This window comes from Arvicanthis niloticus, chromosome 1 (genome assembly GCF_011762505.2).
Source record: "Arvicanthis niloticus isolate mArvNil1 chromosome 1, mArvNil1.pat.X, whole genome shotgun sequence".
Classification (NCBI taxonomy): domain Eukaryota; kingdom Metazoa; phylum Chordata; class Mammalia; order Rodentia; family Muridae; genus Arvicanthis; species Arvicanthis niloticus.
The window spans coordinates 5,573,997-5,646,085 of NC_047658.1; the positions used below are offsets into that span (position 1 = coordinate 5,573,997).

Consider the following 72,089-nt stretch of genomic DNA (forward strand, 5'->3'; position numbering starts at 1 on the left):
TAATAAAAAGTTTCTGAGAAAATGACGGGAACCAGTGGGTCATTCATTCTTCCATGACAGGGTCCTAAGAGGGAGGAACAGGGAGGTGAGAAAGTAATGAATATTTTAAAAAAATAAACAAAAACAAGAACTGGGGTCAGAAGATCTTGCACAAGCTATGTCTTATGACCAAGAAGCTTATTAAGAAGACAGCATCTTATCTTATATGTAGTCTTTTCTGAACAGAAAAATGGGCCAGGGTCAACAAAAGCTATCACAAAATGAGATAGAGTCATTAGAAAGTAATCAGGCACTGTTGCACAAGAGGAGCACGGGTTATCTCAAGGACATCAAAGACTGAGCACACAATGGCCCTGGGACTGACAAATACAACCCCTTAGGACAGAAATCAGGATTGAAGGCTTCAGCTCCCTTCACAGACCTGGCCGGCAGGCCATCACTGGCTCTGCCAAGCACATTCCTTGTTTAGAGAAGGAACTGTGTTTCTTCTCCATACATCATGTCTCAGGAAAAACCTCCTGTGGTCCCATCCCTCCACATAAAGCAAGACAAAAGCAACAATCTTTCGATTTCAGTACACATCTTTCAATAATAACTCTCAATGTAATGGTCTCAATCCCCCCAATCCAAAATAACAAAGAACATCACAATATGCAAAAGGACTTGTAATTTTGCTCTATAAGAAACACGTCACTGTCAAAGACAGGAGGTAGCTTAGATTGAAAGGCTGGGAAAGGTACTCCGAGCAAATGGAACTGGTAAATAGGCAGGCATGGCTAGTAGATGTTGGGAGGCTCCAAATTCCAGCTCTTTGGGATCCAAACTCCTCTTCTGGTGTCTATTGGCACCTGCACACACATTGTGAATACAAACAAAGATACGTGTGCACACTCAAATAAAAACTAATTAAGTCCTTTTTAACTGGATATTTTATTTATTTACATTTCAAATGTTATCCCCTTTCCCAGTTTCCCCTCTGCAAACCCCCTATCCCATTCCCCCTTACCCTGCTTCAATGAGGGTGCTCCCCCATCAACTCACCCACTCTTGCCTAGCCCTAGCATTCCTCTACACTGGGGCATGAAGGCATCACAGGACCAAGGTCCTCCCTTCCCATTGATGCCAGATAAGGCCCCTTCAGCTCCTTCAGACCTTCCCCTAACTCCTCCATTGGGGTCTCTGTGCTCAGTCCAATGGTTGGCTTCGAGTATCTGCATCTGTATTGGTCAGGATCTGGCAGAGCATCTCAGGAGACAGCTGTATCAGGTTCCTGTCAGCAAGTACTTCTTGGCATCCTCAATAGTATCTGGGTTTGGTGTCTGCCCGTAAGATGGAGCCCCAGGTGGGGCAGTCTTTGCATGGCCTTTTCTTCAGTCTCTGTTCCACTCTTTGTCCCTATATTTGCTTTAGACGGGAACAATTTTGGGTTAAAATTTTGGAGATGGGTGGGTGGCTCAACCCAGGGGCTATGCCTAACCTCTGGATATGGTCTCCACAGGTTCTCCCTTTTCTTTGTGGGATATTTCAGCTAATGTCATCCCTATGGGATCCTGGGAGGCTCTTGCTTTCCTGGCATCTGGGACTTTCTGGTTGCTACCCCCAGTTCCCCATCCCCCATTGCTACACACTTCTGCTCTATTTCCTGACCCTTTGTGCCTCTCCTTCATCTCCTGCCACACCTGACCTGCCCACCTTTTTCCTCTCTCCCTCTTCTATTCCTCCCAAGACCCTCCCACCCTCTACTTCTTCTACTTGATTATTTTGTCTCTCCTTCTAAGTAGGACTGAAGCATCCACTCTTTGGTTGCCCTCCTTCTTGAGCTTCATGTGGTCCATGATTTGTATCACGGGCGTTCCATGCTCTTTGCCTAATACCCACTTATCAGTGAGTATATACCAGATGTGTTCTTTTGTGACTGAGTTCTCTTACTCAGGATGATTTTTTTTTAGATCCATTCATCTGCATCTGAATTTCATGAAGCCATTCTCTTTAATAACTGAGTAGTATAGCATTGTATAAATGTACATTTTCTATATCCATTCATCTGTTGAGGGACCTCTGGGTTCTTTCCAGCTTCTGGCTATTATAAATATGACTGCTATGAACACAGTGGAGCATGTGTCCCTATTACATGTTGAAACATCTTCTGGGTATATGCCCAGGAGTGGTATAGGTAGTACTATGTCCAATTTTCTGAGGAACCACCATACTGATTTTGACAGTAGTTGTGCCAGCTAGCAATCCCACCAGTAATGGAGAAATTTTCCTCTTTCTCCACATCTTCTCCAGCATCTGCTGTTGCCTGGGTTTTTGATCTTAGCCATTATGCCTGTATGCAGCCAAATGCTAGGTCCTGTTTACATATCTAGGCTGTTAGTCTATGTCTTTTTATTAAGGAATTGAATCCATTGGTATTAAGAGATGTTAAGGAATAGTGATTGTTGCTTCCTGTTATTTTTGCTAGACATGGACTTATGTTCTTTGTGGCTATCTTCTTTTGGGTTTATTGAAAGAAGATTACTTTCTTGCTTTTTTAGAGTGTAGTTTCCCTCCTTGTGTTGGAGTTTTCCATCTATCATTCTTTGTAGGGCTGGATTTGTGGAAAGATATTGTGTAAACTTGGTTTTGTCATGGAATATCTTGCTGTCTCCATCTATAGTGATTGAGAGTTTTGATGAGTGTAGTAGTCTGGGCTGGCATTTGTGTTCTCTTAGGGTCTGCATGACTTCTGCCCAGGATCTTCTAGCTTTCCTAGTCTCTGTTGAGAAGTCTGGTGTAATTCTGATAGGTCTGCCTTTATATGTTACTTGACCTTTTTCCCTTACAGCTTTTAATATTCTTTCTTTGTTTTGTGCATTTGGTGTTTTGACTGTTATGTGAATGGGAGGAATTTCTTTTCTGGTCCAATCTATTTGGAATTCCATAGGCTTCTTGTGTTTATGGACATCTCCTTCTTTAGGTTAGGAAAGTTTTCTTCTATAATTTTGTTGAAGATATTTACTGGCCCTTTAAGTTGGGAATCTTCACTCTCTTCTATACCTATTCTCCTTAGGTTTGACCTTCTCGTTGTGTCCTGGATTTCCTGGGTGTTTTGGGTTAGGAGCTTTTTTCATTTTTCATTTTCTTTGACTGTTGTGTCAATGTTTTCTATGGTATCTTCTGCACCTAATTCCTTCACCTGTTTGGTTGTGTTTTCCTGTAATTCTTTAAGGGACTTTTGTGTTTTCTCTTTAAGGACTTCTACTTGTTTATCTTCTATCTCTTGTGTTCTGTTGGTGATACTTGCATCTATGACTCCTGACCTCTTTCCTATGTTTACTATCTCCAGGGTTGTCTCCCTTTGTGATTTCTTTATTGTTTCTCTTTTCATTTCTGTTCCTGGATAGTTTTGTTCAATTCCTTCACCTGTTTGGTTGTGTTTTCCTGTAATTCTTTAAGGAACTTTTGTGTTTCCTCTTTAAGGGCTTCTACTTGTTTATCTGTGTTCTCCTGTATTTTCTAAGGGAGTTATTTATATCCTTCTTAAAGTCCTCTATCACCATTGTGAGATGTGATTTTAAATCAGAGTCTTGCTTTTCCAGTGTGTTGGGGTATCTAAGGCTTGTTGTGGTGTAAAAACTGGGTTCTGATGATGCAAAGTAGCCATGGTTTCTGTTACTTATGTGTGGGGAGCCAATAGAAGGCGGCTGTCATTTTTGTAGCCATCTTGAGCCATATACCCTGACAAGAGACTTGTTTACAACAGCCTACAACAGCTGGACACACTCTGATAACATCGTGTTTTAGATACCCAGGATTTTCCCTTGGATGTGTGAGACTTAAAGGTGTGAGACTTAAAGGCGTGACTTAAAGGTGTGATTCAGAGACAAGACTTAAAGGCGTGACTTAGAAGGGAGACATAAAAGGCAAGAGGCGGACAGAAGAAGGTAACTTGGAAAAAGCACTTAGAAGGGCACTCAGAAGAAGTAACTTGGAACTGGGAAAGAGACTAGCAACTTAGAACTAGGACTGGGAACTAGGGACTTGGAGAAAAGAAGAGAGACTGAAGAATAAACAGGATTGAATCACACTCTGTCTGATCTCCATTCTTTGAGTCCGTCCTCACTCTCTCTCTTGCTGAACCCTGATCCGTGGACTGGAGCAGCCTGGGGCAGTGCAGGCTCTAACAATTTAGCCCCGAAGGCTTTTGGCAGTGCGGGTCCCAACATTGATAGAGAAGTCAGCGACATTTTGAACCCCAAACGTGGGGCAGTGCGGCTCTCGACACTTATGTTCTTGCCTTTGCCTCTAGCCATCTGGTTATCTCTGCTATTATCTGGTCTTGCTGTCTCAGACTGTGGCTTGTTCCTCCTGTAAGCCTGTGTGGCAGTATTCCTGGGAGATCAGTTCTCTCTGGAAGAATTTGGGTATGGAGAGCTGCAGCACAGGGTCAGTTCTGTGGTGCAGACAGAAACTGGAAGGATCCTGTCCCCAGCTGTTCCTTGGCTCCTATGTCCTTATGGCTCTGGGTGAGTCCATCTTGGGCTAGGTATTTGAGCAGAAGTGGTGATCTTACCTATGCTCTGAGGTGTGTCAGCACTCCTGGGAGACCAGCTCTCTCCTGTTGGGATTCGGGTATGGAGAGCTGTAGTACATGGTCAGCTCCAGGGCCAGGACATAGTATTTTTAATAACTAATCTCAAGTTTCAACTTTGAGAAGGCTTTAAATCATCTTGGGGAAGAGACTTGGTGATACTGATAAATTTCCTTGATTAGATTTGTTGAGTAGAAAAACCCACCCATCTAAGCTTCATCATTCTCCAAGAATGAGTCAGTCTGTAGTCCAACTCCCCAACAATGATCAGTTGTGAATGCAAGTCCAAGGATTCAGTAGTTTCTCACTGCCACAAGGCAAGCAGGCAAAGAAGAACTAAGTCTTTTTAAAATATCATGCAGCATGAGAATTTCACTCCACCTGTAGCCACCATCTTCCCTCGCTTTCTGAGGACCTGCACTGAGCCTGGTCACTCCTGAGGCTGCCCTGGACAGCTAGGAAATTGAATCAACACCAATGCCCAACAAATAAAAACAGTGGACAGTGAAAACTTGTCCAATCCAGCTGGACAATCCTGTGGAACCCTTAAACCCTGTGGAGAGGACTGAGATGCACAAGAAAATAAGGAGGCACAGCAAGTCAAGAAGTCTGATCAAGTTGGCAAAATTTTTATTGTTCACACAGATTATATACTCTGAAAACAGGATATGGAGAGGGGTAAAAAAGGAAAGAGGGCTTTGCAGGTGGAGGAAGTTAGCTGCACCTGTGGGGTCTAACTAAGTTATTCTTACAAAGCCTTGCCATTACCAGGGGTTCTAAAATCATCTACCTAGCACAATGTTGGCTAAATCTAGAGATCAGGAGGAAGGGTTACTAAGGTGGGTTGCTATGAGGCCTTGTTTGAAGTTCTGAGAACTGACAAGTGAATCCTGGAAGGTAAGAAGAAAGAAGAATAGTAAATAGGAGAGCCAAGACTGAGTGTTTGCCAAGAGTAAGGCCTTGCCATGGCTTCCCACAAAAACTGGTTCCTTTACACAACGAATTTTTTTTTTTTTTTTTTTTTTTGCATTTCTGAGACTTTATTTGACATTCAGCGGGTTAGTTCTCATCTACATTGATGGTCTGTAGATTTTTCAATATGGTAACAGGCATGTCAGTTACCAGTGTGTAGGGTTTGTTTGGTGAATTTTCATCCTCATTACATTTTCTGGGACAAAGGTACTCACATGTAATATGGACCATTTTTTTATTCCTTTGGCCCAGATGGCTTTATTGAGACTGGTATCAATGCACACATCTGGAGCCTCCATCTCCTTCATGGCAAATTTCTGGATTTCTTTGAGTACCCAAGGGACACGCTTCTTGAAGCCCACTCCATGGGTGTGCTTGTGAATGTTGATAGTCTCAGGTCACAACCTCGTTGATGGCAGAAAGGCCCTTCCCCTTCCCATCACCCTTTGTGGGAGCCTTTCTGCCCAGCTCAGGTTGAAAAGTATGGGTGCAGGGGATTGTGGGAAGAAAAGTCCCACAATGGAATTCTATTAACACTAAAAGGTAAAATTGTGGGATCATCAGGAAAATAAATGGAACTGGAAAACAGACTTAGTGAGGTAGCACAGAATCAGAATGACAAATGCTATACATGGATCACAGATTTGAAGTTTTGAATTTCTGTGTTTAAATTGGGATGTGTATCTGTTAAGTCTAGGAAGCAAGAAAGGAATCACCAAGAGAGTTGAAGTCTCAATGGGAATAGTATATAGACAGAAATAGATGTCATATGGAAATAGACTGTGGAAATACCAGGGGTGGAAGGAGAGAGTAAATGGAGGAAAGACTGAAGAAGGAACATCCAAAATGATTAGTGTGTGATAGAAACCTACTAACCAAAAACATATTTTTAAAAATGCAGTTAAATGAAGCTACCTTTCATACATGAGCAACAAGACTCCTAGGTTTAGTTTTAATTTGTTTTTTAACCAAAATTTTGTACCCATGAGTTGTTGGCTTAGAAGTTCCCAGTGATTTCCAAAACAATGCAGCCTATTGTTCTTGGCTGCCCACTAGAGCTAGACACTAATACTCTATTGCTGGGGACAATGCACACTGGTGGCAAGACTTAGAGAAATCAACCTCAAGCAGCCCAGGAAACTCTCTACTTTATGTCTAGCCATCACAGTGTCAGAAGGTTCTATGCAGAGAGAGATGGCATCGATGGTCCTGCCCAGTGCTGAACCCTGTGTGCTACAACTCTAGCCTGCCAGGAAAAAAAAATGTGCCCACTGGTGCAATAGTGGCATGGCAGTTATGGGAGTTACCAATCACTTTCCACTCATTTTTGAGCCTTGCTCCTTAAGACAGATTCTATGTCTAGTACTATAAACCTGGTCAAAAGACTAAGTCTGAGGATCTCATAAGCTGGGGGTGGGAAACTACTGTTGTTTTCCTAAATGTTCATGTTATCATACTGCCTTCTAAACATGTATATTTTTACTCATTGGTTCAAGCTTCTCTGAACCTTGATCAGACAGCCTTCCTTTGTGTTGTGGGTATCCATTAATGCAGAGATTCATAACTAGTAAGGTGCTGAAAGTAAGTGACTACTGTATGCTCAGTCAGAGATGGGTCATCGGCATCTCAACTGATAGGTCAGATAGATAGGTCACTGGTATCAGCCTCTGAACACACAAGGTTCAGGGAACATTGTAGAATGGAGTTGAAAGGATGATGGAGCCAAAGATAGGAAAGAAAGCTTGAAATACTGTGTTCCAGATCTGACATGGTCATTGCACCTATGAACTCATGGTTACCTGCATAAAACTTGCACAAGATGAATCCCATCAACATTCTAGCATAAATGGAAGAAGAGCTCCTGAGGCCTGACACCTAGCTATGGAACTATAGGCAGTTAATGGCTACTAAGGAAGAGTCAGCCACCTTTTTATGGTGGGGGTAAGGGTTACCTATACCCTAGTGATTATATATATAATCATATAATTATATATATATATATATATTACGGTTTCATTGCTGTGAAGGGACAACATGACCAAGGTAACTCTTATTCTAAAGAAAAAAGTATTTATTTCAGTCTGGCTTACAGTTTCAGAGGTTTAGTCCATTACCATCATGGTGGGAAGCAAAGCAGAGTACAGGAAGACATGGTGCTAGAAGACCCAAGAGTTCTACATCTTGATCCAAAGAGAGCCAAGAGGAAACTGTCTTTGAACTGGGGGGAGCCTGTGCACAAAAGGCCTCAAAGCTCACCTAGACAAAGACATACTTCCTCCAACAAGGCCACACTTCCTCCAATAAGGTCACACGACCTAATAGTGCCATTCCCCCTGACTAAGAGTTCAAACACATGAATTTATGGAGGCCAATCCTATTCAAACCACTATATTCCACTCCCTAGCCAGCATAGGTTTGTAGCCATAATGTGGTGCAAAATGCATTTAGTCCAACTTCCAAATTCCCCATAGTCTACACTGTTTCAGCAATGTTTAAAAGTCCAAAGTTCAAAGTCTCGTCTGTGATTCGTGAAATCTCTTCATTGTAATTCCCTGTACAATCAAAATAAAAAAAAAAAAAAAACAGATTGCATACTTCCAACATCACAACATATACATTGCTATTCCAAAATGTAGGGTAAGAGCATAGTGAGGAAATACTTGATCAAAGCACTACCAAAAACCAGGTAGGTAAAATCAGAATTCTGCATCTCCATGTCTGGTCCAACTCCTTTCAACTTTTGTTGACTGCAATACAGTTCTTCCTCTTAACTGGTTCTACTCCCTGTTAGCAGCTTTCCTTGGGACTGTCTTAGGGTTTACATTGCTGTGAAGAGACACTATCTATGACCAAGATAACTCTTATAAAGAACAATATTTAATTGGGCCTGACTTATAGGTTCAGAGGTTCAGCCCATTATTATCAAGGCAAGAAGCATGGCAGTGTCCAGGCAGGCATGGTTCTAGAGAAGGAGCTGAGAATTCTATATCCTGTTCCAAAGGCAAACAGGAGAAGACTATCTCCAGGGAGCGAGAAGGAAGGTCTCAAAGCCCACCCCCTCAGTGACACATTTCCTCCAACAAGGCCTAATAGTGCCACTCCCTGGGCCAAGCATATTCAATCCCCCCACAGCAGGTATGTCATGGCTCTGGTATCTTGGGGTCTCCAAGGCAACTTCAACTTCACAGCTTCTTGTTCCAGTGTCTGAAATCTACTCATGATCTTCCGGGATCTTCCAAAAGGCTTCGGTTACATCTCCAGCTCTGCTCTCTGGAGCAGTCCAGAATGTGGATGACTCCACTCTACTGCTGCTGTTCTTGGTGATTATCCCATGATACTGGCATCTCCAAAACACTGTGGTCTTCTACTGCAACTAGACTTTACCAATAGTCTCTCATAGACTCCCTTCATGGTGCCAAGCCTCAACTTCTTTGCATGACCCCTTCAGTCCTAGGCTGTCAACTGACACTGAGACTGCACCTTCACCAATGGCCTTTCCTGGACTCTCACAGTGCCAAGCTTCAGCTGCTCTCCATGACCCCTTCATGCCTTCAAAAGAATCACCTGGGTGATTCTTAAACATTACCAAGTACAGCTGACAACATGAAGTCTATCTCTGGAACATAGCTTCTTTGTGCTCTCAGAAAACACTTCCCAGAAGATTTCACCTCAGTGATGCTGATCTCTGCTTAATCACTGCTAATTTCTTAGCTCCAGCTAACCAGCATCAATTGTCCCAGTAACCCCTTCTATTCTTGATTCTAAAGCCAGACCCACATGACAAAAACTGCTGAGTCCTGCTGCTTGCTGGGACTAGAACATGCTTCCTCCCCCTTGTTCTACTGCATCTTCACCAGACTTTCTTCACTGCCTAAGATAGATTGACATTGAACTTAGAGATCAGTGGGCTCCAGATATAGTCAAGTTGGCAACTGAGAATAGTCCTCTTAGTTAGGCCTCAGGGTTTGCAGCCTTGTTGTCTTAACTTTAATATTTATTTTAATTCACAAAATGTTTTAAATTTTTATATTATTTATTTATGCATATTCATGTGTCTGTGCATGTGCCCAAAAGATGAAAGAGGTGTCAGTTCCCTGAAGCTGGAGCTTGATGGCTGCTGGGGGCACAGGAGTCATTTTCTTTAGGAGTATGGCAACTGGTTGTTTCTCCATGTTCCAGTGGATGATTCCATATCCCTGTGAATTTAGGCAGTGTGCCCTTCCCCAGCCTTAAGCAGGCCTGAAGGATCTTGCTTACCACAGTAGACCAAACAATAGGACCCAAGAGGCTTTGGCAGCCTACAGTCTGCTACAGGAGCTGAGAAGAATAGACTGCCTGCTGAGCTTGCCTTGAGTTACCTCCAGTTGTGATCCCCTCACCCATGCTGGCTGAAGAGACTAGAGTTCTGGTGGTGGGGGTGGGGCTTTCCCCTTTATATTTGAAAGCAGAATATTAAACATTGGCCTTTGATCAGAATATGCTGTCTTGGCCCCATGTTTTCTCTCACCCTCCATTCCCTTTTCATTCCCAGCCTTCTTTTCAGGTGAACCCAGTTATCCGTGGCTGCAGGCAGATACAGGGCAGCATGGATTGAGCACAGTATGGACATACTATTTACTAACAAGTCATAAGTAAATAGTATAAAAGGAGATACAAAGTTAGAAGGGAGAAGTAAAAAGACTCCTGGGGGGAAGTTGAGAGACACAAGATGGATTGTGATGACTATTCTCAGTTGCCAACTTGACTATATCTGGAGCCCACTGAGTCACACTGGTATTACCCATGTGCTCAGGTGTATTGCTGTGGTTTGAATAGCTTCATATGTTTGAGTACTTGGCCATAAAGAGTGATACTATTAGTGAGGGGTAGACATGATCAAGATACATTGTATAATGCATAAAATTTTCCAAGAATGAATGAAAATAATTTTTAAATGCCTGATGCAGCACAGTAAGAAGTATGTAGGGTTTTGGGGGGGGTGCCTCATATCTGTAATTATCTCTCTCATCCCAGGAAAATCCAAAATATTGAATTCTATTTAGATCCATAATAGCATTCTTCAACATTCCTACTTGTTCTAAGATCTAAGTTCAGGTGATTATTCATGAAGCCTGTCTCTGTTAGTCAACCATTAACAGCCATCACACCATCCAACATTTCAAATACTGGAGTTGATATCATAACCAGTTTTTGGATATTTCCTCTTCCACTATTGCAGGCTTTGATTGGAGCCTGTCTGCTTGTGGATCAGCCCATACTACTCCTCTTTCTTTCAACTTCCACAATGTTGTCACAGGCTACATTTGGACACAAAACTGCACAGTGAAGCAATTGTATTATCAGGACCAAAAGCCATCCCTCCATCCCAGGGAATATAAAGGCAAATGTCTAGATATCAATATCTTCCTGTCTCCCCTGATACCACAGTGTACACAGAAGTCTCTTTTTAGTGGCTATGTTGGCCTGCCCAAGAATCATGATCTTGATGTCTGTTTGGAAAAGGAAATGATGCCTCCAGGATCCTCTTTGCTCTCAATTGACAATTAGATGCAGCTGAATATGGGGAAACTGTACAACTGCTTTATGAAGGTACCACCAGGCAGGGAGATGGGTGGAGTGAGATGGGTGTGAAAATCTGCCCATTTTGGCTGAGTATTTGTAGGAGAGAATTGATTGACATGGATCTATAAAGGCTGCAGCTGGGACAACAGAATGTGAAGGCATGTGGCCAGGTACATGATGGCCTTGGATTCCAAAACCCTGATTGACTCTTGGCTGACCTGTCTGGTTGTCCTGTAATTGTCACATACCAGTTGATTGCTTTCTAGCCTCCCCTCTGTCTCTGGCCTATTTTAGGATTTTTGTATGCCTGCTTTCTCTCTGATCATTCCTGCTTGAATATAAGAAGCTATTTGGGGTAAGACTTCTATTTTGAGTAGAGATTAAATAAAGTTTAAGTTCACAAGACCTCCCTGGGGATTGACATCCTACTTGACAGCAAGAGACATGTAGGTGGGTAACTGACATTCTGGTTGGCAAGTTAAGACATGAATGTTAGGCAAGGCAAGTCCCCCACCACTTTTGAATGCCCCAACCATTAGGAGCAAGATAACTGTATAACAAAGATATTTTCCTAAGGAAGTCCCCTATCTCTAATTCTAATTGGGGGAATAACTTGGCACAGATGTTTGTGAATTTCAGGCTTAAAAGCTCTGTAAGATCCTGGCTCAGGTTACAATCAGCTTCTGAGTCTGGTTTGCGGCACTGATCTCTCAGTTCTGGGACAAATGCTCAATAAACTATTTCTGTCTAACTGAGATTGGTGTTTGTGTGGATTGTGTTTGTGTGGATTGTGGGAACTGCTGCATCATATCCCACTGAATATCTCTTCTTTCTGGTGCCTTGCCATCTCTCAGCAACTCTTAAGATTCTAAGAGAGCTGTGTTCGCTCTTCAGACAGACTTCTTGGGATATCTGCTAGAAAACATTCTAAAAGATCTGTGTCAGATATTTTAGTAAATCCTATTAGAAAAAAAATTTAAGCTCTCAAAAATTCTTTAAAAGCTGTGTCTGCCCTGCATGGGTTTCTGACTAAAATCAGAAATCTTGTTAGAAAAAAATTCTTGAAGAGCGGGTTTTGCTCTACCGTGTTCTACAGAACAGAAGCAATGAGGCCAAGTAACGATGGGATGAAATCTACGAGACTGTGAGCCAAAATAAGTTTTTTTTTTTTCTGGTACTTTGTCAAAGTGATAGAAAGATAATGATGATTTGGGGGCCCTCCCTGATAGATTCTGGAGTGCTGGAAGGGCTTCTCAATCCTCTCAGAAGGGCAGCCATAGGTCCTTGACTCACTTTCTAATTCTCCTGTCCATAAGATTTTAACACAACTTTGACCTAATAGGCAATGATGTACCAAACATTAGACCCACATGCTTTCAAATTAAAACATCCCATGAGAAGCATGACAGAGGGAAGTTATGAAGTACTTCATTATGAAGAGAAGTCTGGGCAGGAACCTGGAAGTAGGCATTTAAGCAGAGACCACAAAGAATGCCTGCTTACTGGCTTGTGTCTCTGGCTTACTCAGCTTGGTTTTGTATATAACTCAGAGCCACCTGCCCATAGATAGTACTGCCCATATGAACTAGGCCCTCCCACATCAATCATCAATTAAGAAAATGCCCACAATTTGCCTACAGTTCAGTCTGATGGAGGAAATGCCTCCATTGTGATTTACTTCTTCCCAGATGACTCTAGCTTGTGTCAAATTGGGAAAACAGAAACAAAACCAAAGAAAATAAACAGAACAGCACAGAACCAAAGGAGAGGGAAGCAAAAAGAAAAAAAAATGGCTTTTTTCATTTTTCTGGATTTTGGCTGTGTTCATGGATTATACAGGAGCAGATGGTACAGGATTCCACCTACAGGGTAAGGCTACTGAACATACTATCTGCAAAGAAGCTCATGTAATAGAAGCCAACCCAACAGGTCTATCAGAAAGAATGGAGATGAAATCCCTCTGAGTAAAACACCAATCAGGGCAGAGCTGTGCTCAGAGAATAGTCATCAGAAGATAGTTTACAAAAAGCACACATGGATTGTTAATATAAGGAAGGTTTCCCTACAGTAAATATAAAAAAAAAAAAGTCTAAGCAAATCCTCATTTTCAAAACTTGCATATCGAACTTGTGAAAACTATTTTATTCAAGTAATTTATTCAAAAAAGCATGTATGTTCCAACTGGATTAGTCTACTGGTCAATTAAAGGCAATTTAAATTGCCTCAAAATTTGTTTTTTATAGAAAAAAGAAATATGTTTCTTAAATAAACAGTGTTATGTAAAACTGTTTAGTAATAAAAAGAAAGAAAGAATTGAATGAAGACTGACAAATGGTTATCTTAAGCAGGAGTATGCCTGCCACCTGTGGTCTTACATTCATTTGAAATAGATGCTGGATTCAGGATTCTGAAACTAAGTTTCTATTACTTGAGCTCTAGCAAAATATTAGTTTCTATTGCTTCAATTAGTATAACGTCTTCCTTGTCCATCCAAATCCAGAACCCAACTAAGACATTGTTGTCTCTCAGAATCCTTTCATGGTCTCTACAGTCACATTCCCATGGCTCTGTTGAACCAAGCTGATTGTCTTATATTGACTGGCTGTCTCTCTTTTTCTAAAGATATTTCGAAGTGACTCAGAGTTTATATGTCTATCCCTCTCTGGGTCTAGCCGGCATCCATTATTCTCTCATTCCTTCTTTCTTGATACAAAACATGACCCCCTGTGAGTCCCGTCAGAGATGGTCTGTGGCCTATCCCAGACTCTCTCAGATCTTTCCCCACTCCTGAGCTCACATTGACAGATAGCATCCCCTATGAACCAGAGCACAATCTTGAAAACTGAACAATTACACTTGAGCTGTAAAATGTCTGACACGTGGATATATCTACAGATGCTCTCTCACCTGAATGTAAGTTTCTGGACCTGAAAGTGGATCCAGGGAATGATCCAGAATCCCCACAAAGACATGATAAACTGACTTTGCCTGAATGTCTCCCTCCTTGCTGACAAGTAACCCCAACATGGAGTTTTGCTGGAAGAGCCTGATGATGGCAATACCAGCCTCTTGTTTGCAGTCACAACAACCACCACCAACAGTTTGTGCTGTGGCTTCCTGTTGCTCATAAAGCCACCATCTAACTCTGGGAGGATAACCGGAAATCATCTTAGCCATTGCCATCAGTCTGACACTCATGCTCAGGGAACATCAAGGACAGGGACAGAAATATTGTAAGAGCCAGAGATTGTAAAAGTAACCTTTATTCACCTGATATAATTGTCATCTCAGAGGCTTACTGCTGCATAAGATCACCCTTTCTAGTTCTTTTTGAACTCTGACTGGTTGGTTTAACCCAGCTGCTGTGGCCCAAACTCCTCTCCAAACTGACTGATTCAATCTGGTTTTTCTTGGCTTCTCACTGAATTGCTCTGCTTGGCCTCAAACTAACTCTGGCAATTTGTTCTAATCTTCTGGCTCCTTCTCATTCTCTGGCTTCAACGGACTCTGATGACCTGTGCTAAAATGCATGAACTCATGAACAAATTCTACTGCATTGCACTCACTACATTGACTCCCAGCTTTCTGAACTCCTCTGCACTGAACTCAACTGGCTGAACAGAACTGACTGAACTGCCCTCCCATTAGACATCACTTTCAAATATCACTGCTTCCTTCTATACTAACCTTACTTTTATTGTCTGGGATTAAAGGTGTGTACTAAGGATGTGTCTGTATTCCAACCAGATCACATGGACCTAGAAAGATTGATGAAGATTGCTCTGTGAAGCAGTGTCTTTTAGGTATGACAGGGTCATTCGCACTTATGAACTCATAGCAACTATGATTGCCTGCAGAAGACCAAACCACTCAACATGAATGGTAGGGACCCATGAGGACCACCCCGACTTGAGAAGCCATTGATAGTTAATAGCTGCTGAGAGGGGGAAAGTTGGTTTTCTTCAGTGATGTGGCACCTGAGAGGTTGAGCATGATCTAAGTCAAGAGGCTTTTAATTAATGCTCTGATCTAAATGCTGAAGTGGGTCTGTTTTAATTGTTTATATAATTTTGATTTAGTTTTGGAAGGTTATATGTGGTTGGGAATTCATCCATGTCTTTTAGACTTCCCAACTTTGGAGTATGTAAATTTTGAGTGTTTCCTAATAACCTTCTAAATTTCATCCTAACCTGTCGCAATGACTTTTTTTTGTTTGTTTGTAGAAGAAAGTACACAAAATGTAAAATGTCCTGTCTCCAAGTACTTGTGTAATTCTGTGATTTTCCCTTGCTGTTCTTTCCTGTTTTATAACATTATGATCTGATCAGACTCAAAAATTATTTTGATTATTTTGCTCCTGTTATGGCTTTTTGTGTGTGCGTGTGTGGCCAATAATGTGATTGACCGTGGGTCTGCCTCCCACTCCAGGGTGGCAAAACTGCAGGGAGTGCTGCACTGCATTTCCCCAGTGCTGTAGCAGGGTGGATGCTGGGATTCAGGGAAGCACTGTGACACTACTCCAGGGTTGGCAAAGCTCAGTCTGAGATTCAAGAAAGTCAAAGTTGGTATTCCTGGCTTCCAAGCCTCCAGTCACCTCTGGAAAACCACACAGAGAACTCAGGAATGAAGTGTTGAAGGTCCAGAGGCCCGAGAAGAGGCCAGGACTGGGTGCTCCCAAACTCCTGGACATTCAGGCACCATTGGATCTTGAGGAGTTGAGAACAGAGTCGGGGGGGGCAGAATCTCTGGGCTGAGGATAGCATCTAGCCTGGGGAGGAGGGGAGGAGAGCTCCAGCTTAGCTTAGTGGTGATTGTCCTTAGCTTGGCTGGAGTTGTGACTGGAAGCAGGAGGCTTAGGTTGCAGTGTGGGGAGGCAACAGAAGGCGGCTATCATCCTTGCAGCCAACTTGAGCCACATACCCAGACAAGAGACTTGTTTACAATAGCCTACAACAGCTGAGCACACTCTGATACCATCTTGTTTTAGATACCCAGGATTTTCCCTTGGGTGTGTGAGACTTAAAGGTGTGAGACTTAAGGGCATGACTTAAAGGTGTGACTTACAAGTGAGACATATAAAAGGCAAGAGGCAAACAGAAGAAATTATTAGACACTAGGAATTAGACACTTGTACTTGGAAGAGTACTTGAGACTTGAGACTTGAGACTTGAGACTTGAGACTTGAGACTTGAGACTTGAGGCAGGTAACTTGGAACTGGGAAAGAGACTAGCAACTTAGAACTAGGATTAGGACTTGAGACTTGGTGCTGAAGCCCAGGACCTGAGACGTAGTACTAGGAACTAGGGACTTGGAGAGAAGAAGAGAGACTGAAGAATAAATGGGATTGAATCACACTCTGTCTGGTTTCCATTCTTCGAGTCCATCCTCACTCTCTCTCTTTTGCTGGACCCCGACCCACAGACTGGAGCAGTTTGGGGCAGTGCGGGCTCTAACAATTTAGCCCCCAAGGCTCTCGGCAGTGCGGGTTCCAACATTGATAGAGCTGTCGGCAACATTTTGGCCCCCAAGAGTGGGACAGTGTGGTTCTCAACATTGCAGCTCGGCTTGGTAGTCAAAGACCCCTTCCACACTCCCCACTGCTGTTCTTGATGAAAGAAACAGTCTATGGTTCTAAACTGTATATTGATTGTTCATTGTGGGAAATGAATACATACCATAACAGTTTCTCAGGGTAGACCCAAGATTAAATACCTTTTGCAGGGAGGAATGTCCAGAAAAGGAAGCTTATTGGCTAAACCCTCAGGGCATCTAGGTACCCCATTAGCATGGAAAACTCTGTTCTGGGCCCACATAACCTGTGGTCACATTTCCTTATGTGGGAAATGTGATATATGATCCAGGCCAGGAATTTGGCAGGGAGCAGGAAGGTACTTATCGTCTCAAGTGTGAGTTTCCAGGGTCTCACCTGCTCTACCCTCCAAGGTTCCTGGCATGGTTTATTGTCCCACAGCTTCTCCTTTTCTTTTTATTAAAGGAAATGTGGCAATGGAATTACTGTCTAGTGTTATTTGTAGTGAAATGTCAGGGTGAGGTGGAAGCATCAAAATAAAACACAGCATAGGCCAGAGTGGTAGCACAATATAAGCCAGAGGGGTAACAAGGGGTGGGGACTAGAAAGACAAGGGATTTTTGAGCCAATTAATTGTTCAGTAGATTGCATAGTTTGTGGGGATATTAACATCAGTCTTAAACAACATTTGCTTAATCTATATAGACATCATGTTTTCCTTACTATCATGTAAATTTCCCCAAATTTGGTAGCCATTTGGCTTTGGCAAAAGAGTTTATCTGTCTCTGGAAGGTCCCAAGTCTGTCCTCTGTGAATCTCAGGGTCTGTTTGTCTCGGTAGTCTTCAGTCAGATGATGTGTCTGGATGAAGGCAGCTTCATTGTCCCAGGCAGGCCCAAGGAGATGGTGGGTCAGTCTCTGTCTGGGTCTGTGGAGGCAGTGCTTTTTCTTGTGTAGAGATAAACTTACAGAGTAATCAAAACAGAGGAGCAGAAACCCAGCAAGGAGATATCTGCCAGGGTGGGTAGTGTGTGTTAAGCCTGTAATAGTTTGCTTGGGAGCTCATCATGATCTGTTTTTATGGTCCTAGAAAATTGATTTAGTCTTGGAAGGCATCCTTTAAATCAAGAGTTACCCATTTTGTATTAAGGAAAACAGAGGGAAGAGTTGAGGCTTTATCTGCTTTGGATGGCTGGGGAAGAAAATATGTTAATTATGTGTATAGGATAGGCAGTAACAGCTTGTTTGTAAAAGGAAACTGGCTGTTAATTAAGGACTAAATAATGGTTATCAGACAAGTTGATTTGACCTGTAGGAGTAGATTAAATATGATTTTTGAATCTTAATAAAAATTTTAAATAAGTTGAAACTTTTAGGACAATTTTAGGTTAGAAGGCATGAATGTTAGGGAAAGGGATCCAAGAACTCCCAAAAAGAATGTATATTTCTTGTCTATTAGACAAAACAGGCTTTGGTCACCCTATGTTGCCCTTGAGAGCCTAAGACTGGTATGACCAAGCCCAGGGAGAGAGTGAGGATTGAAAAGAAAAAAGACAAGTAAACAATATTGTAACATGAATCCAGCCAGTGCTAAAGCTGAAGCACCTTTATTTTTTTTCCCACTCTACTTTTATATCCATCTAGGTACATCCAAAGAATACAGTCAGTTCTCAGATCAAAGACAACATAATCAAACAAGGCAATGAACAAAGAGATCACACAAGGTACTAATCAAACAAAGCAATTAAAAAGTCCCTGAAGTCAATGGATCTGGGGGCTTAGGATTACCAAGAAAAAAGGAAAGTCACACATTCCTGGCTGTGTTTACCTTGATTTTTCCATTAGCCCAAATGCAAATACTCTTCTCTGATCCTACTTCCTCCTCTGAGCCCAGTGACAGATACTTAACAAAATTCTATAAGGAGCACCAAGAGTTCTGCACATCTCCCTCTTTTTTATTTCATAAACAAGACTGTGTCTGTCTTAGGTTGTTCTGACAAAAATGCCTTTCTTACCCATCTTGGAATATGCGTTTTCAAAAGTAATGCTATTCTGTTTTAGGTTGGTAAGGCACTGTCCAGACACTTAGCCATCATTGACTGCCAGTCTGATAAATTAGTAACTCTGTTTAGGAATCCATGTTTAGTTTCAAGCCACGTGTTTTGTCCCCCAACATATTGATGTTTGTAGAAGCAAGTTTTATCACAATGGTCAGGAACAGAAATATTCCTAGAACAAGAAGGGATAACATGATTAAGATATACAAGCAATTCTTGAAGTTTGACCAAGATAAAAATAGTGTCATTAAGCTATGAATAATTTTATCAACAATATCTGCAGCATCAAAGCTCAGTGGAGCAGCATTTTTTAAATTCATAATCTCTGTATGCAAAGTTAAAACATCCAGAGAAGTGTTAGAATTATGCCAAATACCCTGCAAGTGTCTTTTAACTTTTTCTCAATTATAGTGACTGTCATTGTAAATTCTAAAAATAACACAAATCCATTGGTATTTAGCATGACACTCAAGATGGCTTCTTACTCTTAAACTCTGAATCTTCTTCCAATAATTTGAATTATATCATAAAGAGCATCAATCCATTGTTCCAAATACCTATCTAAATTCTCTTGAATACTCTGAGCATTAGTAACATTTTTTGCTAGATGATTAACAAAAGTAGCTGTCTTAACTCCTTGTGTCAAAGCAATTGCAGAAGCAGTGGTGCTATTAATGTAATTAAAACTGTTATAACAGCAATAATCAAGCCCTCTACCCTCTTGCTTCTGCTTAAAGCCTGACTCACTTCTTCCAGTATTTGCAAGCTTTTTTTTTTTCAGAATACAAAGGTTCTGTAAAATTAATGGGCAATAAAACAAAAGCTGGTTGATAAACCACCATAACCAATTAATAAGAGATTAGGAGCCTTAACACATGTGCTAACATTTGTTTAAAATCCAGATTCTGTCCCAATTTTGTCTATTGTTAATGTAACTTCATAGAGAGCTGCAGCTAACTTCCAGATATGCTGTTTGAAATGGCCTGCTTCTGATTGCCAAAGGCCTATGGACATTTCCTTTTGCCCAGTGTTTGATTGAATTCCTGCCCAATCAATAATTCTCATATTATTGGAAACATCAAACCACATTAGAAATTGATTTTAACATTCTCTCCATTTAACAACTTTGTTAAATGTCTGTTTCACATTCTCTGTGGGTTCAGACTCACAAGGTCGTATTCCATGAGGATCAAGGGCAGAACCTTCATAATGTTTAAGCATGCCCATCTCTATGCTTTGAGTTATGGTTTGTGAAATGTTCTTCTTCAGATTTTGAGGAAGCACAGAAATACACCCACCATTTGTACTATTCTTCACAAAGCAAACAGGAATCCCATCACCAAATGCATTGAAAGTCATGATCTTATTATAAGTTGATTCCTCTGTCCAGGGAGATCCAAGAAGTTGAGTATCATCACTGGTCATGAGCATCTCCAATCTAGACCACATTGCTGGATGTATCAGTGGTGTGTCAGGAACATAGGCCCAGTGGACTTCACTGTGTGCAGGAGCTATCATCATCATCATCAGTAAGGGAATCAGTAGGAACATGGGATTGTTTCATTTGTTGTACCAGCCTCTCTGGAAGCCATTATGCCCCATTTTCTTCCTGTGAAAAAAAAAAAAAACATAAAAGTGACCTCGTCCCCATATGAGTACAGGGTGGGATCCATGCCATTGCCCTGCCATAGGATCCTTCCATTTCACTGAAGTATACACAGTGGAAGTGTGAGAATGCCAAAAGTGCTCAGCAGCTGAGCATCCAAATTTTTAAATTTTTAAAATATAAAGAGCATGGTTTGAATAATCCTGTGGTGTACAGGGATATAATTCTAATTCCCCCTTTTTTAATTTTATGAAGATAATGTTTTAAAGTTCCATGGGCCCATTCCACAATACCTTGTCCTTGAGGATTATAAGGAATCCCAGCAATATGGGTAATACTAAATTGCCAACAGAAATTATCAAATGCTTGACTGTAATAACCAGTTCCATTATCTGTTTTAATCTGATTTGGGACACCCAGCATAGAGAAATAATGTAGGCAATGAGTAATTACATATTTTAGTTGCTTCTCCTGTTAAAGCAGTTGCAACAAGAAAACCTGAGAAGGTGTTGTTAGATCTAAAGATCCAAAACCAGGAGGAGTATTCCCCCAGAAACACTCACGGATGGGATTTGATGCAATAACATGAGGTTTTTGATGATAAGATGACAACCAGTATACTGGGGTTCTCCTGCATGCAGGCAAGAACCCTGAATTAGAGCTAAAGGGCAGCTTATATACCATCTTTACAGAATTTATGAGGGCAGTTATACAATTACCTCTTAAACAATAGCCACAAAGGCTAAATTTCAAACAGCCATTCCCAGGCCTGGTTTTTGTTCCCAGGCCCAGTTGCTAAATAACTCAAATTTGCACCTTATCTTTTACAACAAAGAGGGTCAGGTTAAGTGGCTCCTGTTTACCCAGGTTTACTGTGTTAAGGGCTCATAAACTCCTATTTTGGGTCTTTCTTTCTGGAATGTTTGTTTGAGTCTTTGAAATGTGCTGCTCCCAGGATGTGTCCCTGGGGGAAGTTAATGTTTGGGTTTAAAACTGAAATTGGAGCTTCTTTTCAATCTTAAGTTTCTACAGTGTCAATAATCACATGTACATATTTTAATTTTCCAAAATCAGAAGTATGAGTAACACCCATTTGCCCTAATTGATTAGGTACTAGTGTGCAAGGATTAGCAGCATTATCTGGTACAGGAAGAAACTGAGGACATTCAGGGCAAGTCCTTACAATTTTATATGCACATTCTTTAGAAATACCAAATTGTTGTCTCAAGTTATTACTATTTTAATAATGTAATGATTAAGAGTGTTTAGATTAGTTCCTGTGTAAAACCTAGAATCTGCCTGATATGCAAATCTGCTGTGGCACTGCCCTCACTAAGGGGTTCGGGCAGTCCAGTTTGAGCTCTTAAATGTCCTATAAAGTAAGGAACAATTCATTCTTTCAAATTAAGTTGTATTTGCATAAATAATTGCAAAATTTAAGAATTATCAGTATCTATAAAGGGAATGGCTTCAAGCAATTGTAAGCCATGAGCTATATATTGGCTATCAATATACAAATTAAAAGTTTGATTTTTCAACATTTCAAAAACAGCAGTTATAGCACATAACTCAATTATCTGTGCTGAAGCAGGGGAAAACTCAAGAGAATAAATATGTGATCGAATTACATATGCTGCTTTCCCATTAGATGAGCCATCTGTAAATACAGTAAGTGCATTCTCTATGGGCTGCATGTATAAATTTATAGGAAATACAAAAGCATGCATAGAAGTAAATTGTAGCAACTTGTCTTTTGGATAATGATTATCAATTTTTCCTGGAAAGCATGCACATGCAATAGGCCAAATTAACTGCTGTTTGGAATAAGGAATAAATATTTCATCAGGTAGTAATCAAACTAGGGGGGCTTATCAGGATTACCAAGACAAAAGGAAAGTGTAAACAAGGCTGTGTTTACCTTGATCCTTGCATTAGCCCAAATGCAAATACTCTTTCCTACTTCCTCCAAGTACTTTCCAAATTTCTATAAACAGCACCAAGAGCTCTTCACACTGGTATAGCCCTGAATGGACCAACTGTCAAAGGTTTCCCAGCAACCCACAGAGAGACTTTTCAGGGACCAAGTGGAAGCCAATCTCAATACCTATCTAATGCTTGCATACAAAACTGCTAGCACTACTCTCAGGCACCATCTGGGGTCACACCCTCAGGCCCTACCTGGTGCCATCCTTATACTTTTATGAAAGCAACCACTAAGCCCCTTTGGCATCAGAGGTAGAAAAATAAGTTTTACTCATTCAATACCAACTTTTTTCCTACTATAGTGCCTGCTTATGTCACTGATTTCCTGGGTCCATCTGATATCATAACTGCCAGTGTATCTCTCTGCCCACTTCTAATGATGGTCTCAACTCATCTGCCTCTAGCCTTGATCCCCATGTATCCCCCAGAGAAGGCAGTGGCAGGTAATGGAGTGCCCATAATGAGGTCACCATTGAAACAACCCCGTTGTCACTAAGATCCAAATGACCAAGTACACGCCCACTTCATCTTTTCAGAACACATGTTTACCAAAAGGTTGTTGTCTTTATCGTACCTTGAATAACTTTGGGTTTGACTCAGCAAGTAAACACCACCAAGCTTGATGCTCAGAGTTCAATGCCTAAAGTCCACATGATCAAAGAAGAGAATCAAGTCCCTACAAGTTGACTTCTGACTTCTACTTAGATACTGTGGCACATGCACATGTAGTGTGCACATACATACACACACACACACGTTCATTATTAATTAATTAATTAATTGTTGGGATTTTTGTTTGTTTTTTGAGACAGGATTTCTCTATGTAACAAGCCCTGGCTGTCCTAGACTCGTTTTGTAGACCAGACCAGCCTTGAACTCAGAGATCCACCTGCTTCTGCCTCCTAAGTGCTGGGATTAAAGGTATGTGCCACCATATCCAGAAATGTTAGATTTTTAAAAAGAAATTTAGTAAGATAAGATCAGTATGGTCACTTATTCTTCCTCTTCTCATAGCCTCAGCATCCCAGGGTCAGCCTATGCTCTCCACACTGGAGTTGACCTAAATCTCTGCCATTAACCTTCCCTCTGCCTACTAAGAGCAAGCCCTGAAAAAAATCAAGAAATGCTGCTTTAAAATATCTAATGCACCTTCAAAAGAAACTGTTACTTCATAAGCACCCACTGTGCACAGCTTGTATGGAGGCTAAGATACAGGACACCCACAGACTGGAATTAGAGAGTTTGAACCAAAGGTCTTTCACTCATGTGCTCCATGCCTGCCCTGTGCCCTGTGGGAAACATGGATACTAATTACAGAAGCACACTGTATCCTGGTGACCCTCCCTAAGGGTCTTAATGGGAACCCAGTAGGAGCCTTTGCCAGTTAGAAGCCTTCTGACAACTAGAGTCTCCACATATTGGTAGTTCAGGTTGTTATATCACAAAATTCCTACAATTCCTTCACCAACATTCTGAGTTAGTCTCCTCTAGTCTGTGAAAAGATCTGCTAAAATATAGCTGTGGTTTTCTACCCTTTTCCAAGCTATACATAAACAGGGAAAGTTGCCTATCCTAACCTCAAGTTGAGGCTCCTTTTAGAACTCTGCACACCCATCAGTAGTGGCACACGCCTTTATTCCCAGTGCTCAGTAAGCAGAGGCAGGTGGATCTCTGTGAGTTTGAGGCCAACCTAGTCTACAGAGTGAGTTGTTCCAGGATAGCCAGGGCTACACATAGAAACTCTGTCTGTAGAGAGAGAGAGAGAGAGAGAGAGAGAGAGAGAGAGAGAGAGAGAGAGCGAGAGAGAGAGAGAGAGAGACAAGGAGAAGGAAGAAAAAAGGGAGGGAGGAAAGGAGTCAGGAAAACTGCATATGAAGACACAGTACAAGACCAATCTAGGCTCAGGTGCTCACCTTAGTCTCATGCTGAGATTTTCATCCACTTCTACCAGAAAGTCAGCACCCACAGATCCTTCTTGCCATGCAATCTTCCAGTCCACAGATTTGGAATCCTTCTTGTTTTCCTTACTAATATTTTTCTCTTAATAAAAAAAATTAAACAATCTAGACTCTAGAGATCCAGAAATGACTCTGTGGTTAAGAGCACTTGTTGCTCTTGTGGAGGACCCAAGTTTTATTCCCAGGACCACACTGTGGCTCACAACCATGTGTAACCACATTTCCAAAGGACTCCTCTATATCTTCTGGCATCTTTGGACACTGTGTGCATGTGTTGCACAGACTTAAATGCTAGAAAAACATTTAAATACATAAAATTTTAACACAATATAATCCTTAAAGAAATAAAAAAAATAATCTTTTTTTAAAGATTCAACCCTGGGCTGGAAAGATGGCTCAGTGGTTAAGATCACTAACCTTTTCCAGAGGCCCTGAGTTCAGTTCCCAGCAACCACATGATGGCTCACAACCATCTGTAATAGGATTTGATGCCCTCTTCTGTTGTGTCTGAAGACAGTGACAGTGTACTCATATACATAAAATAAGTAAATAAATCTTTAAAAATATTCAATGTCTGAAGCCATGTTTTGTGTATTATTCCAGTGAAATCTAAGAATTTGAATTCTGTCACAGACCACAATATTTACATCTATGAGGGCTCTTTTCATGTGCTCAGCCATCCAAATATAGATTTTTAGTTCTAGATTTGATCTTCTGGACTCAGACATGGACAGTCTCCAGATAATGGTCACAGTTTCCAGTATGGTATACCTCTCACTGTAGCCTTTTAACTGTGTATTGTAGGTAGCCTGTTCACCTCATCCACTGAACTCCTCAGCTTGATCCACCAAAACCTCTTTGACTGCATCATATCCATGGAGCACCAGAACTCTGCGAGGCTTTAAGTATTTCAAATTAAGCCTGATACTCAGAGATTTTACTCTTTGCCCATGCTGTGGGTATTGCAACACAGATAGGGTCAATGTTAGGAGGAAGGTTTGGGAGGTGAAAGACTCAACTAGACAAATAGGAGCAAAGACCATCCTTTGTACTTGGGAGTATAAAGGTAGTATTTCAGCCTTGGCTATCAGCTTATCAATCTTACTGGCCACAATGCTGGGTTCAGGGCTGCTCCTGGTGGCCATACTCGCCTACCTGAGTGTCATGGTCTTGGCCTCTGTCTGGCAGCAGAAAATCAGGGGAAAATTGCCTCCAGGACCGACTCCTTTGCCTTTTATTGGTAATTACCTACAGCTGAATTTAAAGGACATCTACAGTTCCATTACACAGGTACCACTGGATGAAAGGATAGATGGGACGTGGGAGTACAAGAGTCTGTGCGATTTTGCATGTTTTGTGGCAGAAAATTCATAGAGTAATCGAAAGTCTTATGTTACTGGAGTTTAGAAGGCTATGGAGCTATTTCAAGTCTTTGGTTTGTTGTTTGTTTGTTTGTTTGTTTGTTTGTTTGTTTTTCAATCATTTGTTTGTAGGCTATCACATAATCTGACCTCTGTGTACTGGTTCAGTTAGGTGAATAAGTCATCTAATAGCCCCCCATTTACTCCACATCAGTTGTATGAGAACTATGGCCCTGTGTTCACCATCCACCTTGGGCCTCGCCGAGTTGTGGTGCTTTATGGATATGATGCAATCAAAGAGGCTTTGGTGGACCAAGCTGAGGAGTTCAGTGGACGAGGAGAACAGGCTACCTACAATACACTCTTCAAAGGCTATGGTGAGGAGGATACCACATTGGGGAACATGCCCAGGGAGTTACCCATTTAAGTAGCCTACGCCCTAACTCATCTCTCCCTTCAAGGCTGTAATGAGTCCTCTGATTTTCTCTATATATCCATGTTGAATGTTGCCTCTCATTGTGACCTTGCCTGGCCTTTCTGAGATCTGTGACTGTAGACAGACTTTTGCTACTTTGTGGGGTCTTCTTTCTTCTGTCCTTCTCCACCCTCTTCTTACACCCTTTCAACCTCCTAACACTAGGTAGGAGAGAAAAAGAGATAGAGGTGAAAGTGGACAAAATTATTGTTAGACTACTTCCTACTGATTAGGAGTGATGAGTTCCTTAGGACAACTTTGATCTGCACAGTCAGGATATATAATTTCTTCTTACTGTTGTTTCTTTGAGCAAGACTACTTAACAAACCACAACCAACAGCAACCAATCAACAACCAAAACGCACCTCTCAAGGCGCTAACATTTATATAACATCTGAGGAGTCTCCAGAATTCTAAGTATCACACACTCTCAGAAACTATCTGCAACTGACAAAATCATTCCCCTGCTAGAGCAAATCACAGTCCTCTACTTTGAACAATCTGAAGAAACTCCATATCCCATGCCTGTGATTAAAACAAAAACATATTCCCCGGGCTGGAGAGATGGCTTAGCGGTTAAGAGCACCAACTGCTCTTTCAGAGGTTCTGAGTTCAATTCCCAGCAACCACATGGTGACTCACAACCATCTATAATGGGATCTGATACTCTCTTCTGGTGGGTCTGAAGACAGCTACACTGTACTCACATAAAATAAATAAATAAATCTTTTTTTAAATTATAAGGTATTTTTTTAAAAATGTATTCTCATAATATTTCAGTATTTTACAAAGAAACCAAAATTCTCACTACATGTGACCATTGTTCTTGGTTGCTCTCTAACTCAGTGTGTCTCTTCTCTTTCACTAAATGCCTTCCTTCTGTGTATCTTTTTCTCTTAGAACCTCTTGACATTCTCCTAAGTTGACTACTTCTTTTTAATTTAGGCGATATTTTTATCTTCTTTAAACATTTTAGGTTCTCTTATCTTACTTTTCTGTGTGTGAGTGTTTTCCTGTGTGGATGTATTTGTACCATGTGTGTGCTTGGTGCAGTGGAGGTCAGAGAGATCATCAGTCTGTATAAAGTGGGACTCACAGATAGTTGGGAGCCATTGTGTAGATGCCTAGCCCAGAACCTCGGTCACCTGCAGAACAGTGAATTCTCTTAATCACTGAGCCTTCTCTCCAGACCCTGATATGTTTTTATCTTTTGGTGCCTTCACCTTCTAAATCTCACCAAAATTCTTTCCCTTTTCTTCCTCTGATTTGAGACTCACAAATATTTGCTTCTCCATTTCCTGCTTTCACCTGCTGTGACAGCCTCTTCAGACAGCCTCTGCTTCTCTGTCTCCCTGGTTTTTATCTGTTTATAGCCCAACTCAGAATTACTCACAACCTTCATTTTCACCCGATTTGGGGCCCTTTATTTATGGGTCTTTGCTCATCTAAGTGTCTCAGTGTTATGAAATCTGAGATAAGGGTGGTACCCAACCCCAGATGGTACTGATAGCCCAAAGAATGACCTATACAACTCATATTAAGGAGAAAAATTAGCTCATTAGGGGTCAATTATGCAGTGAGGAGCAACTGTCAAATTGAACAATGTATGAAAGTCACAGTACCTTCTAAGCTCCCATCTCATGAAGCTCAGTCTACAACAGAACTGATACAAATGTGGGATTTGACAAAGGTGCTACAAGTACCCACTGACACATTCACTCTCTATATGTTTTTAATTATTTATTTTATTTTTAATTATGTGTATTCATTGGGGCCATGAGTTGACATACTAACAGAATGAAATGAAAATCATTTTATCCACATGCAGAGCATCAGTTGCAGGTCTCAGGCACGTTCTACTGATGCCTCTGGGTTGGTTTTTAAGATTATTTATTCTTACTTTTCCATGTATGGGTGTTATGCTCACATGCATATCTGTACACCATATGTGTACCTGGTGGCCATGGAAAAAAAGATGGAGTCAGATCTTCTGACCTGGAGTTTTAGGGTTTATGAGCTGAACAAGTAGAAGTGCTGAGCTTCAAACACAGGTCCTCTGCAAGATCAGCCAGTGCTCTTAAGTGCAGAGCCATCTCTCCTGCCCCCAGTTGCCTGTATTTTTTAAATGCTGTTTTACATACTTCATGTGTGTTGTCTCTAAGATGCATATAATGCTTATAGAAAGTTATAGTTCAGTAAGTGCTGCCCAAAGTTACAAAACTTCAAAATGGCCTTGAGCAACAAGAACACTCAATAGTCAAGAAAGGGTAAAATAAAGAAAAAGTACACAAAGAGCTAAATACCTTTATCACGCTAACTCTGTGGCTACAATTTAACACAGAGGACCTATACTTTTCCCTAAAGAACTGAGGGACACAGAAATAGCTACTACTACCTAGTGTCAAAATATAGAGGTGACTATAGCTCAGGCCACATAAACAAAACCAGAGCCAAGGACTGGGGTGTAGTAAATAATAATAATAAATAATAATAATAAACAACTCAGGGTTTCTTCCCACCTTTCCCAGATGAAAGACACACACAGCCTTTATATTTTAATATGCCTTATGCAGCACAATAGCTGGGCAGCTGCCTACCCTCCATGCCGTTAGAATTCATTTCCCTATCAATAACTTTCCCCAAGTCACTACTTTACTAATATCTTTGTTCTATCTTTGCTATTCTTGACCCTCTGGGCCACATTCTCTTGGCCCTTAGCACATAGCAGCTCTCCTCCCTTCTGCTCATTCTTCTTCCACAGCTTCCATGGAGGCTGCTTGGTCCCATTCTCCTTCCTCATAGTCTCTAGCCCAGGAAACCTAACCCACCCCCCACACCCCTACCCTTCCACCCCCCAACCCCCAACCCTCACCACCACCCCCCACCCCCCACCCACCCCCACCTATTTCTCTTCTCCCCAGCTGTGGGCTGCTGCCATCTTTATTTACCAATCAGAATTAACTAGGGGGCAGGGTCTCCCTCAGGCTAAGTGAAGATTCCAATCTTAGAGACCAGCACTTAGCACTACAATAAACATTAAAAGACAATAACTCAACACCAGGGTATGTTTGTGTTTAGGCCATCCTTGTTTTAATGGAGATTTGCTGTTTTCAGAAAATGCTCAATATGATTGGCTGGCTTAGCCATTTCAGAGATCCAGAATAGCTAACCAGCATCAAGAGATGTAATAGAATTGGTCCAGCTAGAATATTGAGGACTAGTCTCCCTGCATTCTGGGTCTCTCTGCTTCTGTAACTTGTAACTCTCTGTTTCCTTGCCTGGCTGACTTGTTCCAACTTTCTTACTCTGAGTGTGTCTGATGCAGGGTCTGCTGCACTTGTATCTTCCATGTTCTTTCCATCTCTATCCGTCTTTTTCTCTTTCCTTCCCTCTTAGAAGCCCTTTCCAGTGTGGACCTGGTCCTTCTTCAGCCTCAGTCTACCTCTCCCCACCCTCCATGTTCTTATCTCTACAGGTGTGACATTCAGCAGTGGCGAGCGGGCCAAACAGCTCAGGCGCTTCTCCATAGCCACACTGAGAGATTTTGGCATGGGAAAGCGTGGAGTGGAGGAGAGGATCCAGGAGGAGGTGAACTGTTTGATCAAGGTGTTGCAAGACACTTGTGGTAAGCAAGAGACCCTTAAGTGTTTGGGCAAGAGAAGGAATATCCCTGACACTGAGAGCCTATGGGTTGTGGAGAAGGAGTGCAGGGAAGACCATCTACCAAACCATCCCAGGAATCTAGTGCTGAGTTTGGTGCCTCACTCCAATGCCCATACCATCCGCTAACTCTTCTCACTCATAATCCCAATGTCTTCTCAATAATGTCACCCCTCTCAGGAGCCCCCATTGACCCCACTGTCTACCTGGGCAAAACAGTCTCCAATGTCATTAGCTCCATTGTCTTCGGGGACCGCTTCGACTATGAGGACAAAGAGTTCCTGTCACTGATGCAGATGATGAAGCAAATGAATGAATTTGCAGCTTCACCCACAGGGCAGGTAACAGACTCCAGCTCTGCCAATTGGCCTTTATTGTCCCACACTGACCATACCCACAAAGGGCAAGGACCACCCTAACTCTCATCTCCACAAACATAAGCTCCCCTCAAAACCAGCCTTCACCCTCAGACAATTGAACCTTTATATCAGAACCCACAGGAGCTATCCAGTATTCAGAATCTAATGACATCTGGATTATCTCAAGTAGCCTAAAAACAAAGCCCTCTGCTTGACCCTCTTCCCTGGACAGGTTTCCCCAGCTCAATCTCTAACAAATCTTGTGTGATCTTCCTGAAAGTTGAGACACCTGCCCAAGGGAGACAAGTGACCACCTCAGGCCCCCTCCTCCATTCCTGAACACCTACCTGGTTCTGCAAAACCAAGACCAATAAAGTTATTCAGCCCATACACACTGCTCTCCCAAAATGTCCCACTGGCACAATGGCACATGTTTGTCCCATGTAAATTCAGGAATGGATAGACAGGCACCTCAACCAAGGCAATCAAGACCTCTAAGATGGACTGTTTTCCTAAAGACCCATATGAGTGGTCTCCCAGCCACATGCAGCCCACATCAAAAAATGTCTGACAGGTGTGTCCTTCACCTTATAACCTGAACCATCCCACGCTGAAGACCTGACTATGTAGAAAACAAATTATAATCTCAAACAAGTATTAAGACAACTAAACTTAGCCCTCCCAGATGCCTAAAAATCTGGATACATGAGTCACCATGACACTCCTGGCCTGAACAGTAGAAGCCTGGAAATCAGTTAAATAGTTGAATGCCTACTAGTATCCCCTTTTGATCCACCTCATCTGGATTGTAGAACAATGACCCTCATTCTTTAAATCACCTGGAAAATTGCTGTCTCTGGGGCTTCAGCAACAGTTCAGTGGTTTAAGAGCATGCACTTCTCATCCTGAGGACCTGAGTTCAATTCCTAGTACCTATGCTGGTCATTTTACAGCTCTAGGGGATCTGACTTCAGACACTTGTACTCATGCACATGCACATAATTTAAAGTAAGATAATAATAATAAATGATAATTAGCAACAACAAAATGAATACAAAAAGTTCTTTCAAGAATAAAGTAGAGTTGCTGTTTGTTGCAATCCAGCCTCACATAAATACATTAGCACCTGGATGGATGCCTTGAGACAAGTCTACTCTCACTGGACATTGCCACTGACAAGTCTCATTCCTATCTTTTCTCCTCTCACCCCCAGCTCTATGACATGTTCCATTCAGTGATGAAGTACCTGCCCGGACCACAGCAAAAGATCATCAAGAATAGTCAGAAACTAGAAAACTTCATGATACATAAAGTGAAGCAGAATCACAGTACCTTGGACCCCAATTCCCCACGGAATTTCATTGACTCTTTTCTCATCCACATGCAAAAGGTGATCCCAACATCTGGGGATGGGACGTCTAAAATGGGGCAGCTGGAAATCACCCTAGAAAAGAAGGAGGAATATAGGCCCATTAAGTTTCCATGATGCTCCTCACAGTCCCAATCATAGTTAAACATTATTCTTCCATCTGCTGATCCTTGTCCAAGCCAGGATATGGACAAGCAAATTGCCATACCAACCAGTATTCCAGCATTCCCCTGTGAGACACTGTTCTCAGTAAACCCTGCTATTCACCTACTTAGTGTAGGAGGAACTAAGTTGGGAGGAGTAAAGAGAGGAAGAGGAGGAGAAAGCAGAGGAAGAGGAAAAGGAAGAGAAGGAGCTAAGAGAGAGATGGAGAATGAGAGAGGAGAGATGGAGGCTGATGTTCGCTTGTCTGTAGCAGTCAAAGGTAGTTGGTATATGTAGGTTGGGTATTGGGTTACAACTCTGATTGTAAGGTTATCTTGTTATTGATCATTACTAAATATATAAGCCTTTGGATAATCTAAGCATTAGAGTCTCATCTGTACCAAGCCCCTGTGGCTGGCGGGATGGCACTGTCCAGCCTTGCAGTGACAGTGTGGAAGATTGGCAGAGCCATGTCCCATGCTGGTGTCTTGTGGGTGGCAAGGCTGGTGTCTCTAGCTGGTTGTTTCTAGCACGTGGCCTCTGGCCACACAACATGGCGGCTGAGCTCAGCAGAGTTGCTGCAGCTTAGATAGTCGGCATGACCAGCGGCCAATTTTTAAATAATTACTACAACAACTTAGCATGCACTGAAGCTACTGTGAAAGATTCTGTGGAGCCTAAATTTCACAAAGAGAGAAAGTGTGCCCAGAGTTGCATGCTGATTTCATGCAGACAGAAAACTGTGCACCCTTGCCTCTATGGCTCTTGGGCTTTTGCCATTAGCCACATGATCTCTAGCATTTCATATCTCTATTAGGAAATACACATCAATACACATCAGTGGCCCTGGCAACCTGGATTTTTTATGTGACATCAAAGTGCTTCCTTCACAGCTGAGAAGAAAGGACATAGAATTCTATTGTACATAAAGGTCAAGGGTCTGGTTAGAAGCTCTTCTATGAGTTGTTTCAGGGAGGAGGAGAGACTAACATTAAATTCTGGTCTGTGACTCAGATCTATCTTTAATGACACACTCCATCATGGCATCTGGGGAGTTCTTTCCCACAGTCCTTACCCCTGGCTCTCTAAATAGTTCAACCATGAAACGAGTGACAGACATTTACCTAGACAGAGAAATGAGCAAAGCTTTTCGTACAAACCCAAGACTCCACACAAGACCTGGAGATTACCTTTCCCACCCTTTGAGAACTAGATCCAAAGAAAAGTCCAGAAGTGGTGCCTGTTGGGTCCCTCTCCTCCATGAGGAACTTAATCCACAGTTGATGGCAGTTGAGAGAAGATAAAATTATATTCCTTAGCGGTGTGGCTACTAATAAGTTGCCCTTTCTCAGGTAAAGAACCCCTCACCCACACTCATCCAGCCAAGCCTAGTTAGAAGCAGTTGACCACAGCCAAAGGAAGCAGGAAAAATAGGAGGGAGACTTATTAGGAAAATAAGGAAAGGATCCAACAAAATGGAAAGTAGAAGATAATAGAGGGGACTATGTTTAAAGTGCCTTTCACATATATGTCTAAAAACATGAGGACTCAAGGTTCAGTAGGTATGGAAGGGGATTCATCTGGAAGGGTTTGGGGGAGAGGTGTGAATGTATTCATAATACAGTAAATGAAATTCTCAAAGAATTAATAAAAATATTTATAAAAGAATGACTAGAAAGTTTTAGAAAATTAAAACCCTTAATGTTCCCCCAAGGGGATGACAAAATGATAGATCTCTCTCTCTCTCTCTCTCTCTCTCTCTCTCTCTCTCTCTCTCTCTCTCTCTCTTTCTCTCTCTCTCTCTCTCTGCAGGAGAAAAATGTTAATTCAGAGTTCCACATGATGAACCTAGTGATGACATCATTAAGCCTCTTCTTTGCTGGGACTGAGACAGTCAGCTCCACATTACGCTATGGCTTCCTGCTACTCATGAAGCATCCAGATGTGGAAAGTGAGGCTGGCTATGTGGCAGGGAAGTTGGGAACCCCAGATGCTCCAACCTCTTCCAAGCTGACAATGACCCTCACCTCTCCCAGGTCCTTGAATACTCAGACATGCCCTGCTATACAGAGACAGGGGCATATTAAATGCATAAACAGAGTTCTTACTAACTGTTAAAATATTAGACATTCCCAAATTGCTTTCCCTTTGGCTGTTCTCTGGCTGATCCCTGTTCTCTGGTCCCTGCCCTGACTCCTCCTTCTACTCCCCACCATGATTCTGTCATAAAAATAGATAAAAGGACCCTGGCTAGCATTTAGGTATGGAGATATGTTTATATGCTTGTCATTTACAGAGACATGTAGTACATACAGCATTACACATGTGTTATAAATACAGTGTTGCACCTGCTCTGAGGCTTCTGGACTTTTAAAGACACTCCATATCCTCTTGTCTTCCAGCCAAGGTCCACGAGGAGATTGACCGGGTAATTGGCAGGAACAGACAGCCCCAGTATGAGGACCACGTGAAGATGCCCTACACCCAGGCTGTGATTAATGAGATCCAGAGATTTTCTAACTTTGCTCCCTTGGGCATTCCTCGAAAGACTATCAAGGACACTACCCTCCATGGCTTCTTCGTCCCCAAGGTGCAGCCATGTCTATCCATCTACAGCTATCTAACTCTATTCTAACTTCCCCCAACTACCATAACAACCTCACCAGGGACCTCTGATTAGATTATTGTTACCTCTCCTAGACTTAGTGCCTCTGGAGATGCATCCACATGTCCCCAACTTCTTGTCCATTGCTTTGAACTCCAAGTTCTATCTGCTCTTCTGCCTTGCTACCTTCCAATCTCTCAATACCTGGACTAAAATTTGAAAGGTGTCACTGTAACAGCCTATCTCAGAACATGAACCCCATGTAGCTCAAATCACCTACTCCTGGTGGTACATGTTACATCCCCTCAAAACTCATATTCCCTAATTCCTTTCCTCAGGAGACCCCCAACTCTGTGCCTTTCAGTTCTCTTCATTTGGATCCTAACACCTCTTGGAATCCTTTTTCCATCAACCCATCTTCTGAAATCTCCTTTCTTCCCTCTTCCAGGGCACTGAAGTGTTCCCTATACTAGGTTCTCTGATGATAGACCCAAAGTTCTTTTCTAACCCCCAAGACTTCAACCCCCAGAACTTCCTGGATGACAAGGGACAGTTGAAGAAGACCCCTGCTTTTCTGCCCTTTTCCACTGGTAAGAAAACACTGGGTTACTGGACCACTACTCACACCAACGGGGGTAGCTCATGCCAGCTCCCCTCTCTGTGATGCTGCTTAGCATCAAGCCAACCAGGTGCAACCCCTGCACCTCTCAAGCACCAGACATCCTGGATGCAGGTCAAAGGATCAGTGGCATCAGTGATCTCTTTCAGAGAATAGGGTCGGGGGGAGAGGGAACTGACATCTTTCCCAGGTCATGCTCAGGCAAGCAATTCTTCAGACTCTCTTTTTTTTTTTAATGCAGTTTTAAATGATTTTTTATTTTCTTTATTTCTTAAATAATTTATTATTTTTTAAATAATTTATTTAATGTGATTGGTATGAGGTTATCACATCCCTTGGAATTGGAGTTACAAACAATTATGAGCTGCCATGTGGGTGCTGGGAATTGAACCTGGGTCCTTTGGAAGAGCAGACAGTGCTCTTAACCACTGTGCCATCTCTTCAGCCCCATATTCAGACTGTTTAAAGGGGGACAACAGCCAGGTGGTGGTGGTGCATGCCTTTAATCCCAGCACTCAAGAAGCAGAAGCAGGTGGATCTTTAAGTTCAATGCCAGCCTGGGTCTACAGAGTAAAGTACAGGAAGTCAAGGCTACACAGAGGAAACTCTGACTTAAAAAAAAAAAACTAAAAATAAATAATAGATAGATAGATAGATAGATAGATAGATAGATAGATGATAGATAGATGATGGGTGCATAGATACATAGATGACAGATAGATGGTTAGATGAATAAATAAACAAGACCACAACAGAGCATCCACATTTGAGAGTATAGTTGGTAACTGGTAGAGGAAACATCTGGACTTCTCATTGCTCCAGCTTACAGTGGGTTATCCCACTTTGTATAGGGACATTGGGGTTCTCAGAGGCTTAGGAACCTTTCCTAATGATCCTTCATGCTCCAGGGTAGAAGCCCCTTCTCCCTAAGAGAACACTGGGTACTGTGAGGCAAGGCAGCAGTTAGAGCTGCCTCCACCCCTGTGCTCCTTCCCTCTCTCCTCTTCAGGGAAGCGGTCCTGCTTTGGAGATGGCCTGGCTAAGATGGAGCTCTTCCTGCTCCTCACCATGATCTTGCAGAACTTCCGTTTCAAGTTCCCAACGAAACTAGAAGACATCAACGAATCCCCTAAACCCATAGGGTTTACCAGGATCGTACCAAAGTACACCATGAGCTTCATGCCCATCTGACTCTGGGTTGAACCAAGGTGGGGCAAGAGGGAGGAAGAGCCTGAAGTGGTACCAGAAAAAATGTAGAGTAAAGAGAAAAGATAAAGACAGGAGTTAAGAAGGGACCACTCACATGGAAGAAACAGAAGACTAGTCACCTTGGTAAAAATGTTAACAGTAATAATAAAAAGAAAGAAACATGCAGTCTGTAGCAGTAACAATGACTGTCACTCATGAACAAGGGTCACTCGCCTCTGGAAAACTGTCCCATCCTTCTCTCCTTCAGTACTCTAAACAAGAGCAACATGTTCCCAAGGACAGGTCACAAAGATAGAGCTTACAAATTTGAGTCTAAACTGAGGTTTAAATGATTCGGGTTAGCTAAGTTTGAGGCATGGGACTCTAACCCCAGAGTTCAGGAGGGAGGGGATCATGGATCTCTAGGAGGCCAGCCGGGATTATACAGTGAGAACTTATCTCAAAAAAGCAGCAACAGCAACAAAAACAACGTCCTTTAAATTGAGTTCTCATAAACCATAAGAGTCCAACATGTATGTAAACACAGATCTGTATTCACAGCCATTTGGTCAGGTTTTTTGTTATTGTTTTATTTACAGATTGTGTTTTTCTTTTTGTTTTGTACATCTGTCTGTTTGGAATATTTAGTTTACATTTACTTATTAGTGCTGATGGTAGAGAATGCCATGGCTTACATGTGGAGACCAAAGGACAACTTTTGGAAGTGTCGTCTCTCCTTACAATACATGGGTCCCAGAACTCAAATTCAGGTGTCCAACCTTGACAGCAAGCACTTTCACCCACAGAGACACCTAACCGGCCCATTTAAGTAGTTTAGGCAGTTTCTTTCTTCCTTCTTTTCTTTTGCTTGCTTGCTTTCTTTCTTTCTTTCTTTCTTTCTTTCTTTCTTTCTTTCTTTCTTTCTTTTTGATATATATATAATATATATAATATATATGTATACATATGTATATATACATATATATATGTGTGTGTGTATATATACACATGTACATATATATACATATATACATACATAATATATACATATTTTATATGTATATATTTTATATATATATATAATCTGCATATTCACCTGAATGCCAGGGAGGGCATTAGACATCAGATCACATTACATTTGGTTATGAGCCACCATGTGGTTGCTGGGAATTGAACTCAAGACCTCTAGAAGAGCAACCCGTGCTCTTAAAAGCTGAGGCATCTCTCCAGCCCACTAGACACTTTCTAAATGTCACCCTTTCCTCAAATAAAACAATAAGGACTTGAGATATTATTCCATACACTGAATAATCCTGTCTGAGGCATTTTTTCTAAGCCCTGGCAAGCAACTGATCTAGCACCAATACACACTTCCCAACAGTCTTGCTTTCTCACACACATCTTAATCACCTGAACACCTGTTGTGCCTCACCCCCTGTGCCAAGTAAGGCCACTGTGTCTGACTCAGTCTGGGAGATAAAAATCACTTTGACAGAAATCCAGGAGAACATTAAATTACTATAGATCATCAAGGATGTGTGTGTTCATGCATAGAATGCACATGGCTGTGATTGCCCATTCTCCTCAGCCATATGCCCGTGTACTCTTCATAAGTTTGTGAAGGTAGGGGTCTCTGGGGCTCAGCTAAAGGACCCAACTAAAAGTCCTCTAATCTGCCTGCTCTCACATGATTCAGTGTAAAGCTGATACATCAGCCTGGGATCCTTTTTCTTCATAAATTAAATGCTGCATATGGAGATGAGGAGATATCAGATTAGAGAGATTGCCACTTGTGATGGCTATTCTTAGCTGTCAACTTGACCATATCAGGAATTAACTAAAGCCTATGAGGATTTTTTCTTGACTGAATCATTTGTAGTGAGAAAACACATTCTAAATTTAAATCTTTGGAGGTGGAAAGGTTTACCTTAAATCTAGGCCACAACTTCTCTGGCTGCCTACATAAAAAACATAGAAGAAGGAAGCTCTGGATCCTTGGCTGCTTGCCCTCATTCTCACTGGCAGGTATATTCTTTCACTGACATTAGAAACTACTTCTCTGGGATTCCAACACATACTGAAGACTAGCTGATACATCCAGCCTCATGAACTAAACAACTAGTGGATTCATGGTCCCTTCGATGGCAGACAACCATTACTGGATTAGCTGGACCACACCGTGTAATCCATTCATATATATTACATATATATACATGTATATTATACATATAAAATATACATTTGTATTTATATATTAGATATATCTAATTTATATGTGTGTGTTATATATAATATATTTGTGTTTATATGTTAGACATACCTAATTTATATATATTATGTGTTCCATATATAATACATGGAGAGTGTGTGTGTGTGTGATTCGTTCTATCAGTTCTGTTTCTCTAGAGCAGTGGTTCTCAACCCTCCTAATGCTGCAACCCTTTAATACAGTTCCTCATGTTGTGGTGACCCCCAACCACAAGATTATTTCATTACTACTTTATAACTGTAATTTTGCTAGTTATGAATCGCAATGTGAATATCTGATATACAGGATATCTGATATGTGACCCCTGTGGAACTTGTGGCCCACAGGTTGAAAACCACTGCTCTAGTGAACCCTGACTAATACTTAATGGTTCTAGAAAAAAACAGAAGAATAAGGATGATTTTTTTAAATATCTGGAACAAGCTTTTAATTTGCCAACACCTACAGTTACTGAAGTCTCTCATAGAGGCTTAGAAAATACTGAAAGGCCAAGGTGTGTGCTATTTATCAAACTCATGAAGACAAATGTATTTGATTATCCTGATTCACCTACTGTGAAAGCAAGGAATCTAGTTATTCTGTACATAAAGCTTTTGACAATCTGTGGGAAAGTAAGAAAATGATGGTGTGGGTTGACTGCTCCTAGTATCTCTGGGTAAATTGACAAAGGGGAAGAAGTAAGCTCTGTGATAAAATTAACTGATTTCCAGCATCTCAGAACACAGTAAAGGAGAACAAGTAAATTATAATGTTGACCGGCTCCAGGTGTACATAAATAGTCTAAAGAATTCTAAGTGCACCCTGGGAAAGGATCTTCTCACCAGCCAGCCCCAGAAGTTGAGTTGCAGAAAACCAAATCAAAGTCCTCTTTATAATGTTGGCTGAACTACAATGAAAACTCAAGCCACAGCCTTAAGTGTATAGGCGGTTAAAGTAAAGACCTTGGTAAAGAATGGGATGCTGTAACTTGGGGTGGAGCTGTATGGGAGGACCCCTTGAGGTTGAGAACTCTGAACCCTCAGATTCTCAAAGACTTATGTCACCAAAGGAAATGGTCTTTCCACCCTCAGCATAAGATGCACCCCTGTCCACACCCCCTGAAGTATTGGATTTTCTGCTTCTGACTGAAGAAATTAGTCCCTCATTGTCATCAGTGACTTTCCCTGAAGGAATTCCCAGACAAGACAAATCAATGTCCCTCAGGACCCACCAATGGTTGCCTTTAGGACCACAACCAGGCTTAAGGCAAAACAAGCTTCTAGAGGGGAGGTAGAAAGGTGTACCACATTACTAAAGAGAATAATGAATTTGCTAATTCATTCAAGCAAAAGTCTGGGAAATCTATGTAGGAATGGATTTTAAGGGTGTGGATTCATTTAAGGGTTTGGAAGAAAGATAAACTGGATCAGCTTGATCTATTCATATTGCTATGGCATTGGAATCCACTGGGAAAAACCAAAAACTTTTAGTCAATTCAAACTTAGATTGAATGAATTTGTTCTTACAAAGGACAGCATGCTTCACAGAAGTGGAGTTAAGGTAGACTTTATAAAGGCACACGTCAAAACGCTGTGTGGAATCCACAGCTGGGCAGGAAAATTGTTTTACTTCCCTCAGATTATTTTCTTTCCTACTATATAGTAATGAAAAGGTCCTTTCTTCCTTTTCCCACATCATAAGCATATGCAGATTTCACAGAAGCAAAGGCAGTGTTAATACTTCACAGCCCATTATCCTGTCTTACCTCAGCTGCAGGCCACTAGGGTCTCCCAAGCACTCCAGAGCAAAAGGTCAATCCCTTAAGGGATGCCCGGCTCTGGCTCTTTAGTCCTCACAGGGAACCTGTGTAAAGTATTGTCAGTCTGAGGACTGACGGGCTGATGCCTGGGATGACGCAGTTCACTGCTGGGCAGGCAAAAACAGAGGACTGTCGTGGTTAGGGCTAGCTGTCACATACCCACAATATGGGACCTGAGTGGAGATTCTGGATTTAATCTCAAAGCTCACACAGGTGGTGTTTTAGTTTTTGTTTTTGTTTTTTGAGTGTCAAAATTTTGTTTGGCTGGTTGGCTGAAGCATTTGTCAAAAGATGGTCTACTGAAGAGGAGGCAGAAACACCTGGTCTCCCTTGGCTTAGTGTCGATGAAGGGATTCTAAGGCTCAGGGAAATTGCATTGGTCGTGTGGGCAATCAGTTTAAAACCTAATCCTCCGCAGTGGGAAGACCCAGAAGACAGGCCCTTCACTAATCCTGTAAGATGCAAAATGGTGAGGGGGCATCAGCACATCTGAAGAGCTTTGTTGTCTCCCTTTTCTTTGCACTGGACTTTAGAGTTTGATGTACTGCTCCTCAGTTGGATGAATGAGATGCCAGGGCCCCAAAGTAGCAGGGCCAGGTGGCAGCACTGAACTGACAAAGGCAAGGTGGTTGTAGCTATCACGGTGGGCAGCTTAGACAAAGCAGTGTTCATAATGGCTTAACCCATAATGGTCAGCACAGGCAAAGTGACTTCTATGATGGTGGGACTCCTATAGACGTTTGGTGCTAGCTAGTTAATCATGGTGTTTCCAGGCATAAAATAGATAAGAAGCATGCTACATCTTTTAAACATATAAACAGAAAACTTCTCAAACCAAAACAAAACAGGCTTCCTGAGCCTCTTTGCTACCTCACTTCTCATTTTCACAATTCCCTGTGGGAAGACTGTGACACTGGAATAGTATGCTGCTGGAGAGCTCTTGAACACAGCAGTTGTGCCTACAGTAGGGAAGGAGAGATGTGAGTGATGCTTCAGGGAACTGTTTATTCACCAGTCTCTTCTGCCAAGACAGTGGTCCCCAAAATAAGGTCATATATGTGAGTACATATACATGTGCACACACATATATTTACACATGCATACACACATACATATATACATATACATTCATATACATGCACACATACATGCAACCATGCATACACATGTATACATACATAGATATACTCATACATGCACACACATATACATACACACACTCATAAACATATACACAAACATACATATACTCACACATCACACATACATGCAGATACACCTGCATGCACATGCTTATTCTTTCCAGACTAAGCCCAAGCAACAGTGGGTTGAATATCTTCTGTGTGCCAGTCACTGACTTTATTCCCATGTACTCCTTTTCTAGAATGGAACAAAGAGTACATATGAATGGCTTAAAACTGATGATGTGCTGAATCAGTTTTAGAAGCTGCAAGTTCAAAACCAAGGTCCAGCAGAACCATAGCCTTTGAAATATATATGAGAATTCTTCCTTTCCCTCCCTCTTCTCTAATGACTGCAATGTCTGCAATTCCCATTCTCATGCCCAAATAGCTCCAGCCTCTGCCTTGTGATCACATGACATTCTCTGTATTTGTTTGGCTTTGTATATGCACCTTATTTTGTCTTTGTTTTGTTGTATATGCACATATGTATTCATATGTTAAATGCGGGCACACATATATGCAGGTACTTATGCATATGTATATTCATGCATGTGTAAGCCAGAGGTTGACATCATATGTTTCCTTAATCAGTCTCCTCTTTGCTTACTGTGACAGGGTCTCAACCCTGTGCTGAACCCAAAGCTCACAAATCCATCTAGTCTAGCTAGCCATGTTGTCCAGGGAATCCTGTCACCGCTTTCCTGTCAACCTGACTTTTAGGTGGATGCTGGAAATATGTTTCAGTCTTCATGTTTGCACAGCAAATACTTTATCCACTCGGCCAACTCCCTAGACCCCCTCATGTTCAGTTTCTTGTAAGAACATAAGTCATACTGTATTCGAGGCCCACCCTATTCCAGACTGATCTCATTTTAACTATATCCTATTTCCAAATAGCTCACACACTGAGGTCCTCAGGCTAGGCCAGCAATACCTAATACTCATTCTCTTAGTTAGGGTTACTGTTACTGTCATGAAACAGCATGACCAAAGCAACTTGGGGAGAAAACGGTTTATTTGGCTTACACTTCCATATCACTGTTTACCATTGCAGGAAGTCAGGACAGGAACTCAAGCAGGGCAGTAACCTGGAGGCAGGAACTGATGCAGAGGGCATGAAGAGGTGCTGTTTACTGGATTGGTCCCCATAACTTACTCAGCCTACTTTCTTTTTTTAAGATTTATTTATTTTATGTATATGAGTACACTTTAGCTGTCCTCAGACACACCAGAAGAGGGCATCAGATCCCTTTACAGATGGCTGTGAGACACCATGTGGTTGCTAGGAATTAAACTCAGGACATCTGGAAGAGCAGTCAGTGCTCTTAACTGCTGAGCCATCTCTCCAGCCACAGCCTGCATTCTTATAGAACCCAGAACCATCATCCCAAGGATAGCACCACCCACAATAGGCTGGGCCCTCCCCCATCAATCACTAATTAAGAAAATGTTCTATAGACCTGCCTATAGACTAATCTTATAGAGGCATTTTCTCAATTAAGGCTCTCTCCTCTCCAGTGACTATAACTTATGTCAAGTTGTCATAAAACTAGCCAGCTCACTCACGAATCACTCAACCTTATAAAGCCCCAGGTTAGTCTATGTGGCCCACAGGATCAGAGAGTGCCTTCAAATTCCCCTGAAGTCCAACAACTAGGGAGTGACAAATGGCATTGCTGTGTAGGAGAGTGGGAGTTTAGTGTACATCTCATGACTTTCACTGATGAGTTAGATGGAGCCCTTCTGTTTTCATTCCCCCCCACACACTTAAGATCTCCAGATCTTTGTATGTACATACCCTCAACTACACAAACAGTTCTTCTTTCTAGTCCATGTCACATGAAGTCTCTTATGTCCTTTATCTCCAACTCCCCCTTCCTTTGCATCTTTTTCCTCTTCCATAGTCCCTTTCCCATTTTCCTATTTTAGATACATGCATGCACACATACACACTCTTAAATCCTGATTAAACAGATAACAATAATAAAAAACTTGGTTTTATGTTACTTTTCTTAACATGATGATCTATCTGTATCCTGTGAATGTCATAATTTCATTCTTGTTTGTTCCAGAATAAGATTCTATGTTGCATGTGCCCCATTTTCTTTATACAGTCATCTGATGATGACATCTAGGCTGATCTCATATCTTGGCTATTGAGAAGCATACAGTGGCAAATGTAGCTGTGTTGTGTGTTCTTTTTAATCCCATCAGCCAGTCATTGTCTTTCTGTTGGTAATTTGAGACCATTTTCCTCCAAGCTCCACTGAAGTGTCCCCTCTGCCAATGAGGCTTCTCTTTTTTTATTTTATTAATTATTATAATTTTTTCATACAAGTTGTTGGATATGATAAGGTTGACAGAAGGAAATGGAATGTCACATATTTTGTTAGTTTCACTTTCTTCCTTATTGGCACTATGTTGAATAGATTGTTTTTGTTCATCTATGTGTTCATGAAATTTATTCTATTCGAGGCTCTATGGTTGAAACTTTCATCCTCATTCATGTGTGATATTGTAGGGATAATGTTTATATGCACTGGGCAAAGATGTGCCTCTATTCTTCCTTGCCTGCCTAAGGAACCTTCTGATTTGTTAAAATAAAAGGCCTATGGCCTAAAGCTTAAGGAAGAATAGTAAGGAGAGACATCCAAGCAGAGAGAGCTATTCTGGGAAAGAATCAGACAAGGGAAGATTCACCAGCTAGACACAGAGGAAGTTGGACATTCAAAACTGAGGAGAGGTAACTAGCCATGTGGCAGAACTTAGATTAGTAAGGGTAGAATAATTGAGTGATGAGCTAGTTGGGAACAACTCTAGCTTAAGGCCTGGGCATTAATTAATAAAACTAAACCTCCCTGTCATTATTCAAGATCTGGGGCAGACATAGAAAAGCCCATAAGGTTACATGATATCCCTTTCAGTATCTTCTGTAGTGCTAACTTGGCAATTGTGAAGAGCTTTGTTTGTTTTCATGTGTCTTTAGTTCTCCTTCATTTTAAGGGATAGTATTGCTGGGTATAAAAATCCTATTGGGCAGTTATTTGCTTTTATTCCATGCTCCTAGATTTTAGGGCTATGTATGAGAGATCTGAAGTTATTCTGATGTGTATACTTTTGTTAGTGAGTTGGAGTTTCTTCATTACTCCTTTGAATATTGTTTCTTTGTTTTTGTACTTTTAACATCTTACCCATAATATGTTGTGGATAGTTTCTTCTCAGGTTCATGTCTGTTGGAGTTTTAAATGTTTCTGATTTTTAGAAACATTTGTGGAATTTTCTTTTTAAAAAAAAAAAAGAGGATTTACTTAGTATATGTGAGTACACTGTCACTGTCTTCAGAAACACCAGAAGAGGGCATTGGATCCCATTACAGATGATTGTGAGCCACCATGTGGTTGCTGCAAACTGAACTCTGGGATGAGAGGGGTGAACTGAAGGCTCTTCTAGACTGGGCAGGGAGGCACCTTGGGGATGAGGAAGCCCTGAAACTTGATGTCCTTGATAGTTCTATGAGCCACACCAAGAGGAATTATGTCTCCATATCTCTGGATCTCATGGATCACAACTTCAGTGTAAGGCATCTTTATTCTATCCTCATACTTGGGCTGTAGGTTCCTGCCAATCACCTGGTCCATCTCCTCATACACCTTGGCTAAGAAGAGATGAGTTTATATGTTTAGAAAGGGAAGATATACTAAATATGCAAAAATTTAGGAATGTAGAATTACAAGTGACATGTTGTAGACCATTTGCAGTAGATGTTAGCAGTATACGGTGCTGGAGTAGGGTCCCATTAACCTTCTTGGGCCAGAATCAGATGCATTGGCAAAAGAGATTTACAGAATGGCCAGAGAAGAGCAAACAAAGGACCTTTTATGACTGAGAGGAGCAGTTTACAAATCAGTTCAGACCTTCTCAGTGTTTTAACAGATAGTGAGACTCAGCCTGAGATGGGTAGTTTGCTGGGATAAATTAGCACCCCAGGACTCCCACCAACACTGATTCCCAGACACACCCTTCTTTAAACAAGGCACATACATCCCAACATCCTAGAACATCACCATAGCAATATCATTGAACATATCCCAGAACTAGAGCCAGTGGACCAATCCAGCCTGAGAGGTCTTAGGTGCATACTGAGTAAGGCAAATTGTGTTTTTGAGTGAACTTTTGAGGAAAACAACCATTTGCTATCTTATGCCTGCTTGGGATTAGACATACCCATGATTATATAAGTACATGCACTGTAGGAAATGGCATGCCCAGTTAACAAAGGCTTACATAACTCAAGCCTATCAATCAAAACAGAAAACCACCCACACCCTGCCCTTAGCAATCAACTCTTCCTCCCTCTGGACCCATAAAAGGAAGCCCTGAACAATGACCAGGGCTCCACAGCAAATCCTGTTCAACCCTCTGCTCCTCTACAGTGTAGCTATTCTTTACTTTCAACTTGATTGGGAAAAATGCTTCATGGCTTTGCCATTTGTTGCATTTCTTCAGAATCCTGAGAATACCTTAAAGAATATGCTAAGAACCTGGAGAAGCTGGTCAGATGGTAACCAGCATTCACAATAGGTGCCTATCAGATCAGCTTTCCTCAGAGACTATCTGAGGACACAGAGATCCGGGAAAGCTGGGGTTGGGATAGCCAATTTCCATCATGGTGTGGGGGTCTGTGGCCTCCACTTCCACTATCTCCCACAGCCTTACCTGCAATGCCAGGGTGCTTCGTGAGCAGCAGGAAGCTGAAGTACATGGTTGTGCTGACTGTCTCTGTGCTTGCGGTGAAAAGGTTCAACATGGTCATCCACAGATTCCTCATGTGAAAATGAGTTTGAGGGTTCTTCTCCTCCTATAGGAAGAGAGACATTTATGCTAAGTCCATTTATCATTCTTTCAGGAACTACTGGGAGTTTTCCCTGGATTCACTTTTCTTAGGGTCATATTTAAGGTGGGAAGAGAGAGCCTGATCAACCAGGCCCTCTCCAAGTGCTGATTTCCAACAGCCTCAAAAAAAAAAAAAAAAAAAAAAAAAAAAAAAAAAAAAAAAACACCTTCTTTTTTGGTCTTCTCTATACTTTTGCTATCAACTTAGTTGGAATATATTTCAAATAATAATGATGTTTCTAAAAAGAGGCGAGATGGAGGAGAGGGTAAGAAAGGGAAGAGAAATAAAGAGGGTAGAGATGAAGGGGTGACAAAAGTTAGAAGCAGTTTCTGCAAGGTGGAGAATCAGAATTTGGAATGAGAGCATCCTACTTTTCACAATTTGATGCCCTTAGAGGAAATTCCCTTCCTGCAGGCCTGTATGTGTGTGTTCAGGAAAGAGGTTCAGACAAGCAAGAGTCAACTGGATTTTTGTAAGGGCAGTGCAAGCAGCAGAGATTTGAGTTCCTTTCCCAAAATCCCCACTGCCTGCCTTAACACATAACTTCTCAGAATCTACTGTTTCTCTTATTCATCCCATGCACAGGTGACCACCACTCTCACCATTTTTGTCCCACAAGACCTGTATGAGGAAGCTGCTCTCCTCCATGATGCACTCCTCAATGCCATGCTTGCCAAAGCCAAAGTCCCACAAGGTGGTGATGGAGAAGCTCCTGAGTTGCTTGGCCTACTCTCCAGAGCTGAAACTCATACCTGCAAAGCCAAATACAAGCACAGGAGGAGGTTAGAGCAACAATTGTTTGGGCAATAGAGCTCCTCTGACCAGATATGGAGAGTGTGGGGTTGAGCAAAGGGCTGGAATATGAGAAGTGGGTAAAGCTGAGAATAAGAAAGTAAGAGGATCCAAATTCAGAGCACCAAAGACCTGAAATACTGAGATATAATAAAAAAAAAGAAAGAAAGAAAGAAAGAAGAAAAAAGAAGGAAAGAAAGAAAGAAAGAAAGAAAGAAAGAAAGAAAGAAAGAAAGAGAGAAAGAGGAATTGGAAAGACAGTTCAGCAGTTATGAGCACTGGCTCTTCTATTGGGATAAGCGGGGAGTTTGAGTTCTACAATCCATGTGCTAGCTCATAGCAGTCTATAATCCAATTCCAGGAAATCTGATGCCCACTTCTGGCCTCCCTGGACACCAGGAAAGCACATGGTGCACAGACATCATGCAGGCAAGACAAATATACCCCCAACATTATTATTTTATTATATTATTATTTATTATATAATGATTATTCTTTTTTTTTCATGCTATATCTTTTTTTTTTTTGGATTTTTATTAGATCTTTCATTTACACTTCAGATACCATCCCCTTTCCCCATTCCCCCCCCCTTAGAAAACCCCTATCCCATGCCCCCTTTTCCTTTTTGCATTTATACATTTTTTTAAGAAATGTTAATCATAGGCTTTATAAGTTTGGTATTGTTCAATCAGAGGTGTAACCCACTACCCAACCTAGATATATCAACTATCTTTGACTGGTGGAGATACATAAACATCTGCTTCCCTGTTTCCCCCCTCTATCTCTCTTTCATCACCTAGCTTCTCCTCTCCTTCTTCTTCTCCTCTTCTTACTCCTTTTCTTCCTCTCAGTACTCCTCCCACCTTAGCTCCTCCTACACATCACCCTTCCTGTTAAAAGGAAACTTTTCTCTCAAAATACAATTAGAGCATAATTATGCCTATTTGTACCAGTGAGGTACAAGATAGTCCTAATACCCAGTCCATCCTTTTGTTGACTAACCAGCACCTCTGTCATCTATCCTAATTAAAACACTTAGTTCTGAACCTGGCTTTTTCCTTGGCTTTAGGATGAATGTCAGCTGATGACCATACACTCAGATCTTTTCTCTCAAAGTAAATAGCTATAAGTTTTCAACCCCATCAGAAATCCAGAATGACTGAGTTGACTATAATTGTGGGAAGCACCAAGCATAGCTTCTAAAACTTAGCCAATTTATAGAGACCTCTGAACACCTGGACACTCGCTCTACTTCGAAACGTTGGAGCATCTGGAAGATATAAATTCTTAAATGGCACCAATTTACTTTGTTTACAAATTTTAAGGTTTTCATTGGCATGAGCTTCTTAGTGATATAAGAGTCAGATGAATATTGTTACTCTCATAATGATTATTCTTATTAATTATTATTAAATTTTAAGAGAGATGTTGTGGCAGAATAAATAGCAATACAGAGAAACAATGAGAAAAACCCAAGAGAGAGAAGGAAAAGGGGCATAGATCAAAAGATACAAGATATGGATTTAAAAGTCATGACTGGTTCTAAATTGAGCTAGATAAAGAGAAATGCAGACTGAGTGAAGAGAAAATGCCATAGTTCTCTGAGACAGACATCATGTAAGATTTTGACAGAGGAAGAAGAAACAGGAAGGAGCCACTGAAGGGCACATTGCTAAGGACCATAATGAAAACATTTTTAGATGAAGTCAGAACAGGAAGGGTTATAAAACAGGATCCCAACAAGCATTAAAAGTTCAATTGATATCTCTGGGAGCCCTGCTTTCTCTCTGAAGGGAAAAGAAAAAGCAGTCAATATGGTGGCAGGGGGCATGTAGGGGAAGTAGGAAGAGTAGAAGGAGGAAAGAATTTGTTCAGGATATAATATATGAGAGAAGAATAAATACAAAGAAAAAGGAAAAAGAGTTGGCATAGTCTGGGGTTGGATGGATGGCTCAATAGTCAAAAGCATGCCCTGCTGTTGCTAAGGACTGAGTTCAGATCCCAGGTCCACAACTGCTGGTAACTCTGGCTCTTCATAGACATGGATACACACACACACACACACACACACACACACTCACTCACACAAGAGATAGTGTGTGTGTGTGTGTGTGTGTGTGTGTGTGTGTGTGTGTGTGTGTGTGTTAGAAAATAAAGCAAACCTTTTTGGGTTTTGTTGTTGTTTTAAAAAAACAAAAGCTTAAAAAAAAAATAAAAAGGCATGGTGGTACATGCCTTTAATCTCAGTACCCAGGAGGCAGAGGCAGGGGAGTTTCTGTGAGTTTGAGGGCAGCCAGGTCTGCAGTGTGAGCTCCAGGACAGCCAGAACTACACAGTCAAACTATGACTTAAAGAACAAATAATAAGATTCAGCCAACAAAGTGCAACTTGACCCCCAGGAGTTCTGACATATCTAGGGTCACAGGTGAGGCCCCAACCTCCACGGTAATATCTGGCCTAAATGGGACCCCCCAGGACACAGGAGACACAGGAACCCCCACCCAGCCAGAGGGATCCTTCCAGTTTGCACCTGCTCCCGGATGTGGAGGCTGTGCGCTGGCCTCCCCAAACCCACACACAGCCAGAAATAGCTCAGCCCCCAGGAACTGTGACACATCCAAGATCATAGACTTGCAGGAGGGACAGGCTGCAGTCAAAGACAGCAAGACCAGTTAACACCAGAGATAACTAGATTGCGAGAGGCAAAGGCAAGAACATAAGCAACAGAAACCATGGCTACTTGGCAGACCTATCAGAATTACACCAGACTTCTCAACAGAGACTCTAAAATCCAGAAGATCTTGGGCAGATGTCATATAGACCCTAAAAACAACAAAAATGCCAGTCTAGGCTACATCAGAAACTAGTTCTCCCACCATAGCAAGCCCTGGATACCCAAAACACTTGAAAAGCAAGATTCAGATCTAAAATCCCATCTCATGAAAATGATAGAGAACTTTAAGAAGTACATACATAATTCCCTTAAATACAGGAGAACACAGGTAAATAAGTAGAAGCCCTTAAAGAAGAAACATAAATCTCTTTTAAAAATACAGGAAAACATACTCAAACAGGTGAAGGAATTGAACAAAATTGTCCAGGATCTAAAAATGGAAATGAAAACATTAAAGAAAACATAAAGGAAAACAACTCCAGAGATGAAAAACATAGGAAAGAGAGTCACAGACACAAGCATCACCAACAGAATACAAGAGATAAAAGAGAGAATCTCAGGTGTAGAAAACACCATAGAAGACAATGACACAACAGTCAAAGAAAGTACAAAAAGCTCCTAACTCAAAACATTTAGGAAATCCAGGATACAATGAGAAGACCAAACCTAAGAATAATAGGTATTGAGAGTGAAGATTCCCAACTCAAAGGGCCAGTAAACACCTTCAACAAAATTATAGAAGAAAACTTCCCTAACCTAAAGAAAGAGATGCCTATAACATACAAGAAGCCTACAGAACACCAAACAGATTGGACCAGAAAAGAAATTCCTCCCATCACATAATAATCAAAACATCAAATGCACAGAACAAAGACTATTGAAAGTTGTAAGGGAAAAAGGTCAAGTAACATATAAAGGCAGACCTATCAGAATTACACCAGACTTCTCAACAGAGACTCTAAAAGCCAGAAGATGTTGGGCAGATGTCATATAGACCCTAAGAGAACAAAAATGCCAGCCCAGGCTACTGTAGCCAGCAAAACTCTCAATTACCATAGACCGAAGAACCAAGATATTCCATGACAAAACCTAATTTAAACAATATCTTTCCACTAATTCAGTCCTATAAAGAATAATAAAAGGAAAACTCCAATACAAGGAGAGAAACTACAGGCAACAAAAAAACAAGAAATTAGCCCTGGCCCAGATACTGGTGGCTGGAGCAGTCTCCCAGCCGATCTGCTCCGCTCTGGAAACTGAGTCCTGAGGTACCCTAGGGAGGGCACAGACTGCAGAAATAATCCCAAAAAAAAGCTGGAGTAGCCATTCTAATATCCAAAAAATAGACTTTAAACTAAAAGTTATCAAGAAATATGGGGAAGGACACTTCATATACATCAAAGGAAAAATCCACCAACACAAACTCTCCATTCTGAGCATCTATGCCCAAATGCAAGGGTACCCACATTTATAAAAGAAACATCACTGAATCTCAAGGCACACATTGAACATCAGACAATAACAGTAGGAGACTTCAACATCACACTCTCATCAATGGATACACCATGGAAACTAAATAGACACACAGTGAAAATAACAGAAGTTGTGAACCAAATGGACTTAACAGATATCTACAGAACACTTCACCCTAAAACAAAAAATATATACCTTCTTCTCAGGACCTCATGGCACCTTGTCCAAAATTTACCATATAATTAGACACAAACCAGCCTCAACAGATACAAGACCATTGAATTAATCTTATGTATTCTATCAGGCCACCAAGGACTAAAGCTGGTCTTCAATAACAACAAAAACAATGGAAAGCCCACATACACATAGAAACTGAACAACGCTCTACTCAATAATAACTTGGTCAAGGAAGAAATAAAGAAAGAAATTAAAGACCTTTTAAAATTTAATGAAAATGAAGGCACAACACACCAAAACTTATGGGACACAATAAAGCAGTGCTAAGATGAAAACTCACAGCTCTTAAGTGCCTCCAAAAAGAAACTGGAGAGAGCATACACTAGCAGCTTGACAGCATACCTGAAAGCTCTAGAACAAAATGAAGCAAATATACCGAAGAGGAGTAGAGGGCAGGAAATAATCAAACTCAGGACCTGAAATCAACCAAGTAGAAACAAAAAGAACTATAAAAAGAATCAACAAAACCAGGAGCTGGTTCTTTGAGAAAATCAACAAGAAAAATAAACCCTTAGCCAAACTAACTAGAGAACACAGAGACAGTATCCAAATTAACAAAATTAGAAATAAAAGGGAGACATAAGAACAGAAACTGAGAAAAAATTTAAATCATCAGTTTCTACTACAAAAGCCTATACTCAACAAAACTGGAAAATCTCAAGGTAATTAATGATTTTTCTAGACAGATATCAGGTACCGAAGTTAAATTGGAATCAGATAAACCATTTAACAGTTCCATAACCCCCAAGGAAATAGAAGTGTTGGACTCTTAAGTATCCAAAACCAAGGGACACTCCCACAGAGAACCCACAGGCAGGACTTGTTGTAATAACATGAGGTTTATTGATACTGGTGCACCAGGACTCTCTTGTGTGCAGGCAAAAGAGAGTGCTGAATCAGAGTTGAGGCCGTTTATATACCAATATTCACAAGGCTCATAAAGGCAGTTTTACCTCTTAATCAATAACTACAAAGGCTGATTTTAACATCCGTTCTCAAGCTTGGTTTCTTTCCCAGTCTCTGTCCCTATTTACATCTGTATCTCTCTCCGGGAGAATTCTTTTAAGTGACTGTTTACCCAGGTGTTTTATTGCCTCTATCTTGGGTCCTTTGTTCTTTTGAAATGTTAGTTCAAGTCCCTGGGATGCACCCCAGGGGCAGCTAACACTTGAGTGTAAATTGAAACTCTGAACCTAAGAATCTTTCATGTTGAGACCTTAAATTTCATTTTTACAATTTATTCTCACATTCCCTCCTTTTCTCTTATGGCCAAATTCCAATCTTGGAATTATGAATCATCATCTGGGTGTACAGAGTGATATTGTTGTCTAAGCATCTAACTATATCTTTGTCATTGAATCTTTAACTATCTTTTTCTCACCCCCTGGATGGTCTCTAGTATGTACTTAGGTAAAGTAGCTGTCTCTTTATACACACACACACACACACACACACACTGATGGGCCTGTTGGCTTTTTTCATCTCGGGGGAGCACATATGTACCTTAAGTCCCACTCTTTAAGGCTGTGTCTGGGACACGGTTTAGATTCAAATGTCTCTTATCTCTGACAATTGGGTAATCTCTACCCCTGTGTCTCTAGGATGGGCATATCTCAGGAGTCAAGGCCTGTTGTTCTTTGGCCTTCTAGAACACTAGGTGATCTTGAGCTTGAGGGGATTGTTCAGGTGTCTGGCTGTTCTCCAGTTGGCATCAGGCACAGGTGTTGGTCCGAGTTATATGAAGTCAGGCAGCATCTACTTTAACAGAGGTCGGGATGGTTGACATCACCAGGAACAGTCTCTTAGTAGCCTGAAAAATCATTTCTCGTGCAAGAGGGACATTCTGGGTTTGGAATAGGGACAAGGGAAGGGACACCCCCCAGCCAATGCCAGTATCTGAGGGCAATTTAGTTTTAGGGTTCTGTTTATTCTCTCTACCTGTCCTGAGCTTTGGAGACAGTATGAACAATGAAGCTTCTAATTAGTCTCTAGTATCTCTGACAATTCCTGAATTACCTTAGAAATAAAAACAAAACTGCTATCTGATCTAATTATCTCAGACACTTGAAACCTTGGGAAGATCTCTACTCTAGGATGTTTTCTCCTAGGTATTTTCTTATTTACTCTAAGTCTCATAAGCCTTTGCTTGTTGACATATCTTACACTGTCTTATTATTTCTCTGGCCCAAAACCTGAGGTCCATTATACACTTTAAATCTCTTGACTGCTTGGTTGCACTCATATCTCAAGAGTCCATTTGTGCATTTAGCCTGGTAAGTCTTTTGTTTTCTGGGAAGTATAGTTCTCCCTTCTTGTGTGCACCATTGCCTCTTTTCCTCTAGATAGTAGCTAGCAGGATGGCTAGCAATCTGAGTTCTTTCTCTTACTCTGTGTTTTAAGTGAGGCCATCTCTTAGGCCCATAACCGGGACAGGCTCCTGTATCAAGCCACTTGATCTGTTCGGTTATTGCCTCAGGCCACTGAGTCTCCTCCCTTCTGGTGTCCTGGGCAATGAATATTTACAGCTGTTGGCTTCATCAGGGCATCTAAGAGATCTGAGTTTCTGATGTGAGTAGTCTTTTCTCTTAGTATACAGTCCTATGGACATGGGCTGTGGCAAAAGCATACCTGCTGTTTTGATGTTGATTTTCTTGTCAGCCCCAAGTTCCAAAGTTGCTCTCTGCACCGACGAGCCCAGGGGTGAGGAGTCAGCCCAGATGACATTTGTGTCCACCACAGTAGCGCTGGCTTGTCTCTGACCAGCATGGAGAAAACTGCTCCTGTCTGTAAAGCAGGTTGCCTCGGCTCCCGGCTGGAGTCAGTAGGAGAAGCCTTTCTTCTACCCGTGAGTTCTTATCAGTTAGTTGCAGCCCGTCGGGTAGGAAGTGTATCTGGGCCCCCATCCTGGGGAGTAAGTCTCGACCCAACAGAGGGTAGGGACAATCTAGGATGACCATAAATGAATGGAATACCCAGCCCATCTCTTGGTCCACCATTTTTTAGGTATTCCATGAATACATTTTGGCCCATCGGCTTGGAGGAGGACCCTGTGTCTATCAAGAGTTGGGTGGCTCCAAGCCCCGTCTATCTCAATCACTGTCTTTACACAGAGCTAATATCTTCACCATTTGGGGTGTTTTTCTCAAGGCCTGGGATTTCCTGACCCTGGCTTCTATTTGTTAAGGCCCTCTTGGACCCCGAAGCTGGCTCTTTCACTTGTAACGTGCACAGTGGTCTTTTTTAAGGGGTTTATCTCTCTTTGATTGGAGTCCCTCTTCTCTGCTTTTTTCTATTATAGCCAAGCTTTTCTGTAAATTTCTTTCCTGTCACCTTTCTTTTTCTTCACCTCTCTCTAGACTTTCTCAGCAACTTACACTAAACCTTTTAATGACTTATCTCATAGTCTCTCTAGCCTCTGAAGCCTTGTCTATATTGACAGAATGTCTCTGTGAGCTAGTCTAAAAAGGCTGTGGGCAACTCATCTGATCCCTGCTTAACCTCATGTGTCTTGGTCAAAATTAGTGGGGTCTCATGTAGCTCTCTCTCTCAAGATCTATCAATGGGATATGGCATGGGCCTTTAGGTGTCCCTTACCTTCTGTCACATGAAGGTCTCAGTCACATCTGGTCAGAAGTAACCTGCTGTTGACCATGGCCTGATCAATTGATGGCGTCCCCATATCTGAGGGAACATTTTTTTTATCTTCTCTTGCTCTTCAATTCTGAAGAGAACTTCTGAAAACCAGAACCTATAAGGTCTTGGGGAAGAAAGGCTTTTATCCTATCTATTGTTTTGATCACCTGTAAAAGCAGAGACTGATGTATTTGTGAGGTGGCATGACTGCTGTTCACATCACACTAGAGACCACAGTCCTACAAACAGTACCTTGTCTACAGGTGATGTGAGCTCACCTCTAAAGCTCTAAGAAAGAAACTAAATCAGAATGAATAGTCTTATCTACAGCGTTTCACAGCAAGAACTGTTAAGATGTTGAAGGCTCACACAGTATTAACATTTTTTTAAAGGCAACTTGAGTTACATTTGGCACTTACTTGAATTTATCTATTAGGGACACACTTATGGACAATTTATTTGTATTTAACTTTTGGCAAAATAGCATAGTTCTATAAAAACTTTTTAAAGGGTTATTTCTGATTAAAATACTGTTTTGGAAGTGATACACAACAAGAACAAGAAAGTGAACATTTTTATATCTAACATAAGAGCACAAGCTCTTTATTACTTCCTCAATTTCATCCTGTCTGAACTCCCATCTTTGAACCAAACCTTGATGTAAGTCTCATATAAACAATGGCTAGAAAGTCTATCAAAATGGAGGCCTATATATTTTTTTGCTCTCTGACTCAGGACAGCCTGTAAGTTTTTATAGCAGGCGGCCTGCCTGCAAACAGTCTCAGAGTTCTCAAGCAGGTCTCCAGCTCTCAGAGCAACCTGCAACTTCTCACAGCAGGCAGCCTTGGGGTCCACAGCCTAGACACACCATAGCTCTGGGCTGGTTCATGCACGCTGGGCTAAGCAGTTGTCCCATGCTGTCCTGTCGCTGCCTCTGCCACTGCCTGTTAGGGGCAAAGGCCCAGCCTACGCTCACTCTGGCAATTTCTTAAGCAATACAAAAAATTTTTTTCTCTTTTTTTGTCTTTTCTCCCCTTTTCTCTTTGTATAGCTAGCTTCCTCTTTTCACTGTCCAGATCTCTTCTCTTTCTTTTTTTTTATTTGTCTAAAACTTTATTTCAAAGTTATTTGCCTTGCTATTAGTAAGGTGTGGTTAAAACTCTGTGCCAGTATCGCCAGGCTTGCCCACTGCCGGCAATGGACTCTGAGAAAACCCACTTCTTGGCACCCAAATATTAAATTACTCTTTTCAAAACATACAGAACTCTCAATACTTGCAAAAAAGAAAAAAAGAAAAAGAAAATTACATGCACCATTTCCCCACCATTCATTAAATCTGAACTTACATTATTCATCTATAGCAGTGGATGTTAAAATGAGATCATTTTAACCAATTAAAACTGTACAAATCAAAATTCTACTAGTTAATATTGACAAGAGTATCTTACAAATGCTATATTACATACCACCTTGCAGTCTGAAACATTACACACTTAGGTGTTCAGATAACTGAAACTTCACAGAATGAAATGCAAATAAAGTTAAAAAAAACTTAGTTCTGTACATTAGTTCCAGCTACCTCTATGTTACAGTCTATGAGGCTCATGTCATTTTTCAGCACCAAAAATCACCCAGAGAACTTTCTAATGAATTTTCTTATTCATCTCATATGGTAGTTTTTGCTTTAAAAGTCAAAGTTTAAGAAAAAGTGTTGTGAGTTCTAATTCTAGATCTTGAAGTGAATATTCCTTTTGGCTAATCAGGCTATGTGAAATTTTCACTACGTGAAAATGTGGGTTAGGGGCTGGAGAGATGGCTCAGCGGTTGAGAGCACTGACTGCTCTTCCAGAGGTCCTGAGTTCAATTCCCAGAAACCACATGGTGGTTCACAACCATCTGTAATGGGATCTGATGCCCTCTTCTGGTGTGTCTGAAGACAGTGACAGTGTACTCATATATATATATATAAAGTAAATAAATCTAAAAAAAAAAAAAGAAAATGTGGGTTAGATTTTTCTTATTATTGAACAGATACAAAAACAAACAAAACACAAAAAATACACAAACCACAAAAGGAAGAAAGGTGTCCCATGAATTTAAGCTGTCTATGAATTGGATCTGTAACACTGTAACCTAATAATGCCCCGCCCCATCCTTCCTACTTCATACTTTATCCCACAGGTAAGATGCTCAGGACGGCAGGAAGCTTCCGCACACCCGCTCCAATGTTTCTATCCTAGTGCTGCGAGTGCCAGCCATAGCTCTTCCCACAGCTGTGTCCACAGCGCCCGGGTTTACCCTGCTTGTTGTGATGGAGACCTACTCAATGCCCAGCATCCTTCTGCTCACGTGATTACGGCTAACCTTTCTCACTGATGGCTCATCCAGATCCTAGAACCAAACCCTCTTTTTTTCTCTTCAGGATTTACAAATCTTCAAAAAAGATAAATGTTTGCCTTGCCATTGTCAAACAGGGTTTTGTGTGTAACATTTAAATTCCACAATCCCCAACCTAAGTAAGTTTTTTTTTCAAAAGCTACAGGTACTTTTTTTTATTTAAGTATAAAATTCTTACACATAAAAAAAAAAGAAAAAAAAAGTTTCTACATTGGACACTAGTACCTCCGCCTTTTGCTGTCAGAAGCAGTCAGTCCATACCACGTTTGAAAACTAAACCGTATGCGTGTAAGCATCAAGAGAGGTGTAAAGCCCTGCAGAGTCCTTGTACATCACTGCAGCACATCACTGGCCAGACCGTAACAAGAAGCAGGTCAGCAAGTTCAGCAGAGACTTTTCCAAAAACACAATCACTTTCTGGGCTCTGTGTCAGTTACATTACATTTTAAGCAACACGTAATCTGTAAAATTGTGCCAAGACATCCATTCCTCTGACCGTTTCCACTCCCCATCCCAGCCCCAGCCTCGGGAGGCCACAGAGCTCTCAGTGCTTCCCGTTGCTGATGACAGCTGATTCAGGTTCGGCTGAGGTTGCAGGGAGCCTTGGCACTTTCTTAGCAGGGCTTGGAATATGCTCTGTAGCTGTGTTTGAATGCACAAGTCCCACTCCTTCATCCAAACTGTGGTCATTTGTGGAGGGTCGGCGGGCATAGGTTCTTCTGTGCTTTTCATCCACTCTGACTAGATACCACGTTCCTTCAAAGAGTGAATCTATTGAACACTGGGGAAGATAGTTGGCTAAGTGATGTGTGTCCTCTCTGAGTTTCATGTTTTCAGCAAAGACATCTGGTGCCACACAAGTTCTTGCGTCAAGCCTTGATTTAAGGTCACATAAACTTCTTGTTATTTTATCAAGGGCAGATCCTGGTGTGGCGTCTTGTGTGACTTTAAGGGAGTACAGAGTGGCAGCCAAGCCAGAACTATAAGAGAACACTCCAATCCTCTTCCCTGCCAACTGCTGAGGTGAGTACTGTGGTGCCAGAACAGAAGTAAGGTAACCATATACAGAGGATGTGTACATATTAACATTTTGATTAGATACAAGCAAAGATGCCTTTGTTTTCTGGTTGAATAGCTCAGGACTAGCCTTCATAAATGCCTTTTCCACATCTCTGTCAAAGTAAGTATCTTCTAATTTAACATCCCCAAAGGCTTCCAGCCCTCTGTAAATACTGTTTTTATCTCTGTTTTGATCATTAAGAAAGTCATTCAGGAACATCCAGGCTAGAGATTTCTGTACCAGTTTACAGTATGGTGAGTGAAAGATCATGAAACCAAAATCATTCAGGGTAAAATCTTTATCCTTTCCCTCTTTCTGCCACTGGGCACAGATCTTTTTTCAGTAGACAGAATAGCAGCGGTCCAGGGCGCTGAGGTAGCACTGTATGGAGAGTTTCCCATCTACCACAGGGTATTCAGACAGCATATCAGGCTTGTAAAAGTCATAAGCATGCTGCATATGTGTCCCACAAATCCCTCGGTCAAAAATTAAAGGAGCATTTGGCCCAATTATCAGGGCCACAGCCCCAATGCTGCCTGTAGGCCTGGCATTTCCTGTGACATATATAGCAATGTCTCCAGCAAACACCAGAGCATAGCGTCCATCCCAAGAGCTGAATTCGATCCAGTTCACAGCATTGAAGACTGCAGCTGTGCCCCCATAGCATGCATTGGTTGTATCTATTCCTTCTTTATCTGTATTCCCAGACTCCTCAAACAGCTGCATCAAATTAGACTTCACTGATTTAGATTTGTCGATGATCGTCTCTGTTCTGACTTCTAGCCGCCCCATGCAATCATAGGAAAGGTTATTTCTCTTCATCAGTTTCTGAACCACAGTCAGGCAAAGAGAGTTGATGTCTTCGCGATCCATGCAGAAGCCCATCCTGGCCTGGCCCAGGCTGATGGTATACTTTCCAGCATCTACACCATCGTATTTTTCCAACTCAGCTTGATCAACATACTGAGAAGGAAAGTAGATTTCAAGGGCAACGATTCCCACATCTTTCGGCCAGCAAGCTTCTGCATTCAAAGGAAATGACCCTGGCATGGTGAAAGAGCCAAAGGCGATCGAACCCTAGGAGTAGAACGGAGGGAGCAAAGCAAAGAGGACAGTCTCTCTTCTCTTTCTTATCCCTTCCTGTTTCCTCTTCATTTCTGACCTTATTTACTCTCCTCTTCTCTACTCAATCTCTTTTTTTTCTGTGTCCTTAAAGTAGCAGGCATAAATTAGGGCCCAGCAGTTCCTGCTGAGATAGTACAAAGGCTATTTGTTTAATCTGCTGGCTTGGACTGAGGTGTTAATGTGGCCAGAAACTGCAGTTTTTTTCTTCTCAAAGACTCAAACAGATATCAGACCAGCATAGTGAGTAAACTTTTTAAGGTAGGCAAATAAGATTTTATTAAATAGCAACTCTAATTATCTCTCACGACCAAGTCTTACCTCCCTGGTGCTCCTTTATCTCTCTCAGCTGTCTCAAGAAGAACCGACTAAAAGATCTCTCTCTCTCTCTCTCTCTCTCTCTCTCTCTCTCTCTCACCAAGCTGGGGCTGGCCCCTAGCAGTTACTTCTTTTTAACTTTTTAATAGTTAATTAGGATCTTTAACACAGTCCATTCAGTCTAAAGTAATGTCAGTCAAAGTCTAAGAACATAAAAAAGACAACCAACACACAGTTTGTCATGGAAACAGACACAATCAAGACATAGAAAAATTGCCAGTGGGAGACTCTAATAACCAGACGACATGGCCAGCCTACACTGGACATAACTTAACAGATTCAGATGACTTAGTCAGCCTATGTTGAACCAAATCCAACAGATTTCTAACACTACCAGCAATGAACAACACAAATACAGTTAGACACTGACACTCTGCCACAAGAGCTTAACAAACACTGCCCCCCAGGCGATGGTGGCCAAGGACCACCTTCACACAGAGAAGGGTCATCCTAGACACTATCTCATGCACAAATGAACTCTGGGCATCCCCAGAGAACTGTGGCCTACAGTGACACATTCATCCTACTACTTCCACTACCCATGAATTCCCTCTCAGAATTCATAACCTGACCCTATCCCAGGGTCATGCTCTTCGTGGCTTACTCAGTTTTTGCTCCTGCCATGAGCATAAAAACCAAGTTACACAGACAGTCGCCCTTGCCACAGGCACACAGACACAGTACACAGATAGTTGCCCCTGCCACGGGCACAAATTCTTCATAGAAACAAAAACAAAGAACAGATAGACAGCACACAGACAAACTTGCTCAAGCAAATAAACCTTCGATCCCTGGAGCCATGGGGGTCTAGGAGAGCGAATCTCGGTGGGACCTCCAAATGTTTGACTCTTAAGTAGCCAAAACCAAGGGACACTCCCACAGAGAACCCACAGGCAGGACTTGTTGTAATAACATGAGGTTTATTGATACTGGTGCACCAGGACTCTCTTGTGTGCAGGCAAAAGAAAGTGCTGAATCAGAGTTGAGGCCGTTTATATACCAATATTCACAAGGCTCATAAAGGCAGTTTTACCTCTTAATCAATAACTATAAAGGCTGATTTTAACATCCATTCTCAAGCTTGGTTTCTTTCCCAGTCTGTGTCCCTATTTATGTCTGTATCTCACTCCCAATTTATATCTGTATCTCGCTCTGGGAGAATTCTTTTAAGTGACTGTTTACCCAGGTGTTTTATTGCCTCTATCTTGGATCCTTTGTTCTTTTGAAATGTTAATCAAGTCCCTGGGATGCACCCCAGGGGCAGCTAACACTTGAGTGTAAATTGAAACTCTGAACCTAAGAATCTTTCATGTTGAGACCTAAAATTTTATTTTATTTTACAATTATTTTAAATAATTATAATAAATAAATATTTAAATAATAAATATTTTATTTATTTTACAATTTATTCTCACAGAAGCAGTCATTAAAAGTCTCCCAAACAAAAAAGCCAAATGCCAGATGGTTTTAATGCAGAATTCTATCAGACCTTCAAAGAAGACCTAATACCAATACTTCTTAAGCTATTCCACAAAATAGAAACCAAAAGAACATCACCCAATTTGTTCTATGAAGCCACAATTATGCTGATACCTAAACCACACAAAGACCCAACAAAGAAAGAGTACTTCAGACCAATTTCCCTTATGAATATCAATGCAAAAATACTCAATAAAATTCTCGCAAACTAAATTCAAGAACACATCAAAAACATCATTCACTATGATCAAGTAGGCTTCATCCCAGGGATGCAGGGAAGGTTCAATATACAGAAATCCATCAACATAATCCACTATATAAACAAACTCACAGGATCTAATGATCATCTCATTAGATGCTGTCATTCTTTGGGAAGGGGTATTCCCACTGGTGGGTTTCCCATGCTCCAGTGAATAGCCCCCTCCTCACCCATTCACACGTGAGCAGCTCTAGTTTAATGGGTTATCAAAAAAGAAGATATGGCATTGGGAGGGGAAATTTGGTGAGATTTTGAAGAAGGAAATAAGTGAGTGTGATCGTATTTTATTACACACACACATATAAATTCTCTCTCAAGAATAAAGAAGATTGTAACTAAAAACTGAGCACACAAAGTAACGAGCTTTGTTATGGTACAACCACACACATAGCTTGCTTTCACTGACCCTCCCTCTCCACTTTTCTACCCATCCCCTCTCTTTTCCTGCTACATCATTTCCCCACTCCTGGTACAGAACACATGTTCTGTTATTCTTTATCCCCCATTGCCAGCATTCTCTCACAATATCCATTTCTTCTCTTTCTAATTTCAAGATCTACAACCCCATATATGTACTCATATAAGTTAAAGTCTAGGGTTTCTTCTTAGAAGAGGCACAGCTCTTGTCTTTGTGAGTCTGGTACACTTTGCTTAAACATAGTAGTTTCTAGTTTTTTCCATGTTCCTACCATAGCCATGGTTTCATTTTCTTTACAGCTAAAGAAGACTCCATTGTGTAGGTGCCACACTCTCCTTGTGAGTGGACACCTAGGTTGGCCTCATGAGAATCATGTACCAATAAATATGGATGTCAAAATATCATTACAGTAGGAATTAGCATATTTATAAAACCTGATGGAATGGCACAGTGGATAAAGAAGCTTGCACCAAGCCTGATGGCCTGAGTTCAGTCCTCAGAAACATGGTGGGAGGAAATAACTGACTTCCACAAGGTTTCCTTTGATTTCCAAACACACACACACATTGTGTCATTTTAACACACACACACATGCACAAGTTCAAAACTGTAATAAAATATTTTTAATCCAAAATTCTGAAACTTTAGAAGAAAATTAGGGAGAAGACACTGAAGTATTAATATATACAAGAACTTTCTATAACATAATTTCATATACACATATACATAATATATATTAACATATAATATATATTAAATTCAGTGTAGTAAATTCAGAGAGAAAAATAATGCTCAAAATTGACAAATAAGATTACATGAAGTTCAGAGAGCTTTTACCTAGCAAGAAACACAATTGGCACAGTGAAGAGTACATATACATAATGGGTGGGGAAGGAGTTTGCCAAACAACAAATAGTTAACTGAACTGAACAGACAGTTCTCAAAAAAATAGAAAAACAAATGTCCAGTAAGCAGAACATACAGAGGCTGTACCTAGGCCTCCCTGAACATATGTAGCAGATGTACAGCTTAGCCTTCATGTGGGTTCCAAACAATTGGAGCAGGGGCTATCCCAAAAACTGTTGCCTGCATGTGGGATATGTTCTACTAGCTGGGCTGCCTTGTCAGGCCTCTGTGGGAGAGGATGTTCATAGCATCTCAGAGACTTAAAGTGGCAGGGTGGGGAGGATACACAGAGGTCATCCACCCTCGAAGAGGAGACAGGGAGGGTAAATGGGGGAAGGGTTGTTGGAGAGGTAACAAAGAGTGAGACAGTGAGCAGAATGTAAAATCAATAAGTAAAAAATATGATTTAATTTTTAAAAAGTGTGTTCAGCATTGTAGACCATCAGGGAAATAAAAATCAAAACTAGTTTGAGAATCACAGACCAGCAGATTCTAATTTATCAAACCCCACCCGCACTGCCTTGGCTGCCCTGTGAAGGCACTGAACAGAGGTTTGCCCTTCCTCAGGCTATTTCAACTACTGTTGTGTTCTCAAGGCTTCCATTTCCGATGGGGACACTACAGCCAGAACAGAGAGGGTAGCAAGGAGCACATGACTGAGAGACCCTAAGGCCAAAGGCCTTTGGCCTTTGTTTTTCTCCTTCTGGGCTCTCATTTCCCCAGCATTAAAAAGGAAACGTCATATCTAAGGCTGCATTGCATCTCCTTTTGGAGTGATTACTGGTATCTAAGAAATAATTAGAAAATGGAAGGATGAAATCTGGCATGAGGTTTGAGTAAATTCCAGTGTGGGAAGCACAGTGGACTGTGGAGTGGTAAGGATGGGAGCTGGAAAAGGTGCAAAGCCCCACTGTGGCTCATGCATGTTCTTTGTATCTTCACAGTGTTGTTAGCAAACAAAAAAATGCATTCCTTGCTGGCATTTTCTTACATATACATCACAACCTATGTTCTTATTCCCAGCCCGATTCACTGGCCTCCTCACAAAAACTATTCACTGGTAATTTATTCACACATACCAATTTGTGAGCATGGTGCATCCCAGTAAGATTAATCTCTGTGGCCATGGTGTTTCACAGCTTTATAACACTGAAGCACGTTCATCGTCAACCACACTGAAGTCATCAAGTCAAGAAGCAAAGAAAAGATTGAGATTGAACTCTGCCTTTCTCCATTCATCCCCTGCATCCGACCACATGGAAGGCCATGTGGGAACTAGGCATAGTAGGACTGACTGGGCAGATAGGCTTCACCAATGGGAACAGTTTATACTGGAGAATTCTAAAACCAGAGACATGTAAGAACGACAAGGTATCAGGTTGAGAAAGCAATGGCCCACACACACTACACACTGTGATACACAAGAGGTTCTTAGAGATGCCATGCCAAAACAACATGAAAGACTCACTATCGGTAGACAGGGTTCAGTGTGAGCCTAGAAGCTTGCATTCAGGACTATGAGAAGGTGGAATATTACAGGATCAAAATTGCTCCTAGATCTTCCAACATGAGCACCTGGTGGAATGTGAAATCAGTGATGCTGAGTTGGGATGGTTCTCAGTTTACCATGGAGGAGCCCCTGTGGACTTGGCAGGCACTGATAGCAGGTCCTTAGACTTACAGGCTGACTCAGCCTACACCACAGAGGCATGTCAGACCAGTAGACCCAGCATTGACACATTGAAAAGTATTCAATATTTCTGGACTCTGAAACCCGAACGGAGGCACAAAGGGCAGGGGGCAGAGTCAGACATAGGAAAGATGTTTGTTGGTTTCCAATGGAGAAGAGTTGATTGAGTACAGCCTGGTGGGTATTGGTCCATCACATGATGCTTTCTGGCCAGTGCCTGGGATGGTGTCTGCCATGGGCTCCTGCTGTCCCCTCTGTTCTCTTGAGTAAGAAAGAGGAAACAGCTGGAGAAATTGTTTCTCAATTCACATGGCAGAAGCAAAGGTCCTGGATGTCCAGACTGGCTCCCATGACCCTCCAAGGGAGCTCACAGCATTAGAATGGGACAAGGAGTTAGGAGACAGATGGAGATGCTCTAGCCCTTGCTGGTTTCTGTGTCAGAGGGCGGGCGTCTCAGCATCTGATTTCACACAGGGGATGGTTTGGATCGGCAATGCCCTGGAATTTGTTGGGTGAGATACTGTGAACTCAGGAAACCCATTCTCTTTGCTGGCCCTTGTGTCCCATTGTGTCTGGATGGACTTTATTAGGTGGATGGTAAGGATCATGATGGATGTGGCTGTCTCTTGCTACTGTGTTGGCCCTCTTTTCTTCCACCCTTTGAACCCTATAACACTAGATAGAAGAGAAAAAGGATCGAGGGAAAGAGGGTAAAGTTATCATTAGTCTACTTCCTGCTGATTAGGGGCATAGAGCTCTTTGGGGGCAAATTTTATCTTCACCATCAAGATATCTAATTTCTTCTTCTTGTTTCTTTTTTGCATGTGACTACTTGACAAACCGTGACCAATAGTAACCAACAGCAACCAGCCAACAACCAACAACATCATCGACTCTTGGGGCCCTGGCATTTATATATTCTCAAACGTTCTCAGAATTCTAATTGTCACACGCTCACAGAAACTGTCTGCAGCTGGCAAAATCATATCTTTGCTAGAGCAGAGACAAATAAATCATAGTCAGCTGCTATGGACAATATGCAGCAGTCCCATATCCCACACATGGAATTAAAATAAAAACATATTCTTAGAATATTTCTGAGTTTTTAAAAAGGGGCCAAAATGCCAAAATTGTCACTACAGTTTGAGGCTAAGGTTTGAATCTTAATCTTCTGCAGATGCTTTGGTGTGACTCTAAAAGCTGACTGTACTGTCTGAGCCTCATGGGAACAGAGACGGCATCTGCTTTTAGACTCTCAGTAGAGCATGTTCTGCTGAAGGCATGGAGGTTACAACAAATGTGCTCAGTAAACAGCAGCTGTTTTATTTTTGTGGCCATTGAACTTTATTAATGTGAAGCTGATAAGGATTTTCTTCAGGCTCTCCCTGGCTTTCACCTCCTCTAGTTTAACTATCCCAGAGATGAAGGGAAGACCTTTTGGAAGATGAGAAAGGAGAGGGAGGCTTCCCAGAATGGATTTACTCCTCATTTGTCCTCATGCAGCCAAGGCTGCCTCACTGCAGCTGAGGGGAGGAAGCTGTCCTTCCTGGTGGACAGACAGGAAGACAGAATGGAAGATGATTGCATACTATGGGAATCAGATGGGAATTTGAGAGGAGGGAAGAAGCCTAGCAGGTGTGGGAAAGGGGAGGAGAAAGAAATGGAAGGTGATGGGGGTGAATATGGTAAAATGCATGATATGTGTGAAAAGAATTGTCTTCATGAAACCAGAAACTATGTGCGATTAATCCCACCAACTCACAGGATACACAGCTGAGGAGGTATTGGCAGCTCACAGCTTCTGGGAAAGGGAGAGCTGTTTCCTTTAAGGGCTGTCTCTCACGAGTCAGCTATCCTCCAGAGAAAAGTCAGTCACTCCTGCAAGAGTATTTGAGAAGCACCAAGTGGGTGTGGGTGGCTTAGAGGTTAAGAACACTTGCTGCCCTCAAGGAGGAGTGGGGTTCTACTCTAATCATCTACGTGGTGACTCACACGACCTGAACTTCTCTCTGGGGGATCCAGCTCCCTCTTCTGATCTCAGTGAACTCCAAGAATGAACATGGTGTGCATATATATACATATACATATACTTATACACATACACATACATATATAGGCAAAGTATTTCATACATATAAAATAACAGTATACAAAATGTTAAGAGAGGAAACAGAGTTGACTGGGTAGGAGAGTTGGGGAAGATGTAGGAGGAGTTTTGGAGAAAAAGTAAATAAGATCAACACATATGGAATTCTCAAAGAAACAATACAAACAGATAAAGCTCAAAGAATATGAAGAAAGAAAGACAGATAATAAACAGTAAATAATGCTATCAACAGTGAAGCCATACGAGCTAAAGGAAGAGGCAGGGACATGGGCAGAGGTCGATGCTGGCAGACAGTGATTGACATACACAGGAATGGAGAGTCAGACATGACAGTGAGATGGGCTGACTGCAGACAACAAGAGACCCTGCAGGCGGGAGATCGGAGACAGAGACCTCTCTCTCTCTCTCTCTCTCTCTCTCTCTCTCTCTCTCTCTCTCTCTCTCTCACTACTCGCTCTCCCTCATTCTCTCCCCTCATTCTTGTCTTGCCCCCTTTTCCTGCATTCCTCTCTGCCTCAGACTCTCTGTGTTTCCAATACTCTGCATTTCTGATTTCCTTTTATTCTCCTGGTGCTCATGGTTGGTGCCCCTGTGGCTGTTCATCCTATGTCTCAAGCTTGGTGCCCAGAACTGAGTGAAGCTCATGTTCACATCCCATTCCCTGGGCTCACTCTGGCCAAAGTTCAGCATCTGAACAGCAGGGAGCAGTCCAGGGCCCCAGTGGCTGAGCTCAGAGATGCAACATGCAGACAACTGTGGGCAGCAGCCCTGTGGATGCTTCCTCTCTCAATCCTTCTCTCCGGAGTTGGGATGCTGTCAGTGAGTGGTGTGGAGATGTCAGAACAGAGGCTCGCTCATCCATCACTCTTTCATAGCTGTCCAATAAGAGCTGTGGAAACATGCACTTCTTGTGAAGGCTCTTTGTGGATGACAGAAGCTTACCATGATGACGTCTCCAACCCAGTTGCCCTTTAGCTTCTTTGGGCTTGGAATCGGTTCTGTATTTATGATGCTCACTCTGTTGGATTTAGTAAACGATTCTGCAATGAATAAGCAAATAGTGAAATGTCCCTATGCTGGTAAATTGCACCACAGATGTGAACCTTGGCAGAAGGTGTCTGTCACAACTGCCTTTTGGCAGACTCTCAGTGCCTTCCACAAAGTGTCCTTTGCCAGGAGGGCTGAGCAGCATTGGGATTTGGGCTGAGATGCCATTACCAACTCTTACTTAGTGTGTTCTCTTCATCCCAGAGTCAGAGAAAAAAGGAACCTGAGATATGGTCCCTCAACTCTGGAGTTCTGGTCTACCTTCTGTGAGCTTCACTTTCCCATCTGTGTTTCTTTTTCTCTGGCTAGTGCATCTGTCCTCTAAAAGGCAGCCTGAACTGTCATGCAAACAGCATGCTGCCAGAAGCAATGACTCAGCAGAGTTCCATCCTGGGGAGTACTGTTCCAGTGTCCTCCCAGGACCACACACATCTAAAGTGACTTAGACCAGAATATACCTTCTCAACTGCATGGGGAACAATGTTGATTTCAGGCAAAGGGTGCAGAATAAGGCACAATATATCTGGAAGTGTTGGATTTATACAAATATCATTTTTGTCATAATGAGTGAAGCTAGAAACCAATAACCAGGGAAACTGAAAATTTGATCAGTATGTGAAAAAGATGAAGCCCCCACTTATAATATCTTTTGGTGGCGATACGGAGATTCAATGTATTCATGGCATGTCATAAATGTTTTCATGTATGAGTCCATTGGGAAGTGAACAAATAACACAAATTGACATAACAGTGTCTCAAACGTTGGTTCATGTGCAAAGAAACCACATGGGAAAGCAATATGAGAAGGAGACTGGGAATGTGATACATAAATGTGAGGCTCAGCCCACCTGTCATTGCAAAAAAGAGACATAGGTGAGACATGCTTGCACTAAAATGGAAGCACGTCCAAGTTTCTGGCTTCTTAAAGTACTCTCACTATTTTGTTGAGGCTGCTCTTGAACTCCTGAACTCAAATCCTTCCATATCAGCCTCCTGTTGAGATTTACAGACACATGTCAGGATGCCTGGCTTGTTAAATAAACAGTAAAGAATGACGTTTGTTTCATTAAAATGTCTGATTGTTATTATTTACACAGTATTATTTACGTACTGTGTAAGATGTTAATTGTTGTTTAATTAATTAAACACTAACAGCAGTGGCTTCCGTCAGCTCAACTGATGGAGCATGAAGATATCAATGACTGAATATGAAATATAGTGGGATATTGTTCTAAATGCCACAGAAATAAGGAGAAGGGGCTGGAGGGATGGTTCAGCAACTAAGAGCACCCTCTGGTAACATAAATGTAATAGACAGATTTCTAAGCTTTTATTCAATTATTTTGTGTGTACAGGTGCTTTATCTTCATGTATGTCTATGCGTCACATACATTCCTGATACCAACAAAGGCCACAAGAAGGTACCAGATGGCCTGGAACTGGAAATATGAACTGTGATCCTTCATGTGGGTGCTGGGAACCAAATCACAGAACCATCTCTTTAGATCCATTAGAATTTTAGATCTTGGCACATTCTTCAGCCTCATCAGTTGAGAGAAGCATGTGAGGTTTTTCTTCTATTATTTGTTTTATAACTGAACCAACTTGTGTTAATTTAATGTTGTCATTAATTTAATGTGTCATACTGTGTAATCCCTTCAGTACAGTGTTGAACTTTAACACCTTGAATTTTATTGAGCGTATTTAAGTCCACTTTCCTTAGAGACTGGATATACAGCCTTAATCTGAATTTCATATCATGATAGTGAAACTTAGAATGAATTCAAAAGCAATATCTTTTAAATTAATTGGAAAAATTGAAAAGAGTTCGTGTTCATAATTCTTAACATGCTTGCTTGCATTTTATTTTGAAGTCACCAAGTCTTGGATATATCTTTCTTAGATGTGGTTGTTTGTTTTTATTTTTACTTTTTGATGTAGGTCTGTACAGATGTTCTATTTCTTCTGGAATCAGTTTGGTTATTTGAATATTTCTAAAAAGTTGTTTATTCTTTTATATTGTTTAATTTATTGGCACATAAAATTATCCTATTATTATCTTCTACTTATTCCAAATTTATTTACTTATTCTATAATGGATATGCATGTGTGTCTCTGCTTTCAGTGCCTGAGGGGGCCAGAAGAGGGTCACTAGAGATTAGAGTTACAGGTGGTTATGTGTTCCCTGATGAGGTACTGGGAACTAATCCTGGATGCTCTTAACTGCTGAGCCATACGTCCAGCACCCACTCCTTTTTATTTCTGTGACATGAAGAAGAATTTCCCATTCATATTTCTGTTTCATTTATGTCTCAACACTGGTTTCCATCAGTTGGGCTTGCAGGAGTCAGTTTTGTTAAACTTTTTACATAATCAAAACACCAAACAGCACTATTTAAATACAATAATTTTACATCTCCTGAGGATACAGGAGGAGAGCTCTCCAGTGTGGAACTCTACTGAGTTATTGCTTCTGGCAGCATGCTGTTTGTATGACTGTTCAGGCTGTCTTTTAGAGGACAGATGTATTAGATAAAGACACAAAGATGGGAAAGTGCAGCTCACAGTGGGTAGACCAGAAGTCCGGGAAACTGCAGCTCACAGAAGGTAGACTAGAACTCTAGGGTTGAAGGCCCCTTTCTCGGGGCCCTTCTTTTCTCTGATCCTGTGATTGTTAGTTGGAAAGCAGCGTATTCCTGGACAGATCACAGCAAACCATCACAGTCCTCACACGAGAGGTCTTTATTGAAAGAGGCACCCCTGAAGGGGTGGTAAGGGAAAGAAGGGAGAGAGAGAGAGAAATATCTGAGCCATGATGTAGATAATGCAGGTGGTGCTGCTCAGGTGATGCAGGTAATACAGGTAACACATAAGCAGAGGGTGTACAACAGTTGTCATGGCAACAGACACAGGAGGGTCTTGTCGTCTAGGGATGATGTCATTGCTGTGTTCAGAGGCTGGCTGTAAACAGCTTCTGGCTGTGGATGGTTCTGATGCTAACATACCTCCTTTTTTCTTATTATAACGAGAGAAAAAAGTGGGAGTGGGAAGCTGATGGTGAAAGGGGAATAGCACATCAGGTCTCTTAAACTGCTTCCTGCTATCTAGGGGTGCTGTCAATTTTGGAGTATAGCTGACTTTCACCATTGGGGCCCACTTGATAGTCATTTGCATCAGGCTCCTCAATAGACAGTGGTTAGTACTCCTGTAAAAAGAACTGATTGTTTGGTTAGATTTTTTTTTTTTTGAATTTGTTGTTGGAGGAATGTGGAGACGAGGTTAACGAGGCAGGGAGTAAATAGTAAAGCTAGGAAAATGTGGAGAAGAGGCATTAAGAAGGGTAGTATCCATTTCCTTACAGGGTTTTCAAAAGAGGCCTCCCATTGTTCCCTGCATTTTTGGATGTCTCTGGATGTCTTATTGCAGCTGCTGGATTTTATTTCTTACTATCCCAGATTCGTTGACATAGAAAAGCATTCTTCTTGGAGAAACAGGCAAAGGCCACCTTCTTTAGCTGTATGGACATTTAGCCCCCGTCAGTTCTGAAGCACCACTGCTGCCAAAGAATCCATCTGTTCTTTGGATGTGAGAATGGTTTGGGTCACTTCTTGAAAACTTGTCAAGCTGAGAAGAAAACTTTTTGTATAGGGTTAGGGAAGTGGTCAGTCCTGCTGTTCCAGCACCAGCACCGATAGTTATTCCTGCAGTGACCAGGACTGAACTTCCCTCTTGTCATGTTGGACAGGTATTGTGTCTACAACTGGGATTGGTAGAGGCTCCTTTCTGTAGATTACTCCTAGTTCAGGGCAAAAGAACACCAATGTGCAAACTCCTGACCAGCTGGCAGGTAGGCAATGATATACCTGGGTGCCACAGAGAACTGACAGGTTTTAGACTGCAGGGCACTGTGGCAGAGATGAGGTATCGAGGGTTATGGTTCTATTGCAGTCTAGGGAGCTTAGCATTCCTACAGAACATGTCCCAATGTCTTAAAACAGTCTTCCACTCCAAAAAGAGAGACAGAGAAAGGGTATGGGATCATGGCAACATCAGAGTTGGGGCAACTGATAAAAGGTGAGGCAAGGTTACTTGGCAGAATCACTGGAGAGGCTATAAGTGGCAATTGTGAATTAGTTCTAGGGGGTACACATAGCCAGCATCTTTTTTGGGGGGTGTTGCAGTGAACTTTATTGATGGTATTCAAGAGAGTAAGGAAGGCTCCCTACCCCCACCCCCCACCCCCACCCCCGC

The 72,089-nt window shown here is 41.6% G+C and overlaps 1 protein-coding gene, 1 long non-coding RNA gene and 1 pseudogene across 3 annotated transcripts; 1 reads left to right on the top strand and 2 right to left on the bottom strand.

Annotated features, from left to right (window-relative positions):
- Positions 1 to 18,228: 18,228 nt before the first annotated feature.
- LOC143441507 (uncharacterized) lies at positions 18,229 to 25,178 on the bottom strand. Of its 2 annotated transcripts, XR_013108995.1 has the most exons (4): positions 25,013 to 25,178; positions 24,197 to 24,323; positions 19,993 to 20,303; positions 18,229 to 18,866 (listed from the first exon to the last, which is right to left on the bottom strand). It is a non-coding gene; the product is annotated as an uncharacterized LOC143441507 (long non-coding RNA). The 2 variants fall into 2 exon arrangements; XR_013108994.1 differs by having other exon boundaries at positions 24,197 to 25,178.
- Positions 25,179 to 25,321: 143 nt separating this feature from the next.
- LOC117714965 (cytochrome P450 2A12) lies at positions 25,322 to 36,207 on the top strand. The gene is made up of 9 exons (XM_034511720.2): positions 25,322 to 25,531; positions 25,817 to 25,979; positions 29,553 to 29,702; positions 29,918 to 30,078; positions 31,310 to 31,486; positions 33,422 to 33,560; positions 34,012 to 34,199; positions 34,663 to 34,804; positions 35,843 to 36,207. Exons 1-9 carry the CDS (start codon positions 25,355 to 25,357, stop codon positions 36,022 to 36,024), a joined length of 1,479 nt encoding a protein of 492 aa, XP_034367611.1. The 5' UTR covers positions 25,322 to 25,354; the 3' UTR covers positions 36,025 to 36,207.
- A 21,546-nt stretch (positions 36,208 to 57,753) lies between these two features.
- On the bottom strand, positions 57,754 to 59,482 carry LOC117717178 (hydroxymethylglutaryl-CoA synthase, cytoplasmic pseudogene; annotated as a pseudogene).
- Between the last annotated feature and the right edge of the window lie 12,607 nt (positions 59,483 to 72,089).

Excerpts from the sequence above, each read along its gene's own strand:
- LOC117714965 (XM_034511720.2), top strand. The coding sequence starts at position 25,355 with ATGCTGGGTTCAGGGCTGCTCCTGGTGGCCATACTCGCCTACCTGAGT. Across the intron at positions 25,532-25,816 it reads TCTACAGTTCCATTACACAG|TTGTATGAGAACTATGGCCC; the intron begins GTACCACTGGAT and ends ACTCCACATCAG. Across the intron at positions 34,200-34,662 it reads ATGGCTTCTTCGTCCCCAAG|GGCACTGAAGTGTTCCCTAT; the intron begins GTGCAGCCATGT and ends TCCCTCTTCCAG.